The sequence below is a fragment of the Sphaerodactylus townsendi genome, linkage group LG03 (genome assembly GCF_021028975.2).
Source record: "Sphaerodactylus townsendi isolate TG3544 linkage group LG03, MPM_Stown_v2.3, whole genome shotgun sequence".
In the NCBI taxonomy this organism is placed as follows: Eukaryota; Metazoa; Chordata; class Lepidosauria; order Squamata; family Sphaerodactylidae; genus Sphaerodactylus; species Sphaerodactylus townsendi.
In genome coordinates this window covers 15,330,171-15,390,610 of record NC_059427.1, presented here as the reverse complement: position 1 = coordinate 15,390,610, position 60,440 = coordinate 15,330,171, and the positions used below count along the sequence as shown (strand labels likewise).

Genomic DNA, 60,440 nt, shown 5'->3' with positions numbered 1-60,440 from the left:
AGGGTCATTAGGAGACTGCTCCCTGGGTGCCTTGCGCCTGGGATGCAGCTCTGAAACAGCATGAGGGGCATGGGGGGATGGATGGAAGAGTGGGGAGAAGGCCCTAAGATCTCCCTGAGAGGGTCGAATGTAGCTGAACCACTGCCAGTACGCATTTGGCATTATTTTGGAAACTTCTGTTCCTTTTGATGATATCAAAGTCAAGGGATGTTTACAGGAACACTAGCCAGATACCTACTGTTCTGCTTCACTTCTCTGGGGAAGGTCACCAGATATAAGCTTAGTGGAGCATTTCATTTTAGTAGGACCAGATGACCTCAGGATCCAACAACATCTCATCTGGCCTTATTTAACTGATATCTCAGTTTGGTAGCTGGTCTAAAGCTTGACCAGCTAGTTGAAGAGCTAACACTTGGAAACATTTTCCAAGGCCCTACGATTAAATTGCCTATTTTAACTTGGGTTGGGCAATGAGACTTTTAAAAAGCACCCTGCCTTCTGACAAGGTCCATCTCTACACCACAAGACTTAAGCTGGTGCAGTGGGCTTTTTCTTGGATAAGAGATACCCATGGCTCCAGCTTAGTTCCTTGTGGTCTTAGTTTTCATCTGCCTTGGACTAGGAGGTAAGTCCCACTTACATGAGGTAAGGAGAGGGACGTTTTCTCGTGTGTGGGTACTCTTCATCAATTTGATCCCCCTTCCTTAAAAAACAACAAATCTCCATGCTGCTGCTTTAACTGGAGAAAGGGCTTAGGAAGATTCTGGAGGAAATATCTTCTGGAAAGACTGACACACAGGCGAACCACCAGTGTACCCTGGCTATTGTAAGGATACAACCCACTTTCGCCTTAATCCCTGTTGTGTCAAGGCAAATGATTGTGCCAGGAATAAACCGTGAGAGGAAGGGTCTCTCTCTGCCTCTCTTTGCTCCACAAGGGTTCCTGGTTAGTAACCCGATACAATAGCGCCCAGGGCAAAGAACAGTAGGAGAGGGTAAATGCTAATGTAGTATCAGGAAAAGTGGTCCAAGGAAAAGATTTTCTGAACTCCCTGTACCGTGCAAAGTGTGTCAATCTGAGTGTTCTTCATCTGCAGTGATTCCCAAGTCGCAGAACCGTGGGCAGGGGCGAAACATACAGCTTCCTCTCTCTTGACACTGAAGAAATCTGCTGATTACCCCGTGATTCCTGGTCTTGACATCACGATCTGATTCTCTCACCTGCTTCTCCATCACACCCCAACCTTCCATCTTCTTTCATTTTGCAGGATGTGGGAAGGATTTGGGAAGGTTAATGGCTTAGTGGAAAGAGTATCCATTTGGCATGCAAGAAGCGTCCCAGGTTTGATCCTCTAGCATATCAATTAAAGGAGTCCAAGCAGTACATAATGTGAAAGCCCTCAACCTGAAAAGAATTCATAAGAGAGAACCTCTGCCAGGTCTGGAAAAAATGCCCTGATTCGATATGAGAGCAGCTTCCATGTGTTCATGGTGAACACGGCATGAAACATGAATGTAAAGACCGGTTCATCCAAGCAATGCCTTGTCCCTGCCATCCAATTGTGGCTCCTAGGCCTCTCCCACATTTCATACGAGGAGATAGCACACTTTCCAACCCTTTTCACGACTGATTGCAAAGTATCGCCTCGGCTATTTTGCTGGCTGGCGCGCAGTAAAATGCAGCTACAAAGTGCAAAGAGAGTGGATTCAAAATGCATTATTCTGGATGTGCAGAGGGGCGCCTACTTTCATTTTAAGGAAGCCACAATTCATTTAGTGACCTTTCAACTAAGGGGGATTTTTATAAAGACTAGTGAGAATAAACTAATTTCCTCTCTCTTTTAGGGGATGCCCTAACATGCCATACTTGTTCAATCAAAAGTTCCAGTGAAAAATGTGATTCTAAAACATGTACTGTGGAAGATGGATTCTGTGTAACAGCATCAGATGTGAAATTATCATGTAAGGGATTCTTCTTCCTCCTCCCTGACAAATACCATGCACTGGGGTATGAAAAGGAGGGGAGGTTTCATCCGCAATCTTTATGACAAGGATGCATACAACATTTCACTCAGTATGAAAAGATGTCCCTGCCTAAAGAAAGCTGATGCCCCAATCAGTTTTGTTGTACGAGAACTCACACAGGGTTTCACAGGCTTGTATTTAGGGGAAGGGTTTTGGCTCAGTGGTAGATCATCTGCCTTGCCACCTACAAAAGGTCTTAGGTTCCATTGGCAGCATCACCAGCTGGAAAAGGGATCCAGGTGGCACGTGGCCTTAAAGACCTCTTTCTGAGACCTCTGAGAACAGCTGCCATTCAGAGTAAATTGTTTGAAGCCAAGTCAATTGACCACCTCCTGTCTGATGCCCAGTTAGATCCCTCCACCAAATTTGTTCTTTTGAAACTGGTACAATCTGATTGTGTTTCTAATGCTACTTTAAGTCTAAAAACAGGCCTTATGAGAGTGGAGGCTGCAATATGGGGGCCCATACTTAACTATTGGCTCAGACTAGCTTTTCTCCCACTTGGCCTTGGCCCATTGATGACAATTGACTAGCAATACTGCTCGTCGTGCGAAGAAAATACAATAGGCTCTAGGAAACTGTTGCTCTTGTCACTCCCTGAATCTTGGCTTTGAAAAGGGCGGGTCAGCAGTGTGCCGGTGAAGATGGGGAGAGTGTTCCCCAATCCCCATAGGTAACACACATACACACACCCGCAGTTTGCAAAGCTGGATCCCAGCTGTACAAAGGGGGGGGGCAGAAGGTGCCTGAGCAGATGGGGACAGCTCTTCCCATCTCCATAGGCACCCCCTACACTGTAAAGCCTCTGCTTCCTGTAGCCTCTGGCCATTGCCTCTGTCCTAAGAAGCTCTCCCCCATCTCTTCCAGCAACAGGGGTCACCTAGGCTCTCTCTGTAACTACAACCAGCAAACCCTCTCCCAACCCCAGGCTTGCTGGTACAAGTAAAGGCAAAACCTGCTCTCTGTTCCAGACCCAATCCTTTTCTGACAAGATCTGCTTTTACTTTCTCTAATATTTGGATGTGTTTTTTTTAGTATGAATGGTAATATAAAATGTCCTCTTCTTTGCAGTGACAAAAGGTGTACCTTCAAGGAAAACAGGTGCATTAGAGAGGACATGTGTCTCGAAGAAATTCCAGGGCTGTGGAAAACGATTATATCAATACACTCGTATTGTTGTTGACTACGATTGCTGTAATAATGCTGACTTCTGCAACTCCTAAGATCTAGCTCAGGGGTAGGGAACCTGCGGCTCTCCAGATGTTCAGGAACTACAATTCCCATCAGCCTCTGTCAGAATGGACCTGGTTTCCAGATCAGAGTAGTGTAGTGGCTTAGAGAGGTGGACTGTAATCTAGAGACTGGGATTGGATTCCCTGCTCCTCCACATGTGGTGTACTTTTATCCGGTGAACCAGGTTAGTTTCCTCGCTCCTACAAATTAAGCCTGATGGGTGACCTTCGACTAGAATCATAGAGTTGGAAGGGACCCCACCCCCTACAAAGTCCCACCCCGTACAAAGCAGGAACAGACAACCAAAGCACTCCTGACAGATTGCCATTAAGCCTCTGTTTAAAAACCTCCAAAGAAGGAGACCCCAGCACACTCGGAGGTAGTGCGTTCCACTGTTGAACAGCTCTTACTGTCAGGAAGTTTTTCCTGATGTGTAGGTGGAATCCCTTTTCCTTCACCTTGAAACCATTGCTCCCGGTCAAAAATAAAATAGTAAATAGACACATTAATTTACTGATCTATTTATTAACAACTGCAAAAATAGAAATAGCAAAAACATGGAAAACAAATGAATTGCCACGGCTAGAAAACTGGGAAAGAAATATAGCTAATATAATGGCCATAGAAAAACTTACATGGACATTGAGAGGACATCCAGAAATTTTTTTATAAACCATGGAAACTATTTATAAATCATTTAAATGAATAAATCACATGATAACAATTTATAGGATACTATGAAGGTTTATATTTTGACTATTTGGATATAGTATAACTGCAATATGTATATTTTAAAAGTAATGTTAAATGAAGAATATTTTGAAAATGTAATTGAATATTTGATTGTTAGTTGTAACTAGTTGTGGTGGGTTTTCTGGGCTGTGTGGCCATGGTCTGGTGGATCTTGTTCCTAACCCTTCGTCTGCATCTGTATCTGGCATCTTCAGAGGTGTATCACAGAGGGAAGTCTGCTACAGACTGTGTCCAGTGAGAAGGGAATGTTTTAGTGGGGTATAAATTGTCATGTCCCCAGGTGGGGAACCAATAAGAACAAGCCAGCTGGATCAGACCAGAGTCCATCTAGTCCAGCACTCTGCTACTCGCAGTGGCCCACCTTGGTCTGTTAGGCATTTGCAATCTCAGATCAAGTGGCCCAACTTGGTCTGTTAGGCATTTGCAATCTCAGATCAAGGAGGATCAAGATTGGTAGCCATAAATCGACTTCTCCTCCATAAATCTATCCAAGCCCCTTTTAAAGCTATCCAGGTTAGTGGCCATCACCACCTCCTGTGGCAGCATATTCCAAACACCAATCACACGTTGCGTGAAGAAGTGTTTCCTTTTTATTAGTCCTAATTCTTCCCCCCAGCATTTTCAATGTATGCCCCCTGGTTCTAGTATTGTGAGAAAGACATAAAAATTTCTCTCTGTCAACATTTTCTACCCCATGCATAATTTTACAGATTTCTCATCAAATCCCCATCAGACTGTCTCCTCTCTCCAAACTAAAGAGGTCCCAAAGCAGCTGCAGCCTCTCCTCATAGGGAAGGTGCTCCAGTCCCTCAATCATCCTTGTTGCCCTTCTCTGCACTTTTTCTATCTCTACAATATCCTTTTTTTGAGATGTATGCTGACCAGAACTGAACACACAGTACTCCAAGTGTGGTTATTGCACCAATGCTTTTATAAGGGCATGACAATCTTTGCAGTTTTATTATCAACTCCTTTCCAATGTGATCCCAGCAGCATAGAGCTCTGTCTTTTTCCACTGCTGCCATGCATTGAGTTGACATTCTCATGGAACTACTCTCAACCAAGGCAGCTAAACTCTCTTCCTCAAGCCCAGACTGGATAGCACTGACCTGTAGCGATGTGTATGAAGTTTGGATTTTTTGCCCCATATGTATCACTCTTACATTTAGCTACATTGAACCGCATTTGCCATTTCTTAGCCCACTCACCTAATTTATCATCAAGGTCCGCTTTGAGCTCTTAGCAATCCTTTGTGGTCTCGGCACCAATCTCACACCGTATCATCTGCAAACTTGGCCACCCACACCACGCCACCTCACTTCCAGGTCATTTCATGAATAGTTGTTAAAGAGTTAACTGGTCCCAAAACGGATCCCTCGTGGGACACCCACTTGACATCTCTCCATTGTAGGGAATTCTCCCATTTCCACACCCACTTCCTTTGTTTAATTGTTTCTCAAAATCCAATGTTTAATCCATAGGAGGATCTCTCCTCTTATTCCTTCATTTGTTCGCGTTTTTTCTCCAACAGTCTCTGGTGAGGAACTTTTAATCCAAAAGCTCCTTTTTTGGAAATCTGGGTGAACCAATGTCCACTGGTCTCACTTTATCCACATGCCTTTTCTATTAACTTCAAAGAACTCTAGTGAGTTTGTAAGACGGGATTTGCCTCTGCAAAAGCCATGCTGACTCTTTCTCAGCAGGTCTTGCTTTTCTACATGTTTTATAATTTTATCTTTAATGATAGATTCTACTAATTTACCAGGATCAGATGTCAAACTGACTGGCCTGTAATTTCCCGGGTCCCCCCTAGATCCTTTCTTAAAGATTGGTGTGACATTGACCATCTTCCAGTCTTCAGGGATGGAGCCTGATTTCAGGGATAAGTTGCATATTAAGGAGTGAGAAGATCAGCAATTTCATGCTTGAGCTCTTTTTAAGAACTCTTTGGTGAATGAAATCTCAGCCAGAGGATTTGGTAGCATTTAGTTTATCAATGGCTGCCAGAACTTCTTCCTTGTCTACGACTATCTTCTTTAGTTCCTCGGATTCGCCTCCTAAGAAGCTTCTTGGTTCAGGTGCAGGAATAAGTTCCTCACCTCCTCTTTGCAGGAATTGAACAGATGCAAAGAATTCATTCATTTCCTGCAATCTCCCCTGCCATCTCTTTAGCACACCCCTTTGTTCCTCCTTTGTCATCTAACGGGCCTTCACAGCTTCCTTTGCTGGCTTCCTGCTTTTTTGATGTACTTGAAGAACTGTTTGTTGCTAGTCTTGATGTTCGTTACATGACCATCGCTCCCTCATAATCCTTTTTTGCCTCCCTTACAGCTAACTCGGTTTCTCTTTTGCCACCATTTGTGATTTCCCTCTCATATTCTTCTCATCAGCCAAACTGGACTTCCATTTTCTAAAAAAGACATTTTCTTTTTTTTCTGATAATTTCCTCCAACCTCTCTTGTTAACCATGGTGGCTTTCTTTTGGACTAGGTGCTGCCTTTTTTCTAACCTGTGGAACACATTCCAGCTGGAGTTTTTATTACTGTGTTTTTAAATAACCTCAAACATCCTGGACAGTTTCTGACTCTCTTGATTTTCCCCTTCCAGCTTCCTCAAGCACTACATTCCCCTTCATCTTTGAGAAATTTCCCTTTCTGAAGGCTTAATGTTAACTACATTAGTAGTTGCCACTTGTTAAGCATGCTGAGATACTCACCTGACAGCATTGTGGTCAAGTGGCACTTCCCCTATCGGCTCAACAACACTGACTTCCTGCACCAGGTCCTGGGTCCACAATATCCCATAAGGGTAGGATCTTAGATCATTCCTCTCTCCTGGTTGGTTCCACAACCATTCACTCTAAGCCACAGTCATTTAGCATATCTCAGGGAATGCTCTCTCCTTACTATGACCTGAACATGCATTTTTTTCCAGTTTATATGGGATAGTTAAAATCACCCATTACTCACTACATTTTGTTTTGTTGTACCTCTAATTTCTCTTTTCCATCTCAGAATCCTCTTGTGCGCTTTTGGCCGACCTATAATATATTCCTAATATTAAACTGTCCTCACACCTGGTATTGATATTCACAGTGAGCCCTGTAGGGAACCAGCTCCCTTTGCATTGTCTATTTTATGTGATACTATGCTCTCTTTGATGTAAAGAGCAACTCCACCCAATGCCTGTCCTATCCTTCCTTAGAGCTCAGGAAGCCTGGTATAACAGCATCCCACTGGTTCTCCCTATTCCACCATGTCTCTGTAATGCCCACTATATCAAAAGTCCTCCCTTTCAAAACTCTGTACTCTAGCTCCCATTTTCTCGGTCAATGTTTCTACTATTAGCATAGAGACACCTGTATACCCTGTTCCCTGTCCTTAACCTGGGATTTATGTGCTTGACCCCTCACAAGTCTTTTGTAGACACCTTATCCCTTGTCACATGCACATTGCTATGTTCCTCATGAAGTGTGGTTGGATTTAGAAAAACCTCCCTCTCTGTCTGCATCCCCATAGATACTGTATTCAACCAAGTCACCTCAGCTCCTGTCGGTGGCTTTCCCCCAGTGATCAGTTTAAAAAGCTGTTCTGCCACCTGCTGAGCCAGCAGCCTGGTTCCTCTTTGTTAAGATGAAGTCTGGCCCCGCTTGTACAGGCCTACCTTGTCCTAAAAAGGTTCCCAGTTCCTGACAAATCTGAAACCCTCTGCCTTACACCCACCTTCTCATCCACGCATTGAGACCCCATTCCTGGCTGTTTGGCTCGGGCCTATGATGGAACTGGTAGTATTTCTGAGAATGCCACCTTGGGAGGTCCTGGACTTCAACCTTGTTTCCTAGCAGCCTTCCAAATTTAGTTTCCAGAACCTCCGCTACATTTCCTTAATGTCGTTTGGTGCCACTGGACCACAACTGCTGACTCCACCCCAGCACTGTCTAAAATCCTATCTAGACCTAAGCTTGACATCCAAGAACCTTCTCGCACTAGGCAGGCAAGTCATCATGTCATCAATGCCTCTCACAAAACCTAACTCTCTACATTTCTAATGATCAATCACTCCACTAAAGGAGCCCCCCACCTCCCCTGAGGGTGCATCCCTCAGTGCTGTAGAGGGATATTGATCACCAGTTATGAAGGGATCCCATCTAAGGGAGCATCTTCTGCCTCAGACTGGCAACCTCCATCCCTGGCTCATTCCTCCACATGCCATCTGAAGAGATGTTCACCTTGGGAGTGGGACCCCGGGCTGTTAGGTCCCTGAAAGTTCGCCTGTCACCCTCTCTGCCTCCCTTTCAGCTTCTCCAGGTCTGCCACCTTGGCTTCAAGAGAACGCATGCTCCTTTGAGTGCTACATTGCAGCGTAGGGTACACCCACCTAATTCTGTCCTAGTGGCAGATAGTCATACATGTGACACTCAGTGCAAAACACTGGAAAGCTCCCCATCCCCCCAAGTGTGGCTTTCTGCCTTCATATCTGATTTGTTTAGATATTTAAATATTAAGCTTTTAGTCAGTGCCCCCCTGAGCTACTTTTGCACGTACTGTCAAATATGTCTCCATAATTTAAAAAACAAAAAAAAAATAAATTAAAATTGCTGGTTCCAGACTGGAACTAAAGCTCCCACCCAGGACAAAAGTTCCCACCTCTCAGGGACAAAGAGGGAACAAGAGATGAACTCTGCAACCCCTGTTAAGCCCCAATCATAGATTCAGTGCAGCCTTACAAGGACAGTGCTGGAGATAACCCCAAGCAAATACACTTGTTTTAAAAGCTGTGGCTTTGAGAAAAAGCTCCCTCCAAATGAACACCAGCAGGTCACTCTGCTCTTCCCACAAGTCTCTTCTGCTGCTACTCCTCTCTGCTGGTTCCAGACTGAATCCAAAGCCCCACCTCTCAGGACAAAGTTCTCCCACCTCTCAGGACAAAGAGGAACAAGGATGAACTCTGTTAACCCCTGTTAAGCCCCACCCTTCCAGGATTCAGCAGCCTTACAAGGAGAAAAGAGATAACCCCTGTTAAAATACACTGTTTTAAAAGCTGTGGCTTTGAGAAAAGCCCTCCAAAATGAACACCAGCAGGTCACTCTGCTCTTCCTGGCCAAGTCTCTTCTGCTGCTACTCCTCTCTGCTGGTTCCAGAGACTGAACAGAGCCATAAATCGACTTCTCCTCCATAAATCTGTCCAAGCCCTTTTAAAGCTATCCAAGTTAGTGGCCATCACCACCTCCTGTGGTAGTATACTTTAAACACCAATCACACTTGGTAGAGAAGTGTTTCCTTTTATTAGTCCCACTTTCCCCCCCAGCATTTTTTCAGTAAATGAATGCCCTTGGTTCTAGTATAGAGAAAGAGAGAAAAATTCTCTCTGTCAACATTTTCTACCCCATGCATGTAATTTTACAGACTTCCCATCCCATATCCCCCCCTCAGACGTCTCCTCTCCAAACTAAAGAGTCCCAAACGCTGCAGCCTCTCCTCATAGGGAAGGTGCTCCAGTCCCTCAATCATCCTTGTTGCCCTTCTCTGCACTTTTTCCATCTCTTCGATATCCTTTTTGAGATGTGGCGACCAGAACTGAACACAGTACTCCAAGTTCGGTCGCACCACTGCTTTATATAAGGGCATGACAATCTTTGCAGTTTTATTCTCAATTCCTTTCCTAATTATCCCCAGCATAGAGTTTGCCTTTTTCACAGCTGCCATTATTCTGTTGCCATTTCAACAGAATAAAAACTAGGCCACTATTAACCACAGATAAAACAGAGGAAACAACATTATCTAAAAATTATAATAATAACTAGCGGTACCCAGCCATATATTGCTGTGGGTTATTGTGGTGAAATGGGAAAGGAACAGTAGCAGCAAATCAATTGCAGAGGCCAGCATACGTGCTCATGGAAATGCACAGCCTGATACTGTGCGATGTCATTGATGTGTGTGACCGCATTCCTTGGGGGGAATGGAAAGGCACCCCTCCCACACATCTAGGCTGGGTGGTCACGATCCTTTACCTGGGAGTAAGTTTGGTTGGTGGCAATGGGTGTCGCTTCTGAGTAAACCCTCTGAGGGGCGTGATTCAGCCATTCAAAGTATGTCACGGTTGCTTTACTGAGCTCACTCATGAGTAACGCATGCCTCGGAGGCAACTTGGTTTTCTGAACTGTAACCTCAGTATTCAGGGAATCTAGGCTGGCCGGTCCCTCCCTCCCCTCCCTTGCATGCCACCCCTCCCTCTCTCCCCTCCCTCACCTCACTTCCCTTGCATGCCACGCCATGCCACGCCGCCACTCCTTCCCTTCTCTCTCCCTCTGCTAGGGTGGGTGGGTCATATACAGATGCTGGGCTCCCTCCCCTCCCTTGCATCCCACCCCTCACTCTCTCCGCTCCCTCACTTCTCTTCCCTTGCATGCCTCCCCCTCCGTCCCTTCCCTCTCCCTCCCTCCAGGTATCTTTTACAAGAAATCTTGTTCAATATGGGTGTGGATTATGGGTGAGGAAGTAGTTAAGGTGTTATTGGATGTGAGGGAGGGCAGAGTGAAGAGTGTGAAGATGAGCTGAATGTGTATGGGAGTATGTGTGTTGTGTGGTAGTAGTGGGTGAGGCACAGAGAGTGAAAGTTACCTGTGTGTGAGGAGGGAACCCCACCTGACATCTCACATGGCAACGTGTGTATGAGTTTCGCTTCCACTCAAGTTATTACCTATGTACTGTTTTCACTGCTCATATCTGGCCATCTGAGCAAACATTCTAAGCTGCATGAACATTCTAAGGATGACAGTTACACAGCCAGCTGCATGTCCTTTACCATGGAGCGCCAGGAAAAAGACGTTTTACCTGGGCCAGGTGTGAAATTTCTGGTATGTGAACATCTAAAAACACTCTTGCCTGGCAGACTACAGTGGCTGGGAATTTTCAGAGGAGTTGGCCCAGCAGTTCCTGTGCTAGACCATCAGGAACAAACTCACGGTTTTCTTTATATATAGAGAGAGATTATCATCCAGGAACAGCATTGCTTCACAAATCAACAGTGTTCACCTGCTTGTGTCCTTTGATAGCACATTAACCTATCATGCTATTAATCACTATGTAAAACTGGGGCAGCTGTAGGCACTAATCATGTCAAAATTTAAATTGGGTCCCAAGGGTTCAGCAGTTTCGATTCTGTGAATGTAATAAGATTTCATCCGTAGTAGTCTTCTCTATGCTTGGAGATTTGGGTGCAACAAATACTGAATTCAGCCCAAATCTGGGCAAATTTGAGCATATTCAGGCCAAAATTGGCTGAATATGTCCTATCCCACATATGAATGAGTCCGAATGCAAAGTATCCTGGCTTTTGGGGGTATTTTTGGTGTTTTTCACATTTTGGCCTGCAGGGGGGTGCATTTTTAAAGCTATTGACACCAGCATTTCAGGGTCTCATCCAGAGACTGTCCTGATGGTAACACCCAAGCTTGGTCACGTTTGGTTCAGGGAGTCTGAGGTTATGGACCCCCCAAAGGGTGCCCCATCCCCCATAGTTTCCAATGGGAGCTAACAGGAGATGGGGGCTACCCCTTTGAGGGTCCGTAATACTGGCCCCCTGAACTAAACTACACCAAACACTGGGGGGGGGGTGTCATCAGGACAGTCCCCAAATCAGATCCTGAAATGTTAGTGACAGTAGCTTTAAAAATGCAGCCCTGACAGGCATCCAAAAAATGTGCCCAGATTCTCTTCTTTGCAGTGCCTTGTCTCCATTGGTGAACTTAGCTTTTGGGGATTCAATTTTGTGGGCCCCCAAAAGGCTTATTTTGTGTCCCCACTTCTACACATGAAGTCTGCTGGCTGAGTTCTCTCAGAACTCCCTCAACCCACCCCCTCCCACTGCCCCCAAAAGCAAAGTTCACCAAAACTTGATGCTATTACCAGGAGGGTTTCCTGGAGCCACCTTGGAAGTCTGGTGCTTCTACCTTGAAAAATGTGCAGCCTGATGACACACTCAGAAATTCCTCATTGGCTACAATGGAGACAAGGCACTGCAAAGAAGAGAATCTGCCAGGCTCTCCAGCAAGTTCTACAGTGGGAAAAAATAACGTTTCCCACCACAAACTTCAATGGGGCTTGTTGTTATGCCCAGCTGGCTCTGTAGTAGAGGTTTCAATGGGGAGCACTCTGGTGGTTGGTCTTGCTCTGGATAGGGGCACTTATTTCCTGTAGGGCTGCTGGTGTGAGTCTCCTGAAGGAACCAGCCAAATTTGCTACTTTATCCCAACTGCAGCCTACTATACATGTGCTGTGTGGAAGGGGCCGCTGTCTTACAGGTCCTGCATAATTGCATAAGATCCTGCAGAGACCTGGTCCCATAGGACAGAGCATGCCACCAGCCTGGGACAGGGCCAAAAAAGCCACCAGCAAATTATTGTTCGCTGAATAAAGTGTTCTTTGGGAATTGTCCCAGGAAAAACAGTTCTATAAGTATGCCAATCCCATACTGTGTAGGGCTTTAAATCTCATTGTAAGAAAACCAAAGATATTTCTAGCCCAATATGACAAATACTCTTTCAGTGTCCAAAAAGAGGAACTCAGCAGGAGGTTTTTTTCATTATTTAAAAAATGAAACCAGTAAATAAACCATGAAGTCCTAAACTTATTTTCAAACTTCTAATATTCCATTGACTTTAATGGATTTAGAAGGGTGTAATTCAGTTTAAGATTGCACCATAAATGTGTGGGGTTTTTTAAATTTCATCCATGTAAATAAAATCTTACTATCACTTGCCATCAATTTATTCCCTGAGATATTTGTTTAAAAAAACTAAAATCATGTTCAAACAGCAAGGTCAGTCAGTAGGACGACAAATTAGCTCATTCAACATGAACACTGTTGACAAAGAGAGCTGTGGCTCTCTAAAGTTGATCCCTCCAAAATCTTGTTTGTCATTATTTTGGAAACTTCTGTTCCATGTGATATTAGTCAAGGGATGTTTGCAGGAACACTGCCTACTGTTCTGCATCACTTCTGTGGGGAGGGTCACCAGATATAAGGTTAGTGGACCATTTAATTCTAGGAGGACCAGGTGACCTCAGGAGCCAATAACATCCCATCTGGCCTTATTTAACTGATATCTCTGGTTGAGCAGCTGGTCCCATGGTTTAAGTTGAACTGCTGTTGAAAGCAGCACTTGAAACGTCTGCAAGAGCCCCTACATTAAATTGCCTAACTTAAGCCCAGGTTGGGCAAGAGATTTTTCAAAAGCACACGGCCTTCTGACAAGGTCTGTCTCTACACCACAAGGCTAGCTGGTGCAGTGGGCTTTTTCTTGGATAAGAGACACCCATGGCTCCAGCTTGGCTACTTGTGGTCTTAGTTTTCATCTGCCTTGGACAAGGAGGTAAGTCCCACCTACATGAGGTAAGGAGAGAGACGTTTTCTAGTGTGCGGGTACTTTTCATCTATTTGATTCCCCTTCTTCTTTAAAAGCAACAAATCCCCATGCTGCTGTTTTAACTGGAAAAGCGACTTAGAATGTTCTGGAGGAAATATCTTCTGAAAGACTGACACTCAGGCAGGCCACCATGTACTTTGGCTATTGTGAGGATAACCCACTCGCCTAATCCCTGTTAATGTCAAGGCAAGCTAGTTGTAGACAACCATGAGAGGAGGGGTCTCTCTCTGGCTCTCTTTGCTCCACATCCTGTTAGCCAAGGGTACAATGACTCAAGGCAAAGAACAGTTGGATTTTCAAAACTCCTTGTACTGCAAAGTGTGTCCAATCTGAGTGTTCTTCAGTGACTGCAGTTTACTGAACCCTGGGCAGGGGCATAAACACAGCTTTCAACATCACCTCTCTCTTGACACTGATGAAAACTGCTGCTTACCCCGTGATTCCCAGATCTTGGCATCATGATCTGGTTCTCCTGCCGGCCATTCCATCACTCCCCAACTTTCTATCTGATTTCATTTGCAGGATGTGGGAAGCATAGAAGGGTTGTGGCTCAGTGGTAGAGTGTCCATTTGGCATGCAGAAGGTCCCACGTTCGATCCCTGGCAAATCTGGTAAAAAGGGTCAAGCAGTACATAATGTGAAAGTCCTCAAACTGAACATATAGAACCACTGCCAGTCTGAAAAAAATGCCCTGATTTGATATGAGGCAGCTTCATGTGTTCATAGGCACGCACCATGTAACAGGAATGTAAGACCTGGTTCATCCCAGCGATGCCTTGTCCTGCCATTAGTAGATCATAGGTCCCTCCCACTCATGCAGATTATTGTACTTTCAGTCCATGTTCACAATAGATTGCAAGTGCATTTTGCTATTTCGCACAGTAAAATCCAGCTGCAAAGTGCAAAGAGCGTGGATTGAAAGTGCATTATTCAGCATGTGTGGAAGAGGTCCTAGTTTCATTTTAAGGAAGCCACAATTCATTTAATGACCCTTCAACTAAGGGAGATGTTTATAAAGAATGCTGAGAATAAACTAATTCCCTCTTTCTTTTTTAGGATATGCCGTAACATGCAGTAAATGTTTTATAAGTGGTTTCAACGTAAGATGTTCTGGGACATGTATTGTGGAAGGCGGGCTCTGCTTAATGATGCATACAATAACAAGTAAGGGATTCTACTTCCTCCTCCCTGACAAATAGCATGCACTGGGTGATGTAAAGGAGAAGACGCTTCATGCACCGCGCCGCCGGGAAGACGTATGCCAAAACAAGCAACCCTTTAAAGGTTAGTTGTTTGTTTAGAACGGTTTGGGGCATGACAGCCCTGGGAAGGGAGGCGAGGAGTCAGGTCACCGCTGCTGCGTTGCAGCAGCGGCGCAATGTGAACGGGCGCACCTGGGAGCTACGCAGCATTTTTACTGCCGCCAGGCCGTCAGGATATACCTGGGCCCGTTGCGGAAAACGGCCATTATGACAAGGATGCATACAACAATTCACTCAGCATGACAAGTTGTCCCTGCCTAAAGAAAGATGACACACCCAATCAGTTTTGTTGTACAAGAGCTCACTCAGGGTTTCACAGGCTTGTATTTAGGGGAAGGGTTTTGGCTCAGTGGTAGGTCATCTGCCTTGCACGCAAAAGGTATCTGGTTCTATCCCCATCACCCCCAGTTAAAAGGATCAGTTAGCACGTGATGGAAAGACCTCTTTCTGAGGTCCCTGAGAACAACTGCCATTCAGAGCACACAATATTGACTTCCCTGGACCAATTTTGCATCATTCCCCACTTATTGCAACCATTGTCCATCATGACTTTTTCTGTGTGGGTCCCACAATCCTCAGCATAAGGCTTTGGTTGATCTTTTTCTTTTGCAGCAGAAACAGCCAATACTCAATAGTGGATTTTGCACAGCATATTTATAACCAGTTGCAATCGTTACAATGAGTTCCAATCATTTAGAACAACTGCAACTCGTTATAAATTTGATGGGTGGAATTGCTCAATCTTTAGGGTTGCAACCATAAAAGACAAACAGGGCCCCTACACCTTTACATTTCCTAGTCTCTTTGCTCATTAAAAACAGAGGAGGCCATTACTCTTTTCTAGCCATCCAGCCACCCAAATCTTTTCTCTCACCTTTTTCTTCTTAGCTTGCACAAGATCTGAATTATGTACTGTGAGTGAAGAAAATGGAGTGCAAGCACAACTGAATGTGGATTACAGTTTATTTTAGACCTTTGTTATAGTGATAGCGTAAAAGTTACATCCAGTTACAAAAAAATGTACATCTTTTCATCCAGATTTCAAAGCAGTGACTTGGTCAAATAGCAAAACATGTTAAGGTATTTAATTTTCTAAACTATTAAAGGCATCCAGTTTCCAAATATTTAAACATCAGACCAATTTACAAAAGCAGCGGCAAACATTTTTTTTAAAAAAAAGCAGAATGCAGCAATAGCTCCAGAGTCTATAGTATCAATGGTCAGAATTTTTTACATGAATCCACCTCACTTTCAAAAGGTCAAATAATTCTGAAACAAGGAGTTCACCCCCCCCCCCCAAACTACCGGAAGCCAGTGTGAAAGTCATCCAATGAATTTCACAATATACATTCTTCCAAAATTCTAGCTTAAATTCCTTAAGACAAAGGGTGGCCATTATATTCTTTTTAAATTTTTTTTATTAATTTTATTGATAAATCAACATAAATTAAACATACATTGTTTAAGTGCTTTTAAAATATTACAAATGCCTTTCACTTAAATCATATCTACTTCCTCATCTTATTCCTATTTCCTTTTTACATTAGCTAACATTACGCATCATCTTATAGAACTTATATAACATATCTTCCTTACTATTCTGCTAAATTTCTTTTTTCTTCCTCTATTTTACATTATTTAAGCAGTATCTTATTCTGACTTCCTACTAGCTTCTTTCCTAGAATATAAGCTTTATTCTTTACCTTACTTAAAACTTTCTTCTTTTCCTAACTTCGTCATATTTCTATACATAATCCAACACAAATTTATATTTACATTTATGTTCTTGCATATATTTACATAAAAATAAATGAATAATCTTTATGTATTTAGTCCTTGCCTTTTGTTTTAAATAGTACAACAGCTCCTAATATCTTTACATTCTTTTCTAGTTTTCATATATTTCAGGAACGGAGACTAGTTTTCAATAAAATCCTTATTCTTATTTTTCAATAAGCATGAAAGTTTGTCGTTTGCTGCATAGTCTGTTAGGGCGTTCAACCAGTCTTCAACTGCAGGCACCTGCTCCGATTTCCAGTTCTTGGCTATCAGTATCCTTGCTGCTGTAGCCATATATAACAAAAGTTTTTTATATTTCAACGTATTTCTTAACCTCTTATCCAAAATACTAAGTAACAAAAATTCTTTAGTCAACTTAAATTTTATATTCGTAATTCGCTCTATCATATCCTGAACTTCTGTCCAGAATCCTTTTACTTTTCCACACTCCCACCATATGTGTTTATATGAACCAACAACCTTCTTACATCTCCAACATCTGTTGGATTCACTCTTGTACATTTTGGCTAATTTAGCCAGGCACAAGTGCCACCTGTAAAACATTTTAATCCAATTTTCTCTTAAATTAATATTTTGTGTAAATTTGATCTCTTTCCATAAATTGTCCCTCTAATTCAACTGTACGCCCTATTGACTGTGCCCAAATTATCATATTATTTTTTATTCTCTCTGATTCCGTTTCCTTTTCTAGTAATATAGTATATACTCTTTTAATTGCGCCTTTCTCTTCTTTAAACAGAGCTGCCCATAATTCACATTTGTTTAATTCAAAGCCCATTTGAGCATCCTGTAAAAATTTGTCTTTCATTTGAAGATAGAGGAACCACTGGCATTGTTGACCATCTACTATAATTTCTCCTCTTTCCTTCACCTTCCATTTGTTGTTCTTTTCTATGACTATATTTTTGTATCTGATGGGATTGTATACCATGTTCATTTGTCTTAGGGATATAGCCTCTTGCGGGGATATCCACCATGGTGTCTTCGTATATGTTGAATTTTTGTAACTTTCCCAAACCATTCTCAAAGCTTTTCTCACGTAGTGATTATCAAATTCCCTGTTTACCTTAACTTTACCATACCATAAATAGGCATGCCACCCATAAATTAAGTCATATCCCTCTACATTCAAGATCTGTTTGTTCTCTAGTCCCATCCAGTCTCTTATCCACAACATGGCTGCTGCTTGATAATGTATTTTTAAGTTTGGCGCTCCTAGTCCTCCTCTTTCTTGCCTATCACAGACATTTTTGTAATTAATTCTGTTTTTTATTATCCCAAATAAATTTTTGTATTTCTTTTTTCCACTGTTGGAAACATTTGTTATTCGTTATGATGGGAATCATTTGAAAAAGAAAAATCATTTTTGCCAAAATGTTTTGTTTGACTGCTGCTATTCTGCCCAACAGTGTTAATTTCAACTTGGTCCATCTACTCAATTCTTTTTGTACTCCTTTCCAAACAATTTCGTAATTATTTTTATAAAGTAAAATATTCTGTTTAGCCAATACTATACCCAGGTATTTAACTTTATTCACTATTTTGTAATTCATAATTTGCTGTAATCTCTCTTCCGTCTGTTTTTTCTCATTAAATAACATTACATTGGATTTATTTTCATTTACCTTAAGACCTGAGATTTCGAACTCATCTAAGATTAACTTCAAGGATCTAATTGATTCTAATGGATGTTCACACATCACTATTATGTCATCAGCGAATAGTCTTATTTTATATTCCATTTTGTTAACTTTTATGCTGCTAATATTCTCTTTTTCCTTGATTTTAGTTGCTAATATTTCTGTTGCAAATATAAATAGAAGTGGGGATAAGGGACAACCCTGTCTTGATCCATTTCTAATATTTATTGCTGCTGAAAGTTCTTCATTCACTCTTATCTTTGCTATTTGATTTTCGTATATGGCTGATATCCATTCTACAAAGTTGTTTCCACACCCTGCCTTCTTTAGAATTGTAATCATATATTCCCAGGATATTGAGTCCAATGCCTTTTCCATGTCTAGAAAAATTAAGGCAGCCGGCTTATCAATTCTTTTATTTAAGTATTCAATTAAGTCTACTACAACCCTTATGTTGTTCCTCATAAATCTGTTTGGGAGGAATCCATTTTGTTCCTCCCCTATCACCTCTGTTAGTACCTCTTTAAATCTTTGAGCTAATACAGATGCAAAAATTTTATAGTCTGTATTCAGGAGTGCAATGGGGCGGTAATTTTTGACTGATGTTAAGTCCTGTCCTTCTTTTGGCAGCACTGTAATCACTGCTTCTTTACACGAGTTGGGGACTTGTTTTTTGTTTATGATATTATTTATTACAACTTGTAGCATTTTGGCCACTTGATCTTGATATACCTTATAAAATAAGGCTGAAAATCCATCCGGGCCTGGTGCTTTCCTCTCTTTTAATTTGTTAATAGCTTTTATTATTTCCTGATGAGAAATTTCTTTGTTTAGTATTTCTCTATGATGGTCATTTAATTTTATTTTACAATTTTTCCTGTAAGTACTCCTCTATTTTCTCTTCTATTTTTGGTGCTTTATATAATTTTTCATAATATTCCATGAATTTCTTCATTATTTCTGATTGTTTTGCAAAACTATTGTCCCCTTTCTTTAAGAGAGTTATTCTTTTTCTTTGCTTTTCTTGTCTTAATCACCTGGCAAGCCATCACCCTGTTTTGTTGGCATTTTCAAAGTTATTTAATCGGGCATATTTTAGTTTTTTTCCCCATCCCATTTACTATTAACATAGACATCTGATTTTGCATATTTTTTCAGTTCTGTTCTTAATTTACTATTTTTGGTTCTTTCTGTATTTTTTCTTCCCATTCTTTCATTTGCTCTTGTAATTCTTTCACTCTTTTTTCCTTTCCTTTTTTCCATCTACACCCTTCCTTTATGAAAAAAAACCCTCATGTAAGTTTTACATGTTTCCCAAACAATGTCATCTTCCACTTCTCCTGTCAAATTTTCTTTTATAAAGCATTCCAATTCCTTTCTTCCCTTCTCCAGGTGCACAAAGGATTTAAAAAATCCGATGTATAAGTATATTCCCTTCTGTTACCATTATGCATCCTCCAGATATCCTCTATTGCTAAATTTTCATTCATGGTAAAAAAGGTTTCTGGTAATTTCCCCTTAACCTTTTTTCTTTTATCTGAAACTTTTTTATCCATTTGTAAAGATATTACACTGTTCCAATCGCCCATTAAACACATGTTTTCGTATTCTAAATCCATTAATTTATCAGCTAAATGTTTGAAAAATATTCCTTTCTTCTCATTTGGAGCATATACCCCAACCAGCAGCAATCTTTCTCCAAACCAGTCCACTTCCACTGCTATATACCTCCCCTCCTCATCGTTCAGTACTTCCTTAGGATTGTAGTGATCTTTTATATACAACACCACTCCTTTCTTTTTTTCTTATTTGCTGAAATGAAATTCATTCCCAGCTTATTGTTCTGTAAGTAATGCTCATTTCCTTTTTTATATGAGTCTCTTGCAGACATACCAAGTCAGGTTTCTGCTTCTTTAGGTAGTGAAATAATTTTTTCCTCTATTGTGGAGCATTAGCTCCATTTATGTTCCATGAAATTATTTTGACCTCAGACATATTTTAATAAATGAATAATAAATAAATATATAAATAAATAGTTAGTAGTAAAATTAATTAAACCTTTATATCGATGCCTTATATAAGTCTTTGAGGTCCATTTTCAGTTTTTTCAAATAGTCCACAGCCTGTTGTTCATTTACAATTCTGGTTCTCTTTGAGTGATGAAATACCATTAAGCCTTCCAGATGATCCCATCTAAATCTTATATGATTTTCTCTCAGGAACCTTGTCAGTTGTTCATATTTTCTTCTTCTATTCATTATTTCTGTTGGAATTTCCTTCAAAATTAATATTTTTTTTCTATTTGCATTTTTGTCTTTGAGTTCTTAATCAGTATTTCATCTCTTGTTCTTTTTCTTGAAAAGAAGACTAATATATCATGTGACCTTTCTTCCTTTCATTTATAACTCAGTCTGATTACCCTTTCAATATCTTCTTCAATCACTTCTTCCTCCATGTCTAGGTATTTTGCCACATTATTAATAATCATTCCTCTCACATCTTCTTTTTCTATTTCCATGACTCCTCTGAATCTCAATCTTTTCTTTCTTCTGTACCTCTAATAATAACATTTGATCTCTCATTTTGTTAATCAATCCTTCTTTTTCTTGCCAGTCCACTTTCAGATAGTTTATTTCTTCTTCCATTGCCTTGTGTTGTTGTTCCATTTTTCTCACCTTGGAGTCAATTCCTTTTAAACATTTCATTTCTTCTTTCAGGACACTTAATTCATTCACCATTTTGTCACAGTTCAAATTCATTTTATTATAATTTACATTCAGAGTAGTTAATTTATCTTCCATGTCATTAAACCTTGAGCTGGTTTCTTTCTGTATGTTTTTCAACATGTCCATCATTTGATCCATTTTATCTGCTTCCATTCTCTCCATTTTGTCTGGGATACTATTCTTCCTTGTGCCTTTTGACATTTTTGGTAAGTCTGATTGGACACCCTTAGTCAGATTTCCAGATCTGTTACTGTCTCTTTAAACAGAGAAAGTATTTTGTAAACGCGCCCAGCCGGGAACGCTTCACTTTTTACTAAGCAAAGTCTTTGGCTTTCTCCCTTAATATTCTATTAGTTCTACTTAAATGTTCAGTGCAGTATATAAAAACTGCGTTCCACACTTTGGAAGAAGCTTTTAACTCCACCTTTCAGAGCCGTTGTTCACTATCTATGTAAGTTTCTTTAGTTCGTCTAACTATTCCCCCTCCTTCTGTACCTCCGCCCACTCTCTTTTGATCTTCCTTAGTTATTTAGTTGGATTTGTTTACTGCTAGTTACTTGCGTTTTGAAACTCTTATGGTTGGTGAAGTAGATGCAGCCAATTCCTCCCTTCTGTAATTGAAGTTGTCCGCTATAAGTCCAGCTGCAATGCCGCTCGTCTGTCCGTTGCCTCAGCTCCTCGCCCCTCCCGCCTACACCGCGGTTCGCCTCTCCCGCTCGTTCCCTGTGGGCTTGAAATGCCGGCAGAAACTCTTTGCGGACACGCCGTTCTCAGACCCCCTCTTTCCAGGTGGTCTCGTTGAACCTTCCTGGAGCCCCCCCTCTTTCTGGGAGTCTGCTCCTTAGCTCACCCAAAAATAAACGGAGGGATTTCACGGAGCGCTGAAACGCCCGCCCGTTCGCACCAGCCGTCAAAACGGAATTCACCAATTATATTCAAACTGTTTGAAGCCAAGTCAATTGATTAACTCCTGTATGATGCCCAGTTAGGTCCTTTCACCAAATTTGCCCTTTTGGAACTGGTACAATCTAACTGTGTTTCCAGTGCTACTTTGAGAATAAAAACAGGCCTCATGGTAATGGAGGCTACAGTATGGGTGGCCATACTTAACTATTGGCTCAGACTATCTTTTCTCCCACCTTGCCTTGGCCCATTGATTATAATTGACCAGCAATGACGCTCGTCATGCAAAAAAAAATACAAATAGGCTCGAGAAAACTGTTGCTCTGATCACTCCCCGAATCTTGGCTTTGTAAAGGAGGGGGGCAGCAGTGTGCCGGTAATTCTGTCAAGTCTGTTTTGCTGGGAGGGCATGAAGTATAGAGTTGCTTTCGCTTTAGCAGATGCTTTGCTATCTAACAGTCTGGCCTTGGGAGTCTGCTATTGGGATGGGCTTCAAGTCTGGGATCCTCTGTGTGTCTCTGTTCCATCGTGGGGGTGGGGTATGTGCAAACCATATCCTTTTTTTAAATAAATTTTTAATTGATATTTTGAATTTTTACAGATTTGTGCTATACATCTTTATGTTTCATCCTTCACATCCTTTTACCCCCCTTTCCCCCTCCTCCCCCTTCATCTTTGTGCAGCAGCAGGTCCATTCTTTCTAGTCTTCTTTTCCAGTTTTCTTCTGTAATTCCAATTTCGTTTAACCAGTCTTTAAATTCAGTCCAGATCCATATCATATCCTTTTGTTTTTCTTGCCATATTTGGTTACTTGACATTATGTCAAGAATTTCTAATTGTATTTGTTCCCATATATATTCCACCCATTTCTGTATTGTCCAAATTCTTTTATCTTTCCACCCTAATGCTATTACTGCATGGGCCGCTCTGATCATAAGTTTAAATAACATTCTCTTTGTTCTATTATTGTATGTTCCAGTATACCTATAAATAACAGATCTATATTTATCTTTAATGTTACTTTCACATATTTTTCCATGTACATTATAACATTTTCCCACAAATGTTTTACCTCTGGACATTGTAACCACATATGGGTATGAATTGCATTTTTATCCCCACAATGCCAACATTTTGGGCTGAATCCACTTATCATATATTCCAATTGTTTTGCTGTTCTGCACCATTTTAACATTAGTTTCTTCTCCAGTTCTGCATATTTCTCTATTTTTATCTTATTTATATTTTCTATTATTTGTTTTATAAAGTCTACGTCTTTTACTCCATCTTGTTGCCATTTTTCATTACAGCTCTTATCATAAACTCTTGATCTTCTATCATATATTTATATGAAACTCCTAGCATTTTTCCTTTCCTTTCATCATGTATTTTTATACAATTTTTCATTATACAATCTCCTTTTATTCTGGAAACTTTTATCTTTCCCAAATGCCTCTCAATACCAACCAGTTCTCGATGCCTCCTTTTTCCATAAAATGTGGAAACGTTATCAAATCCCCTCTTACATTATACAAGTGTGCTACTTTTTGTAGTCCATGTCTTTGTAGAGATCTTATTACTTGGCCTCCCTCCTTACCGACCATGCTTCCTAATGGTGCCGTGTCCAGAATCCCTGGCATCCATTTCCCTTTCCACTTTTCCCAAATCTCCAATATCACTTTTCGGGGGCCTATTTAATTTTTGTCTTTCTGTTTTTGAACAACTTTTAACTGTTATTAATAATAAGTCATCTGCGAATAAATTTAACCTTATTTCTTCTTGATTGATTTTATAGCTTTTGATCCTGCCATTATTTCTAATTCTATCTGCTAAGTATTCCATGGCAACTACAAATAGTGATGGAGAAAGTGTGCATCCTTGTTTCACTCCCTTTTCTATATTAATTTCTTCTGACCATCCGTTATTTATCCTGATCTTCGCTTTGCTATTCTTATATAGTTCTTTTAGTACCCCTATTAAAGCCTTTCCAAATCCTACCTGTTCCATTATTTGGAATAGATATTTATGGCTAACTGTGTCAAAGGCTTTATAAACATCTAACTTCATTATAGCATATTCTTAATCTTTTCCATGTTCCATCACATTCAATACATTCCTTATTGGATAGCTAATATCTCTATCCCTTACAAAACCGTATTGATCTTGACCAATTATCTTGGGCAATATCTTCTTTATTCTGTTTGACAGTATTTTAGTAAATATTTTATAATCCTGGTTTAATAAGCTTATAGGTCTATATGATTCAACTTGTTCAGGGTTACGTCCTGGTTTTAAAATGGTTTTTCTGGTATTTTCTGTCCTTTTAATATATTATTATTTAATCTGTGTGATTCAGGTATTAACATTTCTGCCATTTCCTTGTAATACTCTGCTGAAAATCCATCGGGACCAGGAGACTTATTATACTTTAATTATTTTATTACTAAGCCTATTTCCTCTTGTGTTATATCTTCCTCAATACTCTGCTTCTCCTCCTGTGTTAAAACTGTATTGTTTATTTCTTCTATCATTTCTGTGTCTATTCTTCTAAATAAATCTTGGTAAAACTTTGCAAACTTTTGTCTAATTCTTCTATTTTCAGTTATTTTTCCATTATTTTCATTTGCTTTCTTTAAATAATTAGCAAGTTGTTTCATTGACTTTATATTGGATCTTTGAAATTGATTCTTAACCCAAATATATTTTTTCCATAGTTCTAACTGATCTAATTCCTCCAATTGGCCTTTTAGTAGTTTTGATTCATTATGATCTATAATATTAAATCTGTTCTGTAATCTGTGTCTAAGCTCTTTGATTTTTTCCACTAATTGTTGTCTTTCCTTATTCAGAACCTTTTCCTTTCTCTTTTGTATATCTATACAATAGCCTCTCATTACTGCTTTGGAAGCGTCCCATAAGATTTCATCTGAAACCGTGCCTCTATTTTCTAGAAAATAATAATGCATTCCTTCTTGTAATGCCTTCTTATCTTTTTCGTTCTTCATTATAATGTTATCATACCTCCATCTAAACTGTTCATCCTCTTTTGCCAGTCTGAATTTGGCTACCAATGGGGCATGGTCGGAAATCCATTCTTTTTTTTTTTAATTTTATTTTATTAAAGATTAGAAACAATATACAATAAAAATAAGATTTACAATTGTCTCCCTATGTCTCTTACAGAAAAGATTGCTAATGTTTTACAATCCCAAAAGCTATTCAAACATATTAAGAGTGTTTCAACAAAAATATAATATCATCGTTCGTGTAGAAAGTAACTGACCCATCAGGTTTGTGAGACATAAGAAAATTTTCGTAAATACATGACTATAAGAAAGAAATTGAGCATATGAGAGTAGTAGGGAGGAGGAGAGAAAGAGTGTGAACTAGGAGAGAAGATCAGAAGGTAAGTGAAAGAGAAAAGAAAAGGTCAATAAAAGAGAGTGAAAGTAAAAGAAAACGGAGGAGAAAAAAGAGTTTGGACTTCCTCTTAGCTTTAAATTATAAATATATAAACCATATCTACTTAAGTACAACCATCATTCTAGTATAGAGATTTATCAACATTGCAGATACAAAAGATGAGTTTGTTTATATTCCTTTGTTTATCTAAGTAAAAATTTTGTACTAATGGTTGCGCCATATATCTAAGAAATTTTCCTGAAGTATTGTACTGTAATGTAATAAACTTGACAGTTTATCATGAAGTCATGAAGTTCTGAATTAGTTGTGTCATCCAGTCCTCTCTCAGAGGGAGTTGTGGACATCTTCCATTTTTTGGCTTAATTGTATTCTGTCACAACTATCATATACAAAAGTAAATTTTCTGTTTTTTCCTTATTTTAAATTCGATTATATTTAATAAAAAATAATTTGGTGTGAACATAAATTCTATATCTAGAATTTCCTTCATGAGACAATATACATTACGCCAAAAATTTTGGCTAACTTTACATTGCCACCAGAGATGAATAAAGGTCCCAGCTTGGGTTTGACATTTCCAACATTTATCCAAATGGTTTTTATACATTCTAGCTAATTTAGTCGGATATAAATACCATCTGTGTAGCATTTTATAATAATTTTCCTTTAATCGTATTGATTTTGTAAGTTTTAATTTTTGTACCCATACTTTTTCCCATGTTTCCAAACTGATTTCCATTCTTTATGTGTTTGGATCTCCACACATTGCAAAGACTCCATATTTTTTTGTCAGAATGTAATCTATATATGTAATTTTTTTATGTCTGTTCGAGTAAAAGGTTGGTTGTTGTGGCATTCCTGTCTCCTCACACATATTAACTATGTTCCATTTCTTAAACCTCTCATAAGTTCTCAGATCTAAGTTACAGTCTCCCACTATTAATGTTTCCCCTTTATATTCTCGTTGTTTTCTGTTAAATTGTTTCTGTAGGATGGTTTTTTGCTTTTTGTTAGGAGCATATAAATTCATTAATGTTATTTGTATCTCATTAAGCAAACCCTGAACCAGGATCCATCTCCCATTTTGATCCTTCAATATTTTCTGCACTTGTATGTTTATGTTATTTTTCACCAAAATAGCAACACTGTTTCTCTTTCCTTCAGCTCTGGATACACATAGATTTCCCAGCCCAGTAACTTTATTAAAGGGACAATATCTCTCTTTCTTTTGTGAGTTTCTTGGATACAAACCACGTCCCAGCTTTCTTTTCTAACCAGTCTGGCTAGTTTAAATCTTTTAAAATTGGAATTTAATCCATTAATATTTAAAGATACAATTTTTAATGAATTACCTGCCATAAACAATATTTCTTGTCAACTTTTTTTGACCCTGCTGCTTCAGCACTTTCATTTCCTTTCCCCCTCAATCCCCCTCCCCTCCCACTTTCCAGTTGTTCTGAGGAGAGATTTCTCCCTCACATCTTGAAAATTTAGCTTCTGCGAACTTCCCCCCGCCCTCCCAGCATATATTTCTCAAATACCTCTCTGTACTTAATGACAATCATTTCAACTTAGAAAACTTTTACACTTTTAATAGAAAATTACTTCGATTTAATAAGTATTAGGCAGAATACAGCTTTGCTATTTTTTTATCTGTTGATAGAGAGCCCAGTTTCTGGGCAGCAAGCCCATTTCTGACTATCTATCTAAACAATGTAGAAACTAAGGAATGTTATTCAAAACAAAGTTTCTGGGAAGTGAGCCCAGATCTAAATTGTTAGACTAAACAATATTAATGCAGGTTACTGTTTTAAAATTGTTCTAACATACTACAAACAGGGATTAGTTTGGTTAATTATTGTTATTCAGTTAAATCTATTAGTATAAAGAGTGAAGTGTTATATAGACATTTAAAAGTATTTATTGAAGGAGTCTTGGCCCAAGTTGATCTATGTTATCTTTCTTTGGCGCTTCAAATGCCTGGGATCTTGAGAAGTCGTAGCCTGATTCTCCATTTCTTCTTCTTCATCTGAGCTGCTGTGTGTTTGGGATTCTGGAGCTTCAAGAAGAATTCCCAGTTTATCCAGTAGTTTCTTTGCCTCTTGTGGTGTTTTTGCTATGTACTTTTGCACATCAGCAAAGTCTAAAATAGCCATTGGGAGTATCCAGGAAAATTTATTTCCTGCTTTAAACAGTGCATTGGCATAAGGGAATATTGATCTCTTGATCTGCAAGGTTTCTGGTGAGAGGTCTTGTCTCACAAAAAATCTCTAATCTTTATACATCAAAGGCTGAGCATCTCTCAGTTTCTTGTATAATGTTTCTTTAATCTCTTCTGTAGAGGATTTAAAAATAATGTTTGGAGTTCTGTTCCCCCGAGAAAATCCTCTGTGGGCTCTATCTATCAATTCTGGTGTTGTTGGAATATTTATAGAGTTTAGCCAGAGAATTAATTGATTTTTGATATCTGTTTCATCTTGCATTCTCAAGACTCCGATTAGGCGAATTTATTTATTTATTTATTTATTTATTTATTTATTTATTTATTTATTTATTTATTTACCGCCCCATTCCCTGAGGGCTCTGGGTGGTGAACAACAGAATAATATTTCATAGACGACAATAACAATTGCAATGAAAATTAAAATAGTTAGCATCATTAAAACATATAATTACAGTGTTCCACATAGATCATTTGGCGTCCAGCATTAAAACTAACAGTAAAAAACCCTCCCAAAGAGGGGAACGGTAAAGCCAGATGTCACAAGCTCCCAGAATGTTAAAAGGGAGGGACAGAAAGGGCGCACACCATCAGCGGCTGGCTTCCCCAAAGGCCTGGTGGAACAACTCGGTCTTACAGGCCCTGCAGAACTCTCCGAGATCCCGCAGGGCCCGGACAGTTGGAGGAAGGGTGTTCCACCAGGCCGGGGCCAGGGCCATAAAAGCCCTGGCCCGGGTGGAGGCCAGCCGTATCATTGAGGGGCCGGGAACCACCAGTAAATTGGCCTCTGCTGACCACAGAGGCCGTGTAGGGACAAATGGGGTAAGGCGGTCCCAGAGGTACGAGGGCCCCAGGCCGCGCAAAGCCTTAAAGGTTAATACCCATACCTTGTGGATGATCTGGAACTCCACTGGGAGCCAATGCAGCTGGTGCAATACAGGCTGAATATGGTCGCAGTAGGCACCTCCTATAAGTAAATGCACTGCCGCATGCTGGACCAGCCTTAACTTCCGGATCAGGCGCAAGGGCAGGCTGGCGTAGAGCGAATTACAATAGTCAAGCCTAGAGGTGACCGTTGCATGGATCACGGTGGCCAGGTCAGCTTGGGAGAGGAAGGGAGCCAGCCGTTGGGCTTGACGAAGATGGAAAAATGCAACCCGGGTTGTATGGGCCACCTGGGTCTCCATTAAAAGAGACGAATCCAGGTGGACCCCCAGGCTGCGAACGGAGGGGGCCGGTGCCAATTGATCTATGTGGAACGCTGTAATTATATGTTTTAATGATGCTAACTATTTTAATTTTTATTGCAATTGTTATTGTCGTTTATGAAACATTTGATCTGGTTTGTAAGGTCTGATAAGTCCTGCTTAGTCGCAAGATTTTCCTTGGGGGCCATGTTTACTCTTTGCCCTTTATCTTTCTAGTATTTTAATTGGACTCACCGGTTTGTTTTCCTCTTCTTCAAAGTTGCCCAATGGTCTCTCTTTAAACATCTTTGTTTTAAGTTGTTTATCAGCCTTTATTTTCTCATTTATGCCATTAAGTTCTTGTTAATTGCCAGGAGCATGTTTGGAGAGTGAGAAATCCTTGTCATGCATGCGCAAAAAGCCTGCAAACCATATTCTCAACTGCTTGGCACCTTTTCTCCAGAATCGTCTTTCCTTTGTTCCCTGTTGTCTGTCAATAAAATCCTTGAAAACTATCAAGTGATTTGTTGTCTGATCCTGGGAGTTGACAAACTGCAAGCAGGGCAGCAAAGGGCATGCTGCCACCCAACCCTCTCCCAATCCCAGTCTGGCAGGTACAAGTAAAGGCAAAACCTGCACTCTGTTCCACACACTAATTGACCCAACCCTTTTCTGAAAAGATCTACTCTTCGTTTCTCTAATATTTTGATTGTTCTTTATTATTAATGGTAATATAAGATGTCCTCTTCTTTGCAGGGGGTCCATCGTCAATTAAAAGACAGTGTGTTTCCACGAGGTACAGGCACTGTGGACAAACATACAGAAGTATAGCGCCTGATATTACTGTTACCTATTTCTGCTGTGATAAATATGACTTGTGCAACTTATATCTTCGGCCCGGAGAAACCTACGACTCTCTAGCAGTGACGGTGCCGTAGTAGGAGGGCAGAATTTGGATGGCTATTTGATTTCCTGGGGGGAGGGCGGGATGCTTGATAGTTAGATACTTTGGAATAAAAATGATATAAACATAATTTTGGGGCTGTGTGTGAATGTTGAAGAGCTTTTTATTTAAGGGAATACCTTGTGCCACTGTGTGCTTGAATACGTTGGAATAAAAATGATATAAATTTATAGTTTTGGGCTGTGTGTGAATTTTGGAGGGTGTTTGATTTTTGGGAATCATATAGTGCGTAATAAAATGATATAAAACATAGGTTTTGCTGATCTGGAGGCTATACAGAAGGCTGCTAGTGTTTGAATGCCTTTGGATCTGTTCTGCAGGGACAGGCTTTTCTGTTTTGGCTGGGAGTGAATGGGATGTGTGGAGTTGCCCTAGATCAGGGGTAGGGAACCTGCGGCTCTCCAGATGTTCAGGAACTACAATTCCCATCAGCCTCTGTCAGCATGGCCAATTGGCCATGCTGGTAGAGGCTGATGGGAATTGTAGTTCCTGAACATCTGGAGAGCCGCAGGTTCCCTACCCCTGCCCTAGATGCTGGGGAGGTACCTCCCCAACTCTTTTCCTTGTAGAACACACAGCAGACTTTTACAGCAAAAACGCCCCCCCCCCAGCCTGCAGCTTTTAACCTACCAGAATAGGGGGTGGGAGAATTTCACTGGCATTCCTCCCCAATTTGCTCCCACTTAAGCATCATTTTAATGGTAGAAAAGTATAGGCATGCTGCTGGGTCACCAAATTTCCATTATTCAGACAATGAGTATTTTAAGAAGATGTGAAAGGGAGACATCATAACATAACTACACATTCTGTTGTTCCCCAGGTTCTCCCTTGGACTGTGCGATCAAAAGGGTATTGTCAGTTCTGGACTGGGAATTTAATCCCCGACATACACCAGCCCAATTGGCATGGGTACCACAGGAAAGGGGGGCTTCAGTCTTTTCCCTCACAGAGTTACACAACATTTTCTGGACTTGAAACAACCCAGAGGGGCATTATGTGTCCCATTGGGGCTCCACATGTACTGATAAGGTACACCTAGGGTTCCTAATTCCACTCTGGCAAATGCCAGGAGTTGGAGGGGTGGTGCCTGGGGAGATTAGGTTTGGGATGATGTCCCTTCCTTCATGCCATTCTAGGAATTCTCCCAATACCTTTGGTCTTTGCCACAGAAAGAGGTTGAAATTCTTAGGCTATAGACTTTTTTTTTCAAAAATGAAAGCTGATAATTCACAGCATCTGTTACAGTTATTGCTGCAATGGTATATAATCAACTATTTGTATAATATACAGCATTCCAAATAAAAGGCTAAGGGTTGGAATGTTGTGACAACAAACAATCCACCAATTGGCAAGACAGTGAGTCCTGCTCGCCCATTGGCAGGCAACATTCCATCCTCTCCCCTACCTGCCTTCCCCCACAACAAAGGAGCATGCCCCAGCATCCCATCCCACCTGGTGGAGCAACACCTTAGCGCCTGCTGCTCCACAGGCTCAAAGAATCACTCCCCCTCCCCCCTCAACAGGTCACCCCCTTGGTGCCCACCCCTCTCCAGGTCTGAAGAATCCCTCCCACCTCTCCCCCACCCCAACAGCCTTGCCTTTGGAGCATCTGTGCCTGGGCAGCTGCTGCTCCCAGGCCCACAGAAGCCCTCCTGCCTTCCCTAACCTATCAAAGTCTGTGTGGTATAGTAATTAGAAGGCCATATGAGTATCAGGGACATCCAGGTTCGAATCCCTTTTCCCCCTCCAGTCTGCAACTCTCTGACCACTGTGTCAGGATGATATTGCTGGGAGGGGGGATTGTCTGGGAGTGCCTTCACTTTTGCAGGTGCATTGTCATCTACTTATTCTGGCCTTGGAGTTCTGCGGCTGGGAAGGGCCTCCAGGCTGGACACTTGTGACTCTTTCTGTTCCCATTAGGCGGTGGGGATTATGCTATCCATATTATCAAGTACTTGGTGGCTTTTTTGCCAGAACTGTCTTCTTCTGTTCCTTACACGTCTTCATAAAATCCTTGAAAACTCACAAGCGGCAAGAAAGTGAGTCCTGCTCGCCCATTGGTAGGCAACGTTCCACCCCTCCCCCACCTGCCTCCCCCCCAAGCCAGGAGCATGCCCCAGTACCCCATCTCAGCTGGCAGAACAGCAGCGCCTTAGCGCCTGCTGCTCCCCAGGCTCAAAGAATCACTCCCCTTGCAGCAGGCTGCCCCCTTGGTGCCCACTTCTCCCTGGGCCTGAAGAAGCTCTCCCACCTCCCCCCCACCTCCCCCCACACCAACAGCCTCGCCTTTGGAGCATCCGTGCTGGGCACCTGCTGCTCCCACACCCACAGAAGCCCTCCCGCCTTCCCTAACCTGTTGAAGTCTGCGTGGTGTAGTAATTAGAAGGCCATACTAGGATCAGGGAGATCCAGGTTCAAATCCCCTTTCTCCCTGCAGTCTGCAGCTCTCTGACCACTGTGGCTATTAATGAGTCTTCCGGGATCAACTTTCTTGGGGTGTGATTGGAAGGCTGCATGGGTTGAAGAATCTGAGAAAGATCTGCAATCCCCCCCTAATTGCTGGACCCTTGTCCAAGATCTTCTGTGACTCTTAATTAATTTTTTTACCAGCACCACTACATAATCCAGAAGAAAAAAACATGGCTTTAAATCCTACAATTTGGAGCATGGCAGATGCTGGAAGGGAGGGCAAAGAATCTTTAAAACATTATTGTTTATAAGTAAGCAAATTCTTTGGCGCTCGGAAGTCACTTAGTCATAGTATGCATTTTTATGCAAGTTCATTGGCATGAACTTGGCCAAAGGTTTACAGAAGCTTCTCTTGTTTATGAGGTTGTGTTGAGTCCCACGCAAGCAGAGAGAGTTCACAGGGACTAATCTTTCCACCTTCTTGTCTCCTGAGGAAACCTCTGATAGTCCCAGATATTGTTTGGTGGCAATGAGGGGACCCTCATGAATAAAACCATCTTTGCCACAGGAACTTCAATGAAGAGGAAGCATTGAGCTAAATCTCTTTTCCACCAGTGGAGGAAGTGCAGGGGAGGAAGCTTTCCATCGGAACAATTGTGGATGAGGTCAACTTTGCTCAGCTTCCTCTATTCACTGCAGCCGAGATTTGCCAACTCAAGGTTGGGACGTTCCAGAAGATTTGGAGTGGAGCTTGGTACAGATGGGTTTTGGGGAGGGGACAGACATCAACAGGGTCTAATGCCATAGGCTGTTTTGCACAGTCAAAATATTCCAGGGTAGAACCTGGATCTCACAAACTGTGGCTGATTTGTCCCAGTTTCTCCTTCTGCATGGCTCCCTGGTTCTTCCAAGGAGAAGAGGCGGGACCAGGATGTCATGCCCCCACCGTTTCCACACCAGCCCAGGTTTTTTGTATTTGCACAACGATCTCTTCCATGATCTCTTCCGCACATGCTCGGAAAGCCTCCATTTCCCACGTTTCGATTGTCTGATTCTCCCCCCATTCTCCCACTCACTTTCACTAGTTCAGTTTTTGATGACTTTGAACCCAGTTACACTGAGAAAACTCCTTCTGCGAAGATAAGAGACATGGCTTTGATTGTCATGGAAAAAAATAACAGAAGGAGAAACCATGGATTAAGACAGGAAAAAAAGGGGGGAGGTGAGAGCAAGTCTCTCAAGCAGGCGTGGATTAAAACAGAAAAAGGGAGGGAAGGTGAAAAGAAGAGGAGAGCTATAGTTCTGCCTGGGTTCTGCTGCTGTGGTGTTTGCATGGCAGTGGGTTCACACAGAGGCATTTTAAAATTACCACCACTTTGGCGGCTTTTGAAAGTCGTTCGGCAAAGGAAAAATAGGGGTCCAGACCCTGTGCAGCTCCAGAAACAGTGCAAAATTCTGGGTTGCACAGGGATATTTTCCGTGCTCACCCTGGGATATTTAGACAGTGCAAAAATGGTCACAGACCCCATTCTCCAAAGGAGCCATTTTCAACAGGGGAACTGATCTTTGTAGCCGGGAAATGAGTTGTAATCCAAGAGATCTCCAGTCCCCACCAGGAAATTAGCAACCCTGCTCATTCCCTAAGTGTATTTTCTGTACAGAATGGGGCCATGGAATCTTCCGAGGGAAGAACAAAGAAGGGAAAGATCTACCTTTGCATCTTCCTTCTGGTCCTGCTGCTGTAGGATTGAGGTTGCCAGTCTCCAAATGGAGTCTGGATTTCTCAAGGGATGGGACGGATCCCCTGATCAGTCCTCTGGAGGGAATTTCAGGATCAGAGGGCATCATATCTCCACTGAGCTCCCGCCACACTCTGCCCTCCACAGGCACTGCCCCCAAATCACCAGGAATTTCCCAAGCCAGTGTTGATCACCTGCCATACATACATGGGATCCAACTAACGTTTTCTTATTCCTTTCTTTGGTACCCTGTTGGAAAGTCTTTAACAGAGCCCTGTGGTGCAGAGTGGTAAGCAATGGTACTGCAGTCCAAGCTCTGCTCATGACCTGACTTCGATCCCATCAGACACTGGTTTCAAACAGCCAGCTCAAGGTTGACTCAGCCTTCCATCCTTTGAGGTTGGTAAAATGATTACCCAGCTTGCTGGGGATAAAGGGTAGACAACTGGGTAAGGCAGTGGCAAACCACACCGTAAACAAAGACTGCCAAGTAAAATTTGTGATGTGATGTCACCCCATGCATCAGTAATGATCCAGTGCTTGCACAGAGCACTACCTTTACCTTTTACTTGGAAGTTCCGTAGCTGCGGAAACTGTCTGCAGCCTTTTTCTCAGTGACTTTATCGAATTTGTAGGGTTTTTTTAAAATCAAGGATCCAAATCAAGGATCCAGGCTAAGGATCCAGGGAAATTATGATTGTTTCAGCATACCTGGGTGGGGGTACAGAGGGGTCAATGCCTCAGGCACCAAGTGGGGGTGCTTTCGGCTGCTCCTTCTTTCCCACTGCCTCCTCCTGTTCACCCCACCACCAGCCTCCGATCGCCACTTCCCCGTTCATCTGCCCACCGCTCTCCAGCTGCTCACCTGGCTCGCCCACCATTTGCCTGCCTGCTGCTTGCCGCCCACCCACCACTCGCTTGCCCTTCCACTCACTGCTTGCCCACCACTTGCCTGCTCGCCTGCCCACCCACCAGCCCAACTCAATGTGTGGGCAATTTTGGTGGGAGGGTGCCCCAAGCACCATTCTCTGCAAGGACACCACTGGATGGTTTACCTAAATGAGCTTCTGCAGGCACGTCCCTTTTTCTCTGAGCCACAGTCTATCCAGATGGATCCTACTTTTCTGAGAAGGAGTTTCAGGTCAAAGGATGTGACATAGTTGGAGCTTCACTCCCTCCTCCTCCCCCCCATGTGAGCAGATGAAAAGAGAGTCACGTGAGAACTTCTTAATGCTCACCACAAGTCATTTCTGTTAGCGTTCATGCTTTAATCTCATGCAAGATATCCTCAGATGGACACAGAGATAATTGAGGCTGAAACATTCTGATCAGTAAAACTAATTTATTCAGGGGAGTCTTTTGTGATGCGCCTCATAGGGCCGGGAATCACGGCAACTACAGTTACTGCTTGAGATGGGGCATGCCCCAGGAGCAGGTGGGGGAGTGGCCTGCCCTTGAACCCCCCCATAAAAAAATCTATACCTACATCCCTGGGTTATACTTCCTTATAAATAGTTCAATTAGCACTTGGTATAGCAACAAAATTTCTATTATTTCCTATCTTCCCCCCCTACAGCAATATTCCAGTTTCTTATATTTTTAATATGCAGTTTTACCATGTATAGCAAGTAAACCCCTTGAGACAAATACACACACATACTCTCTCTCTTTCATACACACTCTATAACTGAACTAAAATATGGCTTGTAACAATTTTTCTGTTTTCCATAGTCCTCCTATCAAGCTGCTATCTGCTTACCCCCCTTCGTGCTCTAAAACAGTCTTTGCAAGGATGTGGGAGCAATTTATTCAATTTGGGAACACAACATTCAAAGGGCTTTTAGGAATTTCAAGTCATGCAATCATGAATATCATTGTATTGTCGAATGCTTTCACGGCCGGAATCACTTGGGTGCTGTGTGGTTTCCGGGCTGTATGGCCGTGTTCTAGCAGCATTCTCTCCTGACGTTTTGCCTGCAACTGTGGCTGGCATCTTCAGAGGATCTGATGTTGGGAAAGCAAGTGGAGTATATATATCTGTTGGAGTGTCCAGGGTGGGTGGAGAAACCTTGTCTGTGAGTAACAAAGAAGGCAGCCAGGTCAATAGTTGAGGGCATCTGAATAGAAGTATGAGTAACAATGAAGACTTTCGCCTGCATCTGTGGCTGGCATCTTCAGAGGAGATCTGATGTTGGGAAAACAAGTGGGTCTATATATATCTGTTAGTGTCCAGGGTGGGTGAGGAGAGAAACCTTAATCTATGGTAACAAAGAAAGGCCAGCCAGGTCGTAACAGTTGCAGGGAGCATCTGAATAGAAGTATGAGTAACAATGAAGACTTTCGCCTGCATCTGTGGCTGGCATCTTCAGAGGATCTCCTCTGGAGAGAATGCTGCTAGAACACGGCCATACAGCCTGGAAACCACACAGCACCCTAATTCTGTTATAGTTTTTCACCATCTTGAAGATAGTTGTGAATGTAGAATGAAATTATCTCGTCGTATTTTAAATGTTTAAAGTTGTGTCATGACTGTTGTAAGCCATCTCAAGCCTGTAAAAGGGAGATGTGACATATTAAATCCAAATAAATAAATAAATCCCACATCCTTTCAGTATTTACCCTCTGCCATTCAGTTGTATATATTCAGCATTTTGAAGTTATACAAGATATCTAATAATAACAGGTGTATTGACAAAGTTTTACAGGGATATGTTTATTTATCAATTTAATTGAGAAAACGGGACAAACTGGCAGTCTTTGACTTTAGAAAGACTGAGGTGAACACACAAAAAACTTTGATAATTTGAAGTAAACAGAGTGACCAATTAGAGATCTTGGGGTTAACTGAGAACACTGTGGTTTCCTTCAAAGCCATTTTAATATATTGACAGGAAAAAATAATCTTTCAGTATAGCCAATTCCAAATATTACATTTTGAGGAAGAATAAACACTGGTAAGATTCCAGTGATTCCGGCTGTGAAAGCCTTCGACAATACATATAACAGAATTCATTGAGGGATTAACAGTGGACTTGATGGAAAAGAGGAGACCAGATGGTACTGTCGCTGCCTCAACTATATGCCTGGTGGAACAATTCTGGCTCACTCAGCAAGGGCTAAAAAACACGGGTTTAGAATGGTAAAAAAAATGTTTTGGGGGGAACTGCACAGATTCTGGCCCTAAAACAAATCTGCCTCTTGTTATTTTCCCCTAACTGAGGGTTTTTTTTAAAAAAAAATTCATTATTTGAGAGTCTTTTTAAAAAAATCTCAGGTTGCAGCTTCTTATGAGCAAAGAGCCAGGCAGGAGGAGCTTTATTTGCCTCCATTTTTCTTTTTTAAAAAATGTCACAGCTTACATCTGCATAGCCACGCGGGTGCAGATTGTCGTATTGTGAGACATCAGCATGGCTGTGGGGGTCCGTTTGTGCATGCTTACGTAGATACGCATTGGTGGAAAGTAATTTTTTAAAAAAGAGACACTTTCCCATGCGAATGCGCAAGAACAACCCGCATGGTTTTCATGTGCTCCAATCGCAGCCTGCCCAGATACTTGTGAACACGAAAAAAGGGAAACCAGTTACTTTATCCTGACTACATGTGCTGTGCGGAAGGTGTCTCTGTCTTACAGGCCATTAATAATTGCATAAGATCCTGCAGGGTCCCGGTCCCACTGGACAGAGCATTCCACCAGGCTGGACTATATCCAAAAAACCCCTTGCCTTGCCAAGGCTAACCAGATTTCCTTTGGACCAGGGACAACCAGAAGAATACTGTTTACTGAGTGAAGTGTTCTTTTGGAATGTACTAGGAAAGTCAGTACCATAGGTAAGCCCGCTCCACAATGTGTAGGTCTTTAGATCTCTTTGTAAGAAAACCAAAGATATTACCAGTACAATATAACAAAGAGGAAATCAGCAGGAGTTTTAATTTTTTTAAAAAAATAATGCAATCCCAAACTGCATTTAGAATGCTCCATTGACTTTAATGGATTTAGAAGGGTGTAATTCAGTTTAGGGTTGCACTGTAACTTCGAACACTCCATTGACTTTAATGGATTTAGAAGGGTGTAATTCAGTTTAGGGTTGCACTGTAACTTCCAACACTCCATTGACTTTAAGAAATTCAGTTTAAGTTTTCACTTTAACCTCCATTGACTTTAATGGATTTAGAAGGGTGTAATTCAGGCCCTTTCCACATGAGAGCCCATTCTGGTATCCGGAGGCCTGGGGAAGAGCAAAGCGGAGGGGCGCAGGGAGCCTGCCGTTAAGCACGAAGCGAAGCGTTGCTACCGCTAAAGCATGGCAAGCGTCCAACCTGGCTCCCCTCCACCACCCCAGAGGGCGAAGCGTGGGGCGCCTCAAAACCTCCCTCACAAGCTGGAAAACAGTAGCGTTCTTTCGCCTGGCCGAGTCTTGAAGCAGCACCGCCCGAGAACACGCTGTTTTCCCCATCCCTCTCCCACTCATCTTGTCGCCTTCGTTGCTCTACTGGACTGCTGAGACCCTCCCTCGCTGTCCTCTGACCCCTGGAGGTCAGAGGGCAGTGTGAAGCGGAGTCTTAGGAGATCCCAGCAGAGCGACAAAAGCAACGAGGTGAGTGGGGGGGGATAAGGAATGAGAAGCCCGGCTCTGTGTGGAGCCGCCTCTCTCGTGCCGGCCTCATTGGGGGCCGCTGGCACGCTCCTGTCGCAGGAGCGGCCCCCACCCCTCCACCAGCAGAATTCCTGCCGGTGCAGGGGCGCTCTTTCCACAGCGCGGAAAGGGCCTCAGTTTAGGGTTGCATTGTAACTTCGAATACTCCATTTAATGGATTTAGAAGGGTGTAACTCAGTTTAGGGTTGCACTGTAAATGTTTTTCCATGTCATCCATGTGAATATCTCTTACTATCACCATCACTTCATTCCCTGAGATTCTTGCTGAAAAAACTAAGAATCATGATCAAAGCAGCAAGGTTAGCGAATCCAGTAGGATGACAAATTAGCTAATTCAGCATGAACACTGTTGAAATACAAAGAGACCTTTGGCTCCTCAAAGTTGATCCCCAAAGATCTTGTTGAGTCTCTAAAGATAGCTTCTGAGGCCAGATGTACCTGAACTACTAGTAGCATTTGTCATTATTTTGGGAAACTTCTGAAATTGCTTACAAGGGCCAGATGTACCTGAACTACTGATAGCATTTGTCATTATTTTGGAAACTTCTGATGCTTCTGAGGCCGAATGTACCTGAACTACTGATAGCATTTGTCATTATTTTGGAAACTTCTGTTTCCACATGTAGCGATGTATTATATCCCAGTCCAAGGGATGTTTGCAGGAACACTGGCTAGATGCCTACTGTTCTGCATCACTTCTGTGGGGAAAGTCACCAGATATAAGGTTAATGGAGCATTTCAAATTTTGAAGTAGGATCAAGGTGGCCACCCTCAGGGATCCCACAATAACATCTCATCTGGCCTTATTTAACTGATATCTCAGGTTGAGCAGCTGGTCCTAGGCTTGACCAGCTGTTGAAGAGCAGCACTTGAAACATTTTCAAGAGCCCCTACATTAAATTGCCTATCTTAGCCCCAGGTTGGGCAAGATACTTTTTGAAAGCACCCTGCCTTCTGACAAGGTCCGTCTCTACACCACAGGGCTCGCTGGTGCAGTGGGCTTTTTCTTGGATAAGGGACACCCATGGCTCCAGCTTGGCTACTTGTGGTCTTAGTTTTCATCTGCCTTGGACAAAGAGGTAAGTCCCACTTACATGAGATAAAAAGAGAGACGCTTTCTAGTATGTGGGTACTCTTCATCTATGTGTTCCCCCTTCTTCCTTAAAAACAACAAGCCCCCATGCTGCTGTTATAACTGGAAAAGGGGCTTAGGAAGTTCTGGAGGAAATATCTTCTGAAAGACTGACACACAGGCAGGCCACCATGTACTTTGGCTATTGTGATGATAACCCACTAGCCCAATCCCAGTTAATGTCAAGGCAAGCACGTTGTAGAAGGGTCTCTCTCTGCCTCTCTTTGCTCCACCGGGTTCCTGTTAATAAATGATACAATAACTCAGGGCAAAGAACAGTAGGAGGGTAAATTGATGGCAGGAAAGTGGTCCAAGGGGAAAAGAATTTCTGAACCCCCTGTACTGCAAAGTGTGTCCAATCTGAGTGTTCTTCATCTGCAGTGATTCCAATGCACCGAACCGTGGGCAGGGGCAGAAACACAGCTTCCAGTATCACCTCTCTCTTGATACTGAAGAAATCTGCTGACTACCCTGTGATCTTGACAACACGATCTGGTTCTTCTGCCTGCTTCTCCATCACACCGCAACCTTCTATCTACTTTCATCTGCAGGATGTGGGAAGGATAGAAGAGTTGTGGCTCAGTGGTAGAGTATCCATTTGGCACAGTAAAATTCAGCTACAAAGTGCAAAGAGAGTGGATTCAAAATGCATTATTCTGGATGTGCAGAAGGGGCCCTAGTTTCATTTTAAGGAAGTCACAATTCATTTAGTGACCCTCCAACTAAGGGAGATGTTTATAAAGACTAGTGAGAATAAACTAATTCGCTCTCTCTTTTAGGGGATGCCCTAACATGCCATGCTTGTTTTATTAAAAATTCCAGTGAAAAATGTGATTCTGGGACATGTACTGTGGAAGACGGGTTCTGTGTAACAGCAACAGCTTTCAACGATACACGTAAGGGATTCTTCTTCCTGCTGCCTGACAAATACCATGCACTGGGTGATGTAAAGGAGGGGAGGTTTCATCCACAATCATTACGACAAGGATGAATAGAACATTTCACTCTGCATGACAAGATGTCCCTGCCTAAAGGAAGCTGATGCCCCAATCAGTTTTGTTGTACGAGAACTCACACAGGGTTTCACAGGCTTCTATTTAGGGGAAGGGTTTTGGCTCAGTGGTAGATCATCTGCCTTGCACGCAAAAGGTCTTAGGTTCCATTCCCAGAATCACCAGCTAAAAGGATCAGATGTAGCATGTGATGCAAAGACCTCTTTCTGAGACCTCTGAGAACAGCTGCCATTCAGAGTAAACAATACTGACTTCCCTAGTGAGTGGAAGGTGCCCAATATATTGTTGCGACACTCAAATTGTTTGAAGCCGAGTCAATTGACCAGTGTGCCAGTGAAGTTGGGGAGAGTTTTCCCCAATCTCCATAGGTAACGGCCCCCCCCAATGCAGTTTGCAAAGCTGGATCCCAGCTGTACAAAGGGGGGGGGGAGCTAGCAGGGTGCCTTAGAAGATGGGGACAGCTCTTCCCATCTCCATAGTCACCCCCTACACTATAAAGTTTCTTCTTCATGTAGCCTCTGGACATTTCCTCAGTCCTAAGAAGCCCTCCCCCGTCTCTTCCAGCAGCAGGGGTCACCCAGGCTCTCCAAGCAGGACATCAAAGGGCGTGCCGCACCTAACCCTCTCCCAACCCCAGGCTTGCTGCTACAAGTAAAGGCAAAACCTGCTCTCTGTTCCAGACTCAACCCTTTTCTGACAAGATCTGCTTTTACTTTATCTAATATTTGGATGTTTTTTTTTTTTTACTATGAATGGTAATATAAAATGTGCTCTTCTTTCCAGGCAAAACAGGTCAACTGAGGAAATGTGTTTCGAGGAGATTTGGGGGCTGTGGACAACGATTCAATTTACACTCTCATTATTATGTTGAATACACTTGCTGTAAAAATTCCGACTTCTGCAACTCCTAAGATCTAGCTCATCTGGAAGCATGGCTGAAGACAAAGATGGAATGTTGTGGTGGACTGATGGAATATGAGACTGGAGACAGATTTAAAAAAGACCAGCTGAGGTCAAAGCCTGATTCTACCCATAGTGTGTGTGTGTGTATGATTTTTTTGTTAAGTCACAGCTGACTTATGGAGACCCTGTAGGGTTTACAAGGCAAGAGACCTTCAGAGGTGATTTGCCATTGCCTGCCTCTGCATGAGCTGAGAGAGGTCTAACAGAACTGTGACTGGCCCAAGTGTTCATATGAAGAAATGGGGAATGGACTTGATTTCCAGATCAGAGTCAGGTGCTCTTAACTAGTACACAATGTAGTGTAGTGGTTAAGAGAGGTGGACTCTAATCTAGAGACTGGGGTTGGATTCCCTGCTCCTCTATATGTGGTGGACTTTTATCTGGTGAACTAAGTTAGTTTCCTCGCTCCTACACATTAAGCCTGATGGGTGACCTTGGAGGTGATGGCATCTTTCCATCACCTCCAAGAAAAACCTGCAGGCTGGAAGTGTTCTAGCAAAATAGTCAATGTTGCTAATTTTTTAAAAAAATTCCTGCTGCCACTCAGAGCCATGATGGACTAATTATAAGAGGCACTGGACTCAACTGACAGAAAATGTAGAGAGTATGAAATCAGCACTTCCATCTGCTAATTTGATTTTTGCAGGGGACTTGAATGCTAGAGTAGGAAGGGACGAAAGCAACTTTCAGCATTTAGCTGGTCTGAACTTGGACTTATTACCCTGGAATTTCTTTATCTCAAGATACTTAAGAGGTAATATAACTAATTCTGCTGGCATTAACCTTGTTAAACTGTGCTTCCAGCTTGACCTGATCCCACTTAATGATCTAACCAAATATATCAATACGGGAGAGTACACCTGTCTTTCACCACGGGAAAATAGCATCATAGATTATGTAACGGTTTCCCAGTCATGCTTTGTTTGTGTTCAGGACTTTCAGGTTATACATCAAGGATGGAGCGATCATTTGCCACTAATGTTAGATTTCACCTTAAAATCACCAAAACAGTGTGTTTGTGACTCCTATACAAAGGTGAGCCCCAAAATTATCTGGTGTGGCTCAGTAGATGTGAGACTGCAGTCCCAAAATAAAGCGACCTGTAGTTTTCCTTTCAAAAATGTAAGACTTTATTGAGAACTGTAGCCTGCAAGAGAGATAGACGAATTCTGAGGAATTCAGTAAGAACAACACCTTAAATCCCTGCTGCTCTTGGCCCGCCCCTGGCCTGGCCCAAGAGCTCCAGTTACAGTAACAATACAAAACATTAGCAATACAAAAGATGGGGCTGTGGCTGCATTTTAGCTTTCATTTTCTGGAAGGTTGAAAGGGGGAGGGGGATGAGCCAAGGGCCCATCCTCACATTCCGCTCCCCCAAAGGCCCCCCTCAAGGATGCAGGCATTCTGGGTATGCTCTATGGAAAGCCCGCACTAAGAGTGGTGCACGCACATGTCCTGCATCCACCCATTCGTTCATCCCCTCTGGGAAATGGGTCCATGCTACCAAATACTGCAGCTTCTTCCAGTAGATGCGGGAGTCCAAGATGCTGCACACTTCCTGGTGTAGTTTCCCTCCCACCCGTTCTGGCGGAGGGGCCTCGTCCCGAGATTGCCATCGGTCTGGAGGCGGTGCTGCCTTCAGTAGGCTGCTATGAAATACCGGATGCACCCCCCGAAACCTCTTGGGCAATTCCAACATGGCCGTTACCGAATTAATCACTTTAGTCACTCGGTATGGCCCCCAAAACTTCTGACCCAGTTTCCAGCAAGCCTGCAGCCCCCGGTGGTTCTTTGTGGAAAGGTACACCCAATCTCCGACAGCCAGAGGGAGGGGATGTCGCTTTTTGTCAGCCTGCTCCTCATAGGCCCGCTTTGCTTTGTCCAGGGCCTTTTGCATGGGGCCCCAAGCCTCCCGGATAGACTGCACCCACCCCTGGAGTTCCACTGGAGCTCCTAACAACTCCGACAAAAAGGGGAAGGGCTTGGGCTGCTGACCCGAAACTACCTCAAAGGGGTTTTTCCCGGTGCTGCTGTGTACGGCATTATTGTAAGCGTACTCAGCGAATGGGAGCAGGTCGACCTAATTGTCCTGGTGGTAGTTGATGTAGCATCTTAAGTATTGTTCTAGCATCTGATTCGTGCGTTCAGTCTGGCTGTCCGTGTGTGCGTGAAACGCTGACAAAAGGGTTTGTTCCAACTTTAGTAAGTGCCGCCAGAACCGGGAGACAAACTGACCGCCTCTGTCTGACACCACTTTCTCCGGAGCGGAATGCAAGCGGTAAATGTGCTGCACAAAGAGCTGGGCTAGGCGACTGGCCATGGGCAGGGAGGAGCACAGGACAAAATGGGCCTGCTTTGAGAACATGTCTACCACTATCCAGATCACTGTCTTTCCCTGACTCGTGGGCAAGTCCATGATGAAATCCATTGAGACCACCCGCCAGGGCTCTTCGGGGGTGGGAAGTGGCTGAAGGAGACCCTGTGTCTTCCCCTGAGTCCGCTGGGCTCCCGCACACTCCGGGCACCCTTTTACATAGGCCTCCACATCGCAGTCCCAAAATAAAGCGACCTGTAGTTTTCCTTTCAAAAACGTAAGACTTTATTGAGAACTGTAGCATGCAAGAGAGATAGATGAATTCTGAGGAATACAGTAAGAACAACACCTTAAATCCCTGCTGCTCTTGGTCTGCCCCTGGCCTGGCCCAAGAGCTCCAGTTACAGTAACAATACAAAACATTAGCAATACAAAAGACGGGGCTGTGGCTGCATTTTAGCTTTCGTTTCCTGGAAGGCTTAAAGGGGGAGGGGGATGAGCCAAGGGCCCATCCTGACAGTAGAATCAAAAATCCATGAGTTTCTTTACTCTCCAGCCCTAAGGAATCTTAGAGCAGAAATGATCTCAATGACATCACCTGTTGAACTTTCCAATCAACCTGATGCCTTATTGCAGAGGATTTTGGCTCTGTCTACTCAGCAGCCAAACTCCAGTGCAACACAGACCAAAAGACATAGAGATATGGGCTTTAACAAGGATTGTAGGATCCTGAAATCCCAAATCAGGGAATTCTATTATTCTTTTAAGAGTAGGAACGAAGCTAGTCTGCCCACTGAATACTTCACCTTGAAAAGGCATTTATCACAACTGATGCAAGAATTTAGAAATAGAGCTCTTAACTATAGGTGGCAGACTCTTATACAGGCAGCCAGGAAAAACAACACCAGGAAATTCTATAGGTGGCAGACTCTTATACAGGCAGCCAGGGAAATTCTGGACAATAGTTGCAGGTGATATGCGCTCCCATTCTTATTTGTTGTCTAATGTGGACCCACAGACCTGGCTTTCCTACTTTCAGAAATTTTTTCAGGGTGCAAGCGGTAATTACCCTTCCCCTGATCTATCTATACAATACAATACAATACAATAGACCTTTATTGGCATAAGAGACAAAAGCGTGAGTATAGACCATCACTAAATTTAAAAGAGTTGTACATGGCGTCTATGAGTGGTTTTACATTCTAAAATCACACTTCATTTATAAAAATAACGTAGATTAAAAAATTTTGTCCATTCCATTGTACATGGGATTGTGAACAGGTATAGTAAAACTACACTTAAAAGACAGGATTAAGATATTCGTTATTCATAGCCTATTTACTAAAAAGGTATAGCCTTCCCCAAGATCTATAATTTGTATATACTAATTAATACTATAAATTACTATAATACTATAAATTACTAATACTATCAATTACTAATACTATCAATTAATTAAATTTCCATAAAATGCAATAAGTAACAGTGAGCTCTTTATAAATGCCTTCTAAAATACCCCAGGAGTATCAGAGGTATGGAGTATTTCACATTTAAATAGTTTTGTACTTGCCTATTTTACATACCTCTTAAGGACATGACTTGCAGCAAATAATTGGCTATTCTCCCTGATCTATCTGTTATAGAAAATACCCCGGTTTGGCCACCTGTTTCTACAACTGAAATAAAGTCATTAATCGAACAACTAAAACTACACAAAGCCCCTGGCCCTGACGCAGCCCCTCCGGAACTTTACAAAACCTTTATAGATTGGTGCCCTCCCATCCTGGCAACCCTATTCACCACAGTTGACAAAACAGGTATTGTCCCCTGTTCCTGGAGCAATACGGTCATAACCCCCATCTTTAAAAAGGGAGACTGCGCATCCCCTGGGAAGCTCTATGCAAAACATCTTTTAAAAAGGGTTGTTGACTGGGTGGAACAAAATGACACAATTCAAAACCATTTAAAACAGAATGGGAAGAATGGGAACTTCCATTATATCTCATCTGCTTTCACTTTTTTGGTCCAAAACACAAACCTACTCCACACATAAAGGATGATCTCAGGCACCAGCCATTCAGAGACTTCCAAATTCATGTTTGATGAAAAGTTGTTGAATTGATGCTTTCTGGATTGTACTTCTCTGTGTTTTATTGGACTGTGTGCGTGAAATGCCATCAAGTTGCAGCTGATTTCTGACAACCCAGTAGAGTTTCCAAGGCAAGTGACATTCAGAGGTGGTTTGCCATTACTCTGGTATTCCTTGGTAGTCTCTAATCCAAGTATGAACCAGGGCTGACCCTTCTTAGCTTCTGAGATCTGATGAGATCAGACTAGTCCAGGTCATGCAGCTCAGGGCATTAAGAGCGCAACCTCTCCAATAAAGTACATTTGGATTAACTACACTGAGGATGCCTTCTGAAGGGCCCACTATATTAACCACTTTCTGCATGGCTGTGTGTCTTCAGTCAAAATGCCATTGATTAATATTCTTGCTCTTTCTGGTGTATATTCTCTGTTTCCAGTCTAACAATTTAGGTCCACATTGCAACTGTTCTAATGTTTTTAACAAAAATGTCCATGAAATATTATCAAAGGCCTTCTCTGTGTTCAAGAAGGTAAATGCAGTTTGCTTCTCTTGGTTTCAACAAATTACCTTTCATAGAACTTTAGCCTAATCTTCATGTGTCATCTTATGAATACACTAATCATTAGGAGCTTTTTTGTTTACACTACTTTGACATATAAGAGTATTCGCCACAAAGTAAAAGCTACCGTTTTACTGGAATCATTTGGCCCTTTAACAAAGTATTCTGCTCGTGGGCCTATTTTCTGCTTAGATTTTGAGGGATTATTGCCTTTCCTTGTACTTAACAATATGTTCTGCCAGGCTCTGTTAAGCACCCCAAAATGGAACATTATTAAAAACAAAAATAATTGTCTTGGGAAGATAATGAATCTTATCAGGGTTTATTCTTCCTCAAAACACAATATTTGGAATTGGCTATACTGAGACATTATTTTTTCCTGTCAATATATTAAAATGGCTTTTTAGAAAACTACTGTGTTCTCAGTTAACCCCCAAATCTCTAATGAGTCACTCTGTTTAACTTTAAAGTATTGAAGAATATTTTTGTGTTCATCTTAGTCTTTCTAAAATCAGAGACGGCCAGTTTGGCTTGTTTTCTCAAAAAAAATTGATAGATAAATCTATTCCTGTAAATCTTTGCCAATACACCTGATATTATTAGGTATCCTGTGTAGCTCCAAAATGCTCAATTTATACATAAGCAAAGGGTTCAACTGAATGGAAGAAGGTAATAAATAAAGTATGTGGAATTTATTCATTTGTTTGTTTGGATTTAATATAGCGGATCTTCCTTTTTCAGGCTTGAAATGGCTTACATCAGTCATGGCACAATTTAAAACTTTTTTAAAAAGACAAGATAATTCTCATTTACCGTATATACTCGTGTATAAGTCGACCCGCATATAAGTCGAGGCACCTAATTTTACCACAAAAAACTGGGAAAACTTATTGACTTGCGTATAAGTCGAGGGTGGGAAATGCAGCATCAATTGAGGCACCAGTAGGTTAAATGTTTTTGAATATTTATTTCAAAGAAAAACAGTAAACTGGCTCTGTAAGTGGAAAAGAGGGTCAACAAGAACAATATGTTATCAACAATAACTTTAAAAGTACAAAAATCTTAGCTCAACCAGCAACCAAGCTAAAACACAAGAGTTAAAATCCTTCAAAACTGGATTCCTCATCATCATCTGTATGTCCAAATGTAACCCAACTTAGATTTTAAGAGGGATATTATCAGAAATGAAAAATCTACTATTAGCTTCCATTGTAAACAATGGGGGATGGGGCATCCCCTTTGGGGGTCAATAACTTTGGATCCCCTGACCCAAACTTCACCAAACCTGGCTGGTATCATAAAGAGACTCTCCTGATGAGACCAGCCAGGATTGGTGAAGTTTGGTTCAGAGGGTCCAAAGTTATGGATCCTCGAAAGGGTAGCCCCATCTACTAATAGCTCCCATTGAAAACAATGGGGGATGGGGGCACCTCCTGGAATTTTGGTGCCTCTAGCATAAAAACTGTGCCCCCTGCTGGCCAGCAAAGTAAAAACACAAAAAACATTTAAATGACCCGCATATAAGTCGAGGGGAGCTTTTCCAGCATTAAAAATGTGCTGAAAAATTCGACTTATACATGAGTATATACGGTACATTCTACATTCATGACTATCTTAAGATGGTGAAAATTTATAACAGATTTCATTGAGGGATTAATGGTGGACTTGATAGAAAAGGGGAGACCAGATGGTACTGTAGCTGCCTCAGCTATATGCTTTGTGAAACACCTGTTGCCCACTCCACACAGGCCAATAAACACAGGTTTAGAACAGGAAAACCTGTTTTGGGGTAGGAACATTGCACAAATCCTTTCCCTAAAACAAATCTTCCCCGTGTTATATTCCCCAAACTGCTTTATTGAGAATCATGCTATTCGCGAGTCTTTTCAAAAATCCTGGGTTGAAGCCGCTTGAGAACAAATGACCAAGCAGGAGGCACTTTAGTTGCCTCCGTATTCCTTTAAAAAAAATTCCACTGCCTAAATCTGCTTAGCCACGCAGGTGTACATGCAGTGGTCCATGTGTTTCAGCATTTCTTGGATGCAAGATCATACCAGCAAAGAGAAAATACTAAGTAAGAAACACGATAACCTTTCCCGTAGGATATTATGTCATGGGGAGGAGAATAAACTTGTGATGCATTTAATCATTTCCAGAATTTCAGAACATCCACAGATACACTGATTTTCTAAAATATTTTTGCTGTGGAGAGGCCTTTGCTGTTCTTTCTGCACTTTTCCATGGGGTGAGTATCAAGGCTGAGGGACAAGAAAGGAAGGGAAATATGCTGCCACAAATCCCTGGTCCATACGACAAGGTGCTTTAAAAGGAATACGTGAGGTTGTATTATTAAGGGAACAATTCTAAGCAGGTGTACTCGTAAGTAAGACCCATGTTATTCAATGTGATTTACTTTCAGGACCATATTCTTTCTTATTTTTAAATCTGAACTTTATTTGTTAACATCAAGAGATAACAATTAACGTTTAAATTACAATCAAACATTCAATTACATTTTGAAATTTTTCTCAATTTAACATTTCTTCTAAAATTTAAGAAATGCAGTTATACTAAATCCAATTAATCAAAATTTAAACTTCAAGGTATTCTATAAATATTTTCGCTGTCATATTGATTTATGTAAATGATTTATAGATTCCATGTTATATACATTTTTCAGGATGTCCTCTCCATTTAGATATAAGTTTTTCTAAGGCCATTATATTAGCTATATTTCTTTCCCAGTTTTCTAGCTGTGGGAATTCCTTTGTTTTCCATATCTTTGATTTTTCTATTTTTGCAGATTTTACTAAATAGATACATATGTTAATGTGTCTATTTGCAATTTTTTTGGGTCATTCCCAGTAATATGTGGATTATGTAAGGACCATAAGAACATAAGAACATAAGAACATAAGAACAAGCCAGCTGGATCAGACCAAAGTCCATCAAGTCCAGCTCTCTGCTACTCGCAGTGGCCCACCAGGTGCCTTTGGGAGCTCACATGTAGGATGTGAAAGCAATGGCCTTCTGCGGCTATTGCTCCCGAGCACCTGGACTGTCAAGGCATTTGCAATCTCAGATCAAGGAGGATCAAGATTGGTAGCCATAAATCGACTTCTCCTCCATAAATCTGTCCAAACTCCTTTTAAAGCTATCCAGGCTAGTGGCCATCACCACCTCCTGTATTACCATATTCTTAGGTCTGCAGGAGAGTAAATGTAATGAAAAAGAAAGAGGAGTAGTAGTTTGGATTTATATCCTGCCTTTCTCTCCTGCAAGTGTAACCCAACTTGGAGTTTAAGAGGGATATTATCATTAATGGAAAAGGAGTTCAAGTCTCTGACCTTGCGACCCCTACCATTCACCAGACTTACAACAAAAGAAGCTTTAAATCTGTTCTCTGTTCATTATAACCGTAATGTGCAATACAACAATGAAATATGGTAAACCAATGCAGAAACAATAATCAACATGTAATAGTTCTGGCCTGTTGGGCAAAACAGACTAGCAGGGTCTCAGTCCTTTCCAATTTTCTCTAGCTGTGTCCTGTGGCACTATTCATGGACTTGCAGCTTAGCTGTTTAGTAAGCCATCACGCCAGGTTACCAAGCCTCCAAGGGAAAATCTGAAATGTGCAAATATAGTCCATAACAATAGAACTCTGTAAAGTAGGTTGGTTCCAGTTACAGACCTCTAACAGATCTGAGGGAATGATTTATATAGCACCCATTGTAACATTTTATAACAGGAAACGGAAATACAAATCAATAGTCAATCAGTATAAATACAGTATTCCCTTCTCAACATTTAATACAACATTTTCATACCTGAAATGTGCAAATATAGTTCATAACAGTAGAACTCTGTAAAGTAGGTTGGCTCCAGTTACAGGCCTCTAACAGATCTGAGGGAAATGGAGGCCTTTCTTCCTTAAATAGAAAATCTGAGATCTATAGCCCCCCACCCCCCATTGGACCCTGGGTTACACAAGGAGACTCGAGGTGACTTAGAAATTCCTTTTCCTTCCTCTTCCCACAATAGACACCTTGTGAGATAGGTGAGTCTGAGAGAGTTCCAAAGCATTGTGACTAGCTTGTTTTCTGCTGCTCCAGAGACTAGGACCAGGACTAATGGGTTCAAGGGGAAGTAAAAGAGATTTCACTTAAACATTAGGAAAAACTTCCTGACAGTAAGGGCTGTTCGACAGTGGGATGCACTACCTCTGAGCATGCTGGGGTCTTCTTCTTTGGAGGTGTTTAAACAGAGGCTTAATGGCAATCTGTCAGGAGTGCTTTGATTGTGTGTTTCTGCATTGCAGGAAGTTGGATTTGATTGCCCTTGGGGTCTCTTCCAACTCTATGAGTCTATGATTCTAGTCCAAAGTCACTCGTAAGGCTTAATGTGTAGGAGTGAGGAAACGAAGAAGAAGAAGAAGAGTTGGATTTATATCCCCCCTTTCTCTCCTGAAGGAGACTCAAAGGGGCTTACAATCTCCTTGCCCTTCCCCTCTCACAACAAACACCCTGTGAGGTAGGTGGGGCTGAGAGAGCTCCGAGAAGCTGTGACTCGCCCAAGGTCACCCAGCTGGCGTGTGTTGGAGTGCACAGGCTAATTTGAATTCCCCAGATAAGCCTCCACAGCTCAGGCGGCAGAGCTGGGAATCAAACCCGGTTCCTCCAGATTAGATACATGAGCTCTTAACCTCCTACGCCACTGCTGCTCCTGGTTCAATGGATAAAACAAACTTGGTTCAATGGATAAAAGTCTGCCACATGCGCAGGAGAAGGGAATCAAACTCAGTTGTCTAGATTAGAGTCCATCAAACTTAACCACAACATTACATTGTGTAGTAGTTAAGAGCACCAGACTGTGATCTGGAAAACCAGGTCCATCCCCCATTTCTTCACTTGAATACTACTGGCTGGCCTTGAGCCAGTCACCGTTCTGCTAGACCTCTCTCAGCTCATGCAGAGACAGGGAATGGTAAATCACTTCTAAATGTCTCTTGCCTTTTAAACCCTATACGGATGCCATAAGTCAGCTGTGACTGGACAACAAAAAATCACACACACGCACACACGCACGCACGCACGCACACACACACACACACACACACACACACACACAGAGGGTAGAGTCAGGCTTTGGCCGCAGCTGACCTATTTTACATCTGTCTCCAATCTCACATTCCATCAGTCCACCCTCACATTTCATCTTTGTCCTCACCTGTTTTTCGGGATCTTAGAGTTGCAGAAGTTGAATTTGGCACAGCAAGAGATGGAAATCAAAAGATCATGGTCATGAACATGTGTTCCTGTTTTTCCACAGAACTTGTAGTCTCTTGGAGCACATTTCCACTCTATCATTTTGTCTGGTATTCCCTCTGCTAATGCTGAAACAATGCTAAAATTTTACCATTAACAGTGAAGAACCATCCAAAGATTAGAGAAAGTGCCGTACATACTCGTGTATAAGTCAACCTGAGTATAAGTCGAGGCACCCAATTTTACCACAAAAAACTGGGGGAAATTATTGACTCATGTATAAGTCGAGGGTGGGAAATGCAGCAGCTCCACAATCAGCCCTGCACTGCAACCCACTGCAGCTTTTAGCCCGGTCCCCTCACTCACTATTCTTTCCTTTCCCTGCAGGCTCTGAGGTTTGGCTTCAGGGAAGCTGCCACTCAGGCAGCATGTCTCTATGATTTTCTTAAACGGGCAATGCTCCAAAGTTTGCTTAAGCCGAGCCTCAGAGCCTGTTGGGAAAGGAAAGGGTGAGTGAGTGAGGGGGATGAGGTGATGTGTGAGTAAGCGCTGCAGCTGGGTGCTAAAGCTGGGGACTGACCGAGGTGGGGAAGGGGTGTGGAACCCTGACTCGCATATAAGTCGAGGGGGCATTTTTCAGCCTTAAAAAGGGCTGACAAACACGACTTATATGCAAGTATATACGGTAAATGCAAATCTTGTCAGAAAAGGATTGGGTCAGTCAGTGTCTGGAACAGAGAGCAGCTTTTGCCTTTACTTGTATCTGCAAGTTGGGCAGCGGCCTGTCATTTGCTGCCCTGTTTGGAGTTGGGTGACCCCTGTTGCTGGAATAGAAGTGGGGAGGGCTACTTGGAACAGAGGCAATGGCCAGCGGCTACTGGAAGCAGAGGCTTAGCAGCGTTGGGTGTGTATATGGTAATGGGAAGATCTGTCTCCATCTGCTCAGGCACCCTGCTGACTCCCCCCTTGCACAGCTGGTATCGAGCTTTGCAAACTGCACACAGGGTGGGGGGCGTTTTCCTATGGAGATTGGGGAAAACTCTTCTCATCTTCACCGGCACACTGCTGCCCCCTCCTTTCAAAGCCAAGATTCAATGAACGACCAGAGCAACAATTTTCTAGAGCCTATTGTATTTTTTTGAATGGCGAGCATTATTTCTAGTCAATTATAATCAGTGGACCAAGGCCAAGTGGGAGAGAAGATAGTCTGAGCCAATAGTTAAGTATGGCCACACATACTGTAGCCTCCACTCTCATGAGGCCTGTTTATAGTCTTAAAGTAGCATTAGAAACACAATTAGATTGTATCAGTTCCAAAAGAACAAATTTGGTGAAGGGATCTAACTGGGCATCATACAGGAGTTGGTCAACTGACTTGGTGTCAAACAATTTGAGTGCAGCAGGAATATAATGGCCACCCTTCACTCACCAGGGAAGTCAGTATTGTGTACTCTGAATGGCAGCTGTTTTCAGAGGCCTCAGAAAGAGGTCTTTGCATCATGTGCTTCCTGATCCTTTTAACTGGGGATGCTGGGGATGGAACCTAAGACCTCTTGTGTGCAAGGCAGATGATCTACCACTGAGCCAGAACCCGTCCCCTAAATACAAGCCTGTGAAACCCTGTGTGAGTTCTCATACAACTAAACTTGCTGAGTGAAATGTTGTATGCATTCTAGTCATAATGATTGTGGATGAAACCTCCCCTCCTTTACATCCCCCAGAGCATGGCATATTTCAGGGAGTAGAAAGAAGAATTCCTTACTTAGAGATTTCTCTCCTATTAGTGTTACACAGAACCCGCCTTCCACAGTACATGTCTTAGTATCACATTTTTCCCTGTGGCTTCTAATAAAACAATGGTGGCATGTTATGGCATCCCCTAAAAGAGAGAGGGAATTAGTTTATTATCACCAATCTTTACAAACATCTCTCTTAGTTGAAGGGTCACTAAAAGAATTGTGGCTTCTTTAAAATGTCACTAGGGCCCCTTCTGCACATGCAGAATAATGCTCTTTCAATCCACTCTGTTTGTACTTTGCAGCTGGATTTTACTGTGCGAAATAACAAAATGCACTTGCAATCTATTGTGAAAATGGATTGAAAGTGCACTATTCTGCATATGTGGGAGGGACCCAGGATCCATTGATGGCAGGACAAGGCTCTGCTGAGATGAACCGGGTCTTAAATTCGTGTTACATGGTGTCTGCCTATGAACAGATGAAGCTGCCTCATATCGAATCAGGGCATTTTCTTCAGACTGGCAGTGGTTCTATGTGGTCTCAGGTTGAGGACTTTCACATTATGTACTGCTTGGGCCTTTTCATTGGATATGCCAATGATTGATCCTGGGACTTTCTGCATGTCAAATGGATACTCTACCACTGAGCCACAGCCCTTCTATGCTTCCCATATCCTGCAGATGAAATCAGATGGAAGGTTTGGGTGCCAGGGAGAGGAAGGCAGGAGAACCAGATCATGATGCCAAAACCTGGGATCACGGGGGTAAGCATCAGATTTCCTCAGTGTCAAGAGAGAGGTGATACTGAAAGCTGTGCTTCTGCCCCTGCCTGGGTTCAGTAAATTGGAAACAGTGCAGATGAAGAACACTCAGATTGGACACACTTTGCAGTACAGGGAGAAGAAGGGTGATCAAATAGATGAAGAGTACCCACACACTAGAAAACGTCTCTCTCCTTACCTCATGTAAGTGGGACTTACCTCCTGGTCCAAGGCAAAGGAAAACTAAGACAGCAAGTAGCCAAGCTGGAGCCATGGGTGTCCCTTATCCAAGAAAAGCCCACTGCACCAGCTACCCCTGAGGTGTAGAGACGGACCTTGTCAGAAGGCAGGGTGCTTTTGAAAAATCTCTTGCCCAACCTGGGGTTAAGGCAGGCAATTTAATGTAGGGCCTCTTGCAGATGTTTCAAGTGCTGCTCAGCAGCTCACGCTGAGATATCAGTTATATAAGGCCAGATGAGATGTTATTGGATCCTGAGGTCACCTGGTCCTCCTAGAAATAAATGCTCCACTAATGCTTGGAGGTCATTTAAAAACACAGTCTTAAAAGCTCAGCTGGAATGTGTTCCGCAGGTTAGGAAAGGCAACGCCCAGTCCAAAAGAAAGCCACCATGGTTAACAAGGGAGGTTGAGGAAATTATTAGGAAAAAAAAGATGTCTTTTTGAAAATGGAAGTCCAACTTAACTGATGAAGAATATCAGAGAGAACACAAATGGTGGCAAAAGAGAAGCAAGATAGGTGTAAGGGAGGCAAAAAAGGATTATGAGGAACGCATGGCTGCGAACATCAAGGCCAGAAACAAACAGTTCTTCAAGTACATCAAAAGTAGGAAGCCAGCTAGGGAAGCGGTGGGCCCATTAGATGATAAAGGATCAAAGGGTGTGCTAAAAGATGACAGGGAGATTGCAGAGAAGCTGAATGAATTCTTTGCATCTGTCTTCACCCAAGAGGAAGTGAGGAAAATTCCTGCACCTGAACCAAGCTTCTTAGGAGGCGAATCCGAGGAACTAGTGAAGATAGTGGTAGACAAGGAAGACATTCTGGCAGCCATTGATAAACTAAATGCTACCAAAGACCCAGGAAATTACAGGGCAGTCAGTTTGACATCTGTTCCTGGTAAATTAGTAGAATCTATCATTAAAGATAAAATTATAAAACATGTAGAAAAGCAAGACCTGCTGAGGAAGAGTCAGCATGGCTTTTGCAGAGGCAAGTCCTGTCTTACAAACTTACTAGAGTTCTTTGAGGGTATAACAGGCATGTGGATAAGGGGGAACCAGTGGACATTGTCTACTTGGATTTCCAAAAGGCTTTTGACAAAGTTGCTCACCAGAGACTGTTGAGAAAACTCAGCAATGAAGGAATAAGAGGAGAAGTCCTCCTGTGGATTAAAAACTGGTTGAGGAAAGGGAAACAAAGGGTGGGTATAAATGGGAAGTTCTCACAATGGAGAGATGTAGGGAGTGGTGTCCCCCAAGGATCCATTTTGGGACCAGTGCTCTTTAACTTATTCATAAATGACCTGGAAGTAGGGGTGAGTAGCGTGGTGACCAAGTTTGCAAATGATACCACGTTATGTAGGGTGGTGAGAACCACAAAGGATTGAGAAGAGCTCCAAGCGGACCTTGATAAATTAGGTGAGTTGGCTAAGAAATGGCCAATGCAGTTCAATGTAGCAAAATGCAAAGTGATGCACATAGGGGCAAAAAATCCAAACTTCACATGCATGCTACAAGGGTCAGTGCTATCAGTCACAGACCAGGAAAGGGATTTGGGCGTCTTAGTTGATAGTTCCATGGGAATGTCAACTCAAAGCATGGCAGCTGTGAAAAAGGCAAACTCTATGCTGGGGATCATTAGAAAAGGAACTGATAATAAAACTGCAAAGATTGTCATGCCCTTATATAAAGCAGTGGTGCGACCACACCTGGAATACTGTGTTCAGCTCTGGTCGCCACATCTCAAAAAGGATATCGAAGAGATAGAAAAAGTGCAGAGAAGGGCAACGAGGATGAATGAGCGATTGGAATATGTTCCTTATGAGGAGAGGCTGCAACGTTTGGGACTCTCTAGTTTGGAGAGAAGACGTCTGAGGGGGGGATATGATTGAAGTCTATAAAATTATGCATGGAGTAGAAAATGTTGACAGAGAGAAATTTTTCTCTTTCTCACAATACTAGAACCAGGGGGCATTCATTGAAAATGCTGTGGGGAAGAATTAGGACTAATAAAAGGAAACACTTCTTCACACAACGTGTGATTGGTGTTTGGAATATGCTGCCACAGGAGGTGGTGATGGCCACTAACCTGGATAGCTTTAAAAAGGGCTTAGACAGATTTATGGAGGAGAAGTCGCTCTATGGCTACCAATCTCGATCCTCCTTGATCTCAGATTGCAAATGCCTTAGCAGACCAGGTGCTCAGGAGAAGCAGCAGCAGCAGAAGGCCATTGCTTTCACCTCCTGCATGTGAGCTCCCAAAGGCACCTGGTGGGCCACTGCGAGTAGCAGAGTGCTGGACTAGATGGACTCTGGTCTGATCCAGCAGCTAGTTCTTATGTTCTTATGATATTAGAAGGTTTACTCAATATTTATTATTTTCTTTGCTTGAATATGTACAATCTTAACAACAAATAATTGAAGTGAGACTATTCTATTCTGTTTGCCAGCTCTATAGACAAGAATATTGTCATATACTAGATGGATGGAGGTGGGGGGAAGTCCCCACTATGGAAACAATACTTACCATATCTGTTTTATTCTATTTTCTTTCTATTAGTTTTTAGTTTTGTTTTTTCTCTTTGTTTCCTACCATAATGTACTTCTAAAACGTCTAGTACTAATTCTTTTGTTACTAATACTAATGATTAACTATTATGATTTGTACTTCCACTATCAAACTTTGTATTACTTATGCACAAACCTATGAATAAATAATTAAAAAAAACAAAATAAAAGACTCTTGAATAGCATGATTCTAAAAAAAACAGTTTGGGTGAAAATAACACAGGGCAGACTTGTTTTAGGGGTAGAATCTGTGCAAAGTTCCCCACAAACAGATTTTGTACTGTTCTGAACCTGTGTTTATTGGCCCGTGCGGAGTAGGCAGCAGTTGTTCCACCAGGCATATAGCTGAACCATCTGGTCTCTCCTTTTCCATCAAGTCCACCGTTTAACCCCTCAATGAATTCTGTTATCATTTTTCACCATCTTGAAGATAGTCATGAATGTAGAATGTAGATGTAAATTATCTTGTTGTATTTAAAAAGTTTTTTATTGTGTCATGACTGCTGTAAGCGATCCCAAGCCTGAAAAAGGGAGATAACTAATAGTATCAGGTGTACTGACAAAGATTTACAGGAATATGTTCATCTATCAACTTATTTGAGAAAACAAGTCAAACTGGCAGTCTGACTTTAGAAAGACTAAGGTGAACACACAAAAAATCTTTGATAATTTGAAGTAAACAGTGACTATTTAGAGATTTTGTGGTTAACTGAGAACACAGTGGTTTTCTTAAAAGCCATTTTAATATATTGACAGGAAAAATTAATTTCTCAGCATATCCGATTCAAAAAATTGCCACATTTTGAGAAAGAATAAACACTGGTAAGATTCATATCTTCCCAAGACAATGATTTTTATTAATAATAATGTTCCATTTTTTAGTGCTTAACAGAGCCTGGGAGAACATATTGTTAAGTACAAGGAAAGGCAATACAACTCACAAAATTTAAGCAGAAAACAGGCCCACAAGCAGACTATTTTGTTAAACGGGCCAAGGATTCCAGCAAAAGGGTAGCTTTTACTTCGGGGCAAACACAAGGAATATACTCCTGTACTTCAAAGTAAACAAAAACACTCCTAATGAGTGTTTCAACTTTTTGATTACAAATAAATACACATACATGAATGCATGTAGAAAAACAAACATACTATTTGCATTTACCACAGCGATGTAGATGACTTATACGGTAACAGTTTACAAGGCAAATTAAATCTGGTGGAATTGGTGCCAATTCCACATAAGGCTGGGCACTGGGATTTAGACTAAATGCACATGAAGACAAAATATCACATTGAGAAGGTTGCTTCAAGGTTACCGAGGACAAAAGAGCACATCACTACTGCAGGGGTCCTCACATACCCTGCAGCACAGGAAAGATCTAAGATACGAGGACAACCTAGAAAGCACTTAAGCATTCAAATGCTCTAATAAGAGGCATAAAAGACATTGTCAGCTTAATCATCCTGAAAATCCACAGTAGCAGAACATATGCTAAACAACACTGGACATAATGTTTTATTTGAAATCACTGAAATTCTGGACAATTCAGAAGATTACTACACTATCAGGGCTACTGCACAGGGAGGGCCGTTGAGATACACAAACTTTGAGACAACTTCAACAAGAAAGAAGAGACTCTGAAGAATTAAGCAAGGCTTATTTCTGACCAATGCACTTAAAATGTCAAACAACATTAAGGGCCAAAGGAGCATGCTGAGAATTTATGGACTCCCATGTGAATGCAGGACTTACATTCACCAATACTACTGCTGCTGCAGGGGTATGCAAGTGCAGAATTTAAATGGACTGATAAGCTTTCTACCTGCATTTTATTACACTCAACCACACATACGCTTAGCAGGACTTCCAGACAATGATTTTGGTTATTAATAATATTTCCCATTTTTGGAGTTATGTAGCGGAGACCCTGTAAAGGAACATATTATTAAAGTACAGGGAAAGGCAATAAACCACTCTAAATTTAAGCAGAAAGGTGGGCACATAAGCGGATGTATATTGTTAAAAGGGGCAAATGGTTGATTCAGGCAGTAAAAAGGTAGCTTTTGCTTTGAGGGGAACACAAGGAACATACTCTTATATTTCAAAGTAAACAAAAAAGCTCGTAATGATTAGTAGGTAGAATTGTTTAACTTTTAAAATAGAAATATATACACCTGCATGAATGTGTATAGAAAAACATAGACTGTTGCTTTTCACATCAAGGTGGATCTCTTGCAGTGGGACTTTCACAAAAACAAATCAAATTAGCAGACACCTGGGCCTTATGGCAAATGGAATTAAATTTAGACCCACCTGGGGACAAAATATAACTAAATGTATGAGCTTTTCTCTCAATTGGCAAGAAGCATGCATGACTTTAATTCATAAAGAAGAAAATGTTCCAGAATTACCACAATCTTATAGACTAATATACTGGTAACTGTTAAATGTGGATTACAAAGAAGAGATTCAAGACGAAATATTCATAATACTTGTTACATGAAAGTCAGACATGTTGCTGTGCCCAAAGTATATATCAGAAAAGAGTGTTTGTTAAGACCCAAGAGGAGAAAACTTGGCATTACATCTTCTTGGATGCAGAGAAGGCCTTTGATAATATTTCAAGCTGGGCATTTTTTGTTAGAAACAGTAGAACTTTCAGTTACCCGTATGTCCAAATTAAGGCTGCTTAACTTTGAAATATGCTATGGGGCTTAGAGCAGAAGAATATTAATCAATGGCATTTTTGCAGAAGAACTTTAAATTGAAAAGGGAATGAGATAAGGATGCCCATTTATATAGCTGTTATTGCATTACTGAATTTATTTTGGTTTTGGAACTTTTGGTGATAAAGATCAGACAAGATTAAAAAACTATGGGTTTAAAGATAGAAGAATAATTCAAGATGAAGAGTTGTTTAGATGTCATACTGACAATAAGTAATCCTCAATCTTGAATAAAATACCTGATGGATTGAATAGAATCATGTGCATATTTTGCAGGATATAAAGTTAACTGACAAAATTTTGTTTACAATATTCCTAACAAAACAAGAAATGATGGATGTTGGAACCATAACTGGCTGAGTAGTCCATTGTGGGATTCAAATCCTTTGGGATCATGCTGGATTGACATGTGGCGCTCTTCCTCCCCCTCCTGTGGGTGGGCTGACAAGCCATCCCACCATCCCTTTCCAAGGTGTTGGTCTCCTCGACTGCAGCCCCGGTCTTTGGGGCTCTCAATGAAGTCATCTGCCTGAACCACAGGGTGCTGGAAGGGGGGAAGTACCCTCCCTTTCTGCTGCTGGAGGCACCCCCTACACTGGGCCAGGGTTCTTGGCCACCCTGCCTTCTAGGGTTGTCCCAGTCAGTCCCCCTCCTGCCAGTAAATGTCCCACCCCTGGGCTGCTGACCCTCGCCCTCGTGAGC

General features: G+C 41.9%; 1 long non-coding RNA gene across 1 annotated transcript; it reads left to right on the top strand.

Annotated features, from left to right (window-relative positions):
- Nucleotides 1-24,413: 24,413 nt before the first annotated feature.
- Nucleotides 24,414-46,928, top strand: LOC125428982. Its single transcript, XR_007243923.1, has 3 exons — nucleotides 24,414-24,521; nucleotides 31,974-31,979; nucleotides 46,919-46,928. It is a non-coding gene; the product is annotated as an uncharacterized LOC125428982 (long non-coding RNA).
- The last annotated feature ends 13,512 nt before the right edge of the window (nucleotides 46,929-60,440 follow it).